At 52.6% G+C, this 71,763-nt stretch overlaps 4 protein-coding genes across 4 annotated transcripts in view; 2 read left to right on the top strand and 2 right to left on the bottom strand.

Moving 5' to 3' along the window:
• The window catches only part of MIND_00394600 (uncharacterized protein), a gene marked incomplete at its 3' end in the record, with an annotated part of 1,664 nt that extends 1,067 nt beyond the window's left edge, over positions 1–597 (top strand). The window contains exon 2 of the mRNA XM_037360774.1: positions 1–597. This exon is cut by the window's left edge and continues 690 nt beyond it. Within this exon, the coding sequence (XP_037223659.1) occupies positions 1–597 (597 nt within the window).
• Positions 598–36,161: 35,564 nt separating this feature from the next.
• Positions 36,162–37,399, bottom strand: MIND_00394500 (uncharacterized protein; the record flags this gene model as incomplete). Its single annotated transcript, XM_037360773.1, has 4 exons — positions 37,295–37,399; positions 37,078–37,234; positions 36,878–37,026; positions 36,162–36,830 (listed from the first exon to the last, which is right to left on the bottom strand). The coding sequence occupies exons 1-4, from the start codon at positions 37,364–37,366 to the stop codon at positions 36,162–36,164; spliced, it is 1,047 nt and encodes a 348-aa protein (XP_037223658.1). The 5' UTR covers positions 37,367–37,399.
• Positions 37,400–45,655: 8,256 nt separating this feature from the next.
• Positions 45,656–46,321, bottom strand: MIND_00394400 (uncharacterized protein; the record flags this gene model as incomplete). Its single annotated transcript, XM_037360772.1, has 1 exon — positions 45,656–46,321. The coding sequence occupies one exon, from the start codon at positions 46,319–46,321 to the stop codon at positions 45,656–45,658; it is 666 nt and encodes a 221-aa protein (XP_037223657.1).
• Positions 46,322–49,263: 2,942 nt separating this feature from the next.
• MIND_00394300 (uncharacterized protein) lies at positions 49,264–50,499 on the top strand (the record flags this gene model as incomplete). The annotated part of the gene is made up of 4 exons (XM_037360771.1): positions 49,264–49,581; positions 49,637–49,654; positions 49,704–50,428; positions 50,478–50,499. 4 exons carry the CDS (start codon positions 49,264–49,266, stop codon positions 50,497–50,499), a joined length of 1,083 nt encoding a protein of 360 aa, XP_037223656.1.
• Positions 50,500–71,763: the final 21,264 nt, after the last annotated feature.

The following is a 71,763-nucleotide window of genomic DNA, read 5'->3' as shown; positions in this document are numbered from 1 at the left end:
CACCCCGCCGCGTTTCGCACCCTCGGCAGCCGCCTCGTATCCCGCTGGGCGACCAGCCTTGAATATTTAAGCCTGAACGGGATGTCCCTCCACTCCATCGACGATTTCCCTTTTATATCCGGCCTCACTTCCCTCCGCACGCTCCACCTCCACCGTCTCCTGACCCAGGGCACATCGTTGAGCGACGGCAACGTGCTCACCGTCGTCCGCACCTGGCCCGTGCTCGAGACGCTTACGTTCGCGGAGGGCCACGGCGACGCCGACATCGCTTTCTTCCAGGCCCTGGCGGAGCACTGTCCGGCGCTGCGCGTGCTGCACGTGCCGTTCACTCCCACCCGGAACATGGTTCCCGAGATTCCCAGGGGTGGCGCGCCGCCCAAGGCGCACGGCCTGCGAGAGCTCCGGCTGAGCGCGGCGCACAGTGCGAGCGGGTACAGCTGGGACGGCGTAGATCTGCATCTGCTGGCGCGCCATCTGGACAGAATGTTCAAGGACCTGGTCGTCATCCAGGGCGAGGAGTACCGCGGGCGGTGGAGCGAGGTGGGGAAGCTGGTGATGATGTGCCAGGAGGTGCGGCAGACAACTTGGGCGGCCTGAGGCAATCATCGAAGAGCAGTGTTCGCCCAATGGGCAAAGAGGACCAAGACCAAGCCCTTTGGTTTCATCTTAATATAATGACTGTGCCTATGGATGACTCTTGCTCAAAATTCTTCACCGAAGTTGATATATTATAAATATTACAGTAGTAGTTGCTGTGGGTGTGGGCTAAAGCTTCCAAGCCGCTGAGTTGAACCCAAAAGCGACACCATGCCATTCCATGTATTAGGTGACATGTCTCAAGTTATCCGCAAAATACATCTCAACTCAGTATTTATGCATGCCTTTCAGTGAATAAATTGAGGTGTTGGTGATAGATGACATGGCTGAATCACCGAATCAGAGGATGCCAGTTTAGTGCTGTCCAATTATGATTATAAATACATGTTTTGCATAATATATTCATATTATTGGAAGCATAATGTAATTGTACTCAAAATCACGAATATATATTCAATTATATTCAGAATATATTCAATTATGCTCAACCCATCAGGGTGCTTCCCAGAGTGCTGTTGAGACCGGCTATTACATTCTTTTGGCTTGACAAATGTTTTTGGTAGCATTCAGTAGTGCCAGAATACTTATGTCAAAACAACTGTTCCAAGTCAACTCATTGTATCATCATGTGACTTGTAATTGGGACCTCAGTGAACTGTTTGAAATGAAGAGCCAGTGGTTGAGAGGCGCAAAATCATGCAACTAGTGTCGAAAGAAAGCCTTCAGAGTAGGTTTCTTGTAAGGGCAAACCCGGAGGCCTGCGATCAAGGGTCTAGCAGGGGAGGATCCAAAGAGAAGAAACTCTAAGGGTCTGCCTGTTAGGGAGCTGCCTATATACTGCTTGTCTGTAGCTGCCGCTGGGTGGCGCAGAAGGCCTAAGTGGTGTCGCAGGTCAGGTCCCAGAATGACTGTTGGGAGGGCATTGACGGATCGGTGATTGTGCGCGGGAGATGGAAGGCCGGACCGGAGTCGGAATCGGAATCGGAATCGGACCGGAATCAGAGGCATCTCCGAGGGGCCGAAAGGGCCGAAAGGGAGGTTCCACTGACAAAATCACATTTCATGTCTCCCAAGTTCAAATTATACCTTTTATTAACAGGTTTATCAAGGTTTTGAATAGGTGCGGCCAGTAATGAATATATAATGAATATAACCTTGGCATAATATAATTATATGCATATTTATTCATATTCAAAAAGATTTCCAGTGAATCTGCCAGAGGCATATTATAATCATATTTATTTAAATATATTCTGGCATAATATAATTGTGGACAGCCATTTGGCCAGTGAAGGTAAGCAACAAGCACTGTGAAAAGATATCATAAAGATCATTTATATCCACTACTACCATGTATTTATCATGCCACCTATGGTGCAGCCGGCATTGTCACCTCTCCAGTTCTCTTCTGAATCCTTGGGGTGAATGCTATGACCAAAGGTTTTTTTACTATTCCTGTGCTTTGGGGGCAAGCCGTGCAACTTGGTAGCGCTGGCCTATCATGATATTATGATGCTAAATGCATAATGTCCTATATATAATAATGTGGAATATGATATTATAATTTTATTATAATATTTGATCCTGCTCCAACAAACTTTGGCATCTTCAACCTTATGTTAAGGGGGAACCTCCCTTTTGGCCCCTCAGAGGCAATCATGATTCTGGTTTCAATTCTGGTCTGGCCCCCCATCTCATATGCACAATCACCGATCTGTCAAGACCCTCCCAACGATCACCTTGGGACAGAGCCTGCGATGCCGCTCAGGCCTTCTGCGCTCTATGTCGGTAGTTACGGACGACCAGTATATAGTTGGTGCCCTAGCAGGCGGACCCTTAGAGTTTCTTCTCTTTGGATCCTCCCCTGCTAGGCTTTTGTCGGAGTCTCCAGGGTTGCCCTTACAGCAGAAGAAACTCTCTACGGGATTAACCGGTCAAGATTGCCAGGTTTGGCACTGATTCAGGCTCGGAGTACAAGTCCGTACCACCGCCCCTGCCACTTGACCCCTCCTCCTCTGCTCTTGTCGTCTTTACACCCGCTATGTCTACCAGAGCTGCTCCGGACACTGACGCGCGCATGGACGCACTTGAGGCGAAACTAGACAACCTCACCAAGATCCTCACCCATCTCGCTTCTCAGGCTTCCGCTGCCGCACCACCTTTGGCGGCTCCCGAACCGACTTCGGCATCTCCGAATGCCCCCGATGCGGACGCGTTATTTGGCAACATTACTGTTGCCTCAAAACTGGTCTTATAACCAAACCCCCTGTTTGGGTTTAACGGAGATCGCAAACGTGGCCGTGCCGTCCTATACGCGGTCAAGACTTACGCCCGGCTTGCCCCCAAGGCCTTTGTGGTCAACGGAGAGCCGAGTGAAGAAAAGGCCGTCCGCTACGCCATGTCCTATATGGCGGAGGGACCTGCCCAGCAATGAGCAGAGCATCATGAAAGCAAAACCCCCTTTCCTTTCCCTTGGTGGAACCTATTCCTCTCTAAGTTTTGCCTTCGGTTCGTCGAGGAGAATGAGCAGGACCTTGCGCTCGCTAAGCTGGAGAGCGCGGGCTACCACATAGGAACGTGGGACGTCTATGGATACACCGATGACTTCGAGGACCTAATAGACCTCGCCGGATTCGAAGACGCGTTGGTTAAGGTGACCAAGTACCGCCATGGACTTGACCCCCTGATCAACAATGGCATCACGTCTTCGAACGACCCCCCAGACCTCCGTGACTATCTGGGCTGGCACACTCGGGCTTTCCGCCAATACGAAGCCTTGGTGCAGGCGAAGCTCATCAAAGGGACCACCCCACGGACGCCTTTGGGGGCCCCGCGTGGCACATTCCCTATCGCCTGTTTGGCGACTCCGTTCCCCATCCGCCCGGTGTCCGCACCCGTGCCACCCGCGGCCCGCGCCCCTGTCTCGGTACCTCCCGCTCCTGTCCCAATGGAGTTGGATCGTACTAGGGCTCGGGGCGCCCCTCGTCGAGCCTGCTTCAGATGTGGCGACCCCAACCACTTGGCTCAGGACTGTCCGCTCCCCGCTGACGTTTGCCACATGGACATCCTCGATGAGGTAATCCAACAACTCGGCAACGAGATGCTGGGAGAGCTACTCGCCCGGTTGTCTGACACCGCGGCCCTAGCGGAGGTGCATTCGGAGGTTCCGGCAGAGGATTTTCTCTCCCGTCGTTTCACTTGTTTGTATGATGCATCAACTCCTCTGCCCTACAACGAGCCTGAAACGAAAGACACACCCCCTACCCCCTCCGAAACCCCCCGTTCGGATTCGCCGACTTGCCTGGGAGAAAAAGCTACCCGGCAGCTATACCATCTCCGCCGCGCCTGGGGCTAACTCGCTCCACCTCCCCCTAGAACTTGAGTCCACTACAAACACGCTCAAGCTCTCCCTCTCAGGTCTGGTCGACCGCGGAGCCACTTTGGACTTCATCGACATGGGATATGTCAACCAAAACCGTATACCGGTCCGCAATCTCGCAGTGCCCATCCCAGTTTATAACGTCAATGGTACCCCCCAATGATGCTGGGTCTATTCGCCAAATTGTGGACCTCGTTCTGTGGTACAACGGACACTCCGAACGTGTTCAGCTGGCTGTGACCCACCTTGGGAAACAAGACCTGATACTCGGGTACTCCTCGCTCAAAAGGCATAACCCCAAGATCAACTGGGAAATGAAGGAAGTGAAAACGAGTCACTGCCCTCGTAGCTGCTCTACCTGCCGAGACGAGGAACGGACTGAACACGCCGAGGTTCGGCGTCTCCGACTCCTCAAATCACGACTACTTGCAGGTGCCTTCCCCACCATCTGCGCTGTTGACATTGCTGGCCCAGATGATGCTGAGGATGAATTCGGAGCCGCTTCGGGCCCTCCGAACCCCTCGCCAGATCTTGACGACGACGAGCACCTTGACGATGGCGACCGCATCTTCTACACCTCCTTCCGCCCAGTAGAGGAGACTTGCGCTGGGAGCATGGTATCACAACGCCTCGCCGAAGCCTTCGCATGTAACTCGGCTCCCCCACCTTCGGAGATTCCGGATTGGGCCAAGGAGTTCCAAGACGTCTTCGACAAGGAGCCCTTCGACACGTTACCTGAGCGAAGGGCCTGGGACCATGCTATCGAACTTGTCCCTGACGCGAAACCCGCTAACTGCAAGGTGTATCCGATCTCCCCCCTCGAACAGCGTGAACTCGATGCGTTCATTGAGGAAGGACTTGCCACAGGCCGTATTCGCCCTTGAAATCTCCGATAGCTTCCCCTGTCTTCTTCGTTAAGAAAAAGGATGGAGGACTTCGGTTTGTCCAGGACTATCGCGCCCTCAATGCGATGACGATTAAGAACCGGTACCCCCTCCCATTGATTAATGACCTTATCAACAGGCTCAAGGGCGCCCGCTACTTCACTAAGCTTGACGTTCGTTGGGGCTTTAATAATGTCCGTGTAAGGGCAACCCTGGAGACTCCGACGAAAGCCTAGCAGGGGAGGATCCAAAGAGTGAATAAGACTACAGGAAATACACGGAGGGACCGACCTAGCAGGGGAGGATCCAAAGAGAAGAAACTCTAAGGGTCCGCCTGCTAGGGCGCCAACTATATACTGGTAGTCCGTAACTGCCGACGTAGAGTGCAGAAGGCCTGAGCGGCGTCGCAGGCTCTGTCCCAAGGTGATCGTTGGGAGGGTCTTGACGGATCGGTGATTGTGCGGGCGAAGGAGGCCGTGGACGATGGTCGGGGTGGGTCGGAGCGTCCCAGGGGGCGCCGGTCGGATGCGCCTCAGATGCGTTCGGAGGGTCCGAAGGAGGCCGAAGCGGGGGTTCCCCTGACAGTCCGGATTAAAGAGGGAGACGAGTGGAAGGCGGCCTTTCGGACTAACCGAGGGTTGTTCAAACCTTTGGTGATGTATTTTGGTCTGACGAACTCTCATGAGGAGTGGGAGGTTGAAGAGATTATGAAGAAGCGGAAGCGTGATTCCCGCCATATCGGACGCTACGTCGCGACCTGCGACCTGTGCTGCCACACTAAGGCCCTCCGAAGGCTGCCGCATGGAGGACTACACCCGACCAAAGTCCCCCCGAGCATCACGCGGATGCACAGCATCCAAAAAGGAAATTCATCCACATGATGCCGCCTTATGTGTCGGGATTGATGCACTTCACAGTGGCATAAAGTTGACTGAGAATTTATTGTAAATTTCATTATCATCTTGGATTATACATGCTGACTACAGGTGATTGACAGGCGAGGTTGACTCAGTACAGCGCAACAGCCAACAACCAGTCGCTCAGCCACACCAGATGCACGGGGCATGCTCCGCTCGCCATCCCATGGCATCAGCCATTCACTCTTGGCCCGGATCTTCTCCCCAGCACCCTGGCCGGCCTCTGATTTGCGGACTCCTCCGTGGCCTGGGCCAGCCAAAACACCCCCACCAGTGGCAGCGACGCTAACAGTCCGGGCGTCGTGGGCTATGCCACCCCCGCCTAGGAGTGGCCGGCAGTCCGGAGAGCGCCGACTCCGCCGCCGAGCGTTGGGGAGGTCGGGTGGCGGCTCTTATTTGGGTCGAACCAGGGGGGAATTCGGGGAGAGGCCCATTGGAGAGGCCTAGCGATGTGGAAGGGTGGCAATTGGCAGTGTGGATGTGGGGAAGAGGAAGAAACTCCAGTGTGACTCAGCAGTCACTCATTGCGTGATGGGCGGGTGGCGGGACCATGTGATGCCATTACCCGTTTAGGAAGGCATGTGACGTTGCTAAAATGTTAATACCTAGGAGTCGCACGCTTGACATGCGATCGGATTGTGCGATATCATGGGGTTCCTCAAAAGATAATCTCAGACCGAGACCCCCGCTAGGAATCCGACTTCATATACGAGCTTAATCGGCTGCTGGGAACAGAGATGTGATACCATCCTCAAACCAACGGTCAGACAGAGCAGATGAACAAAGAGATCGAACATTATCTCCACATCTATGTCAACCACCACCAATCAGACTGGTCGGAATGGTTACCGTTGGCCGAGTTTGCCTACAATGATAAAGCTTATGCTTCGACCAAGGTCTCGCCATTCTTCTTAGATCATGGGTACCATCCCTGGAAAGGCGTCGAACGACCATATGACTCTAAGGTCGAAGCAGCGGAAGAATTCGCGCGAAAAAGATGCAGTGTGTGCGTGAGGATGCAACGGTGGCAATTAAGAAGGCCCAAGAGCTGTCGAGGAACAGATCATCTGAACATTGGAAATGCGCCAGGAGAGTTGGGACAACCACCGCTGAGGCCATATGCACAAGATACGAGTTATGGGTGTCAATCGAAAGCTGGGAAGCAGAGCTATCCACTTATCCTACTCAAGATCGAGGGATTCTTCACAGGACAAACTAGATGGTCACGAACACGGAAGATTTACACAGGTCATTGACTCCAATACACGCGATACCAGTCATCTGGACCTGGATTTTCGACTCTGGGCCGTACGGCGAAACGATACCTATACAATTATGCACATGGACGACTTTTCTTACTCGAGATTTTCCCTGATTCTATCAATTTCTGTTTAGTATTTATATCTCTGTTTTGTATTTGGCAGGTTCACGGATTGCCCCGCTCTACTAGGTGCATCTGGGGATCTAGCTCGTCAATCTATCTTGCTAGCTCTTTCGAAATAGTATTATCGCGTCGGAAGGATTATTGGTTGAGGGTTTCGGTTGCTGAATACAAGAGTTCCGGTTGCTGTTTATTGGGTTTCAGTTGCTGGTCGAGAGTTTAAGGCAGTTAGTTCCTGACTCGAGACAACTCAGAGGGTTTAAGGCAGTTAGTCCTGATCCAACGAGTATAAACTCTCCGGGCATCGTATTGGCGCTTCTCTATTGCTGAGTTTCGTCGATAGTACGCTTTGGGGCACGACAAATCAACGTTTTTCGCAAGAAACTCGTATCTACCCTACAACCTTACACATCTGTGCCAAGGCTCTGTTCACAGGGGCCTGTACTCGCACAAGGAGTTGACGATTTTTGGGTTTTGTGACTTTTCCTACTCGACATTATACATCTTTCTCTCTACGAAAAGTGGAGTTTTGGTTGTTTTTGTTGGTTTGGTTAGTTACAGAGCTCATTTGCTGTCCCCACTCCGCACTCATCACCAGCACCTGAGTTCAAAGTTGGAGACAAGGTGTACGTTGAAGGGTCAAAAGTGCAACAAAATCGACCATCCGAGAAGCTTAATGATCGATGAGTGGGACCATTTGAAGTGGAGGAAAACACATGGTAGTAGTGTATATAAGTAGAGTAGATTTCGTCTTGTACCCCAGTCTTTGAATTCCATCATCTTTACGATATCCTTTCACAGTGCTTCTTGCTTGCCTTGACTGGCCAACTGGCATCCTCTGAATTGGTGTTGTTTGTGACAAAGGAAACAAGGTGAACACCTAAAGGATATAGGTAAACAAACCAAATTTGAAAGTCCAAATGGGTAAAGATCCGAGTTGATGGTTGGAGGGTCCGTACAGGTCCGAGGGAGTCTGCATGCAGATTAACTATTTGAAGGGAAACACTCAGATACCTTCATCACGTAAAAACCCTGTTGCGCTCCAAGGATAACCTCGGAGCGTCCGAAGATGCACAGGATATAACACCATGTTTTAAAACGGCTGTTTTAACCCACCATTTTTCATTTTTCAGAGACAGTGCTGTGTTAAAACATATCACCAGGGTGTTAAGTGCCGTGCAAGAACCGAAAGGAAGTAACGGAAAGTCCGAAGGGGAACCGAGTGGCTATCACAACACTATATCGGAGTGAGCAACTACACGTCTTGCAGGCCGAAAGCAAGTCTGAACAAATACGTGAACTCCTGCAGATACGTTCGGAGAAGCCGAAGGCGATAAGGCTTAGAACGCGGGGAGGAGTCGGACGAGAGCGGAGAGCGAGGCAAGAAACATTAATAACGAAACTGAAGTACAGGAGCGTAGAGTATGAGTATTTATACTAAGTGGTAAGCATAAGGCATATGTCCTCGCAGGGAGATCCGATGTGGTCCGCAGGATCTCCCTGCGGGTTAAGTACAAAGGCATAGTAAGTAAGGGGAACGAGAAGACATACACGAGGCAAAGGAAACAAGGCGAATGCCTAACGGATATAAGTAAACAAACCAAAGTCCAAATGGGTAAAGATCCGAGTTGATGGGCGGAGAGTCCGAACGGGTCCGAGAGAGTCTGCGTGCAGATTAACTGCTTGAAGGGAAACAAACGCTCAGATACCTTCATCGCGTAAAAACCCTGTTGTGCTCCAAGGATAACCCTCGGAGCGTCCGAAGATGCACGGGATATAACAGTACTCCCCCGTTAAGACTCTCGCCCCGAGAGTCATAGAACCATCTAGAACAAAACGTGACCTGCCGGTGATTGCCGAAATTTTCACCATATAAGGCGGCGGAGAAACCGACCATTGCCATCAATTTCCCCCATGTCGTCCGCAGCACCAAACCGCCAGCCACCCAACAACAACAACCAAGGGCCGAGCAAAAAGGCCGCTCCAAAGAAGAAGTCCCGCAAGGGCAAGGAGCCGGCGAGGGAGGAGAACCCAAGTGATTCGGACGGGCCGAACGAGGCCGAGCTGCCACCAGTCGGTGCGTGGCGGATCGTCCGAAAAGTGAGCCGTACTAACCCAACTCAACAGAATGTAAACGCTGCAGTCGTCGACCAACAGCGGACAGAGAGCAGGAGCCCTGTGTCCCTGGACCGGGACCGGCGTGCACGCGGTGTCGCCGACAGAAGCAGAAATGCGACCTGCGCGACGCACAGGAGGCTCGTCGGAGGCTCCTTGAGCAGAGGTTCGCCTCGGGTGGAGGCTCTCGCTCGGAGCTTGCGCGGTTGCGCCGAAGGGTGCAGGACTTGGAGGATGGGTTGGGGGTGTATGGCGAGGGTGTCAAGAGTATGACGTTGGAGTTGAACGCGACGCAGAAGGGGTTGGCAGGAGTCAACCAGGCGTTGGTGCGTTATCGGTACTCTGCGGATAATCCGAACACTAACCAATTTCTAGCGCGACAACGAAGAAGACATCGACAACCTCTTGTCGTATACCCATGGCAATCAAAACGCCATCTTGATGCTGGCGCGCAACCACCACGACGACAACGTCGAGAACTCCGCCTACGAGTTCCTTGACTACGACGTGGCTTATAGGACCGAGGTCGCGGGGCAGCTTCGGCAACGCTCGGAGGAACCCGAGCATCAATCGCAGGAGGCGTACGAGGCGCGGAGGTCCCGAGCGCGGGCTCGGCTTTACCGCAACCAAGCCGACATGCGCGAACGGTTGAATATAACCGACCGCGAGTATGATGCGAATTGGCGCGATCGGTTGGATAAGGCCAGAAGGGAAATGGAGCACAAGCGTCACAGGCAGCGGAGGCTTGAGGACGAGAAGGAGGCAACGCGCAAGGAGAAGCCGGTGACCCCCAAACCCGAGGCTGGGCAGCCTCCAAAGAAGAAGAAGAAGAAGTCGAAGAAGAATTCGGAGAAGGGCGGAGAGGCCGATAAGGGTGAGGGGTCGTCCAAGGGACAAAGACAAGGGCAGTAGATAGAATAGCCCAATGTAAATAGAAGACCGCAAGAAATCAAGTGCCGAAAAGACCAGAGTGATCAAGAGTAAGAAGTCGGAGTAAGACGGAGAGTCCGAAGGGCATTAGTAGTCAGGCCCAGGTTTCTGAGGATACTTCTTGTGAAAACTCTCGATCAGGTCAGGAGCATCCGCAATGTCGTCAGCGCCAACCCAGGAGTATTGCTCGTCAGTGTTTTCGAAACCAAGCCATTCGACATAGTAGCGGAGTCTAACTCGGCATCTCCGATCGATCTTAGAATCGACAATCTCTTTAACTTCCCATTGTTCTTCACCATCTACCTCGACCGCGGCCGGGGGCTCCGGTTCGCAATCAGGGAAGGGGTTAGGAATGGAAGTTTCGAGCTGAGATACGTGAAAGACTGGGTGAATGGTTCGCATATTTTTTGGAAGACGTAGCGTATATGAAGCAGAACTGGGTTTCGCAATGATTTCGTAGGGGCCAAGGAATTGTTCAGAGAACTTCGGAGTTGGTCGGGTCGTCCGAATGTACTTTGCCAGGACATAGACTGAGTCGCCAACTGCCAGGTCAGGTTGGGGAATCCGCTTTCGATCAGCAGTCTCCTTATACCTTTCCTGAGCAGAAGTAATTTGTAGTTTCGACAGTGTAGTCTCTAGCGGGAATGTTCGGAATGTCCAAGTTAGCATTGACCGTAAGAGTTGGATTATAACCCTTGTTAGCGAAGAAAGGTGAGATGCCCGTAGACGCGTTAGGAGCGTTGTTATAAGCAAACTCAGCTAAGGGTAAGAGTTGGTCCCAATCATCTTGCTGGTACGAAGTGTACATGCGAATGTACTGCTCGAGAGTTTGGTTAGCACGTTCGGTTTGTCCGTCAGCCTCCGGGTGGTAGCCAGACGTGTAGTGCATCTCCATGTTCAAGAGCATAGCAAGAGATCGAAAGAATGCTGAGACGAATTCTCTACCTCGGTCCGAAGTGACGTGTTCGGGGATACCGTGTTTCAAAAGACATGGATAAGGAAAAGCCGTGCCAGCTCCGGGGAGTCGATGTGTTTATCGCAGGGAATGAAGATCGCTTGCTTAGATGCGCGGTCAACAATAACCAGGATAGTATCGTACTCGCCAGATTTGGGTAAGCCTTCAATGAAGTCCATGGAAATAGAATGCCAAGGGCGAAGAGGGACAGGTAACGGCTTGAGTAAACCGTATGGCTTGTGTCAAGGCTTCTTGTTGCGCTTGCAAAGAACGCAAGACTGAACATAGACTCGGACAAAGGTTCGGAGCTCCGGCCAAGTATAGTCGCGCCGAACTAGTTCCAAAGTACGATTCTGACCGAAATGACCAGCCAGAATATGATCATGACGATATTGAAGTACACGTACTCAGAGTTCTTCGGACGTCCCGTTGGTTAAGGGAACGTAAATGCGACCATCAAGGCGTAAAAGCCCAGATTCGTCAAGAGTCCAGCGGTTAGAAGAGCCAGATTCAGCAGCAGTAATGCCGATGACAGCAGCCGGATCGTCACGGAGGTGCTCTCGAATGTCTTTGTGAAGTTTTTCGAGGTCCATGACAACAGTTGCGCGAAGACAAACGTCCTCGAGCAGGGTAGCCCGTAATGATGCCGATAGTTGGTCAGAAGAAAAGATAGGACGCAAATTTTGGGGGTTAACTTGCCGGTACGTTTTTTCCCCCTCTTTAGGGTAGACGTCCCATCATCTAGTTAAAGCATCGGGCTTTCCGCCCAGGCGGCCCGGACGGAAGCGGATTGTCAAGTTGAAATGACAAAGGTATTCGGACCAGCGAACTTGATGACGCGTGAGTATCTTCGTAGAAGAGAAATACTCGAGATTCTTGTGGTCAGTGACCACGTCGATAGGAGTCTCCGAGCCTTCAAGGTAGTGGCGCCACACTGAAAAAGCATCGAAAATAGCGAGGAGCTCCTTATCGTGAACGTCGTAGTTCAATTCGGAGGGTCCGAGGGTGCGACTTCGGAAAGCCACAGGGTGGATGTCGCCATCGTCGCCGTCAATCGAAAGAATAGACGCGATAGCATAGTCGGAGGCATCGGTCTCAACCGTGATTTGCCGACCGGGAACCCAATGGTGAAGAATGGGTGCATGAGAAAAAGCAGCCTTTAAATGATCAAAGGCCTTTTGACAATCAGAAGACCAAACCCATTTGACATTAGTACGCGTTAGACGGGTAAGAGGGACAGTAATGTCCGAATAGCCGTCTATGAACCTCCGATAGAAGTTACAAAAGCCAAGGAAGGACTGAACGTCCTTGACTTTACGCGGGTAGGCCAATCAACGACGGCGGCGACCTTTTCGGGAGCCATACGGAAACCGTCGGGGGAGAGGATGTACCCCAAGTACTCTGTCGTAGTGACGCTAAATTCGCATTTGGGAAGCTTGCAGTAAAGGTTGGCAGCGCGGAGTCGCTTTAGGACTTCCCGAACGTGGTCCGTATGTTGTTTAGGATCGTCCAAATAAATCAGAATGTCATCCAAATAAACAATAACGCACACGTCCAGCAAATCTGCGAACAGACTGTTGACGAAGCGTTGCCAGGCTGCAGGGGCGTTGGTCAAGCCTTCAGGTACAACTCGCCATTCGTAAGAGCCGTAGCGAGAGCGAAAGGCTGTCTTCCATTCATCGCCCTCAGCGATGCGAAGTAGGTGGTAAGCGTGCCGCAAGTCGAGTTTGGTATAGATTCGGGCCCGTCCCGGAGCGTCCAAAAGGTCAGCGATAAGAGGAAGTGGATAACGATCCTTTTTCGTGATCTTGTTCAAACCACGATAGTCAACGCATAAGCGAAGCGAACCGTCCTTCTTTTTCGCGAAAAGTATGGGAGCTCCGTGAGTCGATTTAGAAGGGTAAATGAAGCCAGACTTAAGGTTTTTGTCCAGGAAATCCCGAAGGGCCGCGAGCTCCTTTTCAGAGAGCGAGTAGATATGGCCAATTGGGGGGACTTCACCCTGTTCGGTTTCGATGTGCAAATCGTACTCCCGATGAGGTGGTAAGTTGAAGGCTTCTGACTCAGAGAAAACGTCAGCAAACTCCCGGTATTCATTCGGAAGAGCCGAGAGGTCTTCCTCAACAGACCCGGCTCGCGCCCGTGCTTCCTCCGAGGGTTGCATTCGGAGGACGTACTGAACTGTACCTTTCTGAGCGAGAACAGCAGAGAAAGCACTAGCGGAGACCAGAGAGATGTCAGACTGCAGGTCGGGCCGTGCAAGGACTTCTCCTAAGAACGCGCGCCCGGAACAGAACAGACGAATAGTCGGGCCCGCAAGTACGGCGGGCGGTGTAGATCGAAACCGAAAGGGCCCGTGAACTCGGTCCCTTGTCGTAGTCGGTGGTCGATGGTTCGAATCGGGTCGTGTCAGGCCCGATGAGTCGATAGCGTCTCCTCGCACGGAGTAAGGTAGTTCTTCAGACGATCTAAGCGATAGAGTACAGGGTACACTATCGCGCCTTATATACGTGGGCCCGCAAAGGGGGTGATCGGACACCCTGGCCTCTCCTCCTCCTCCTCGCTCCCGTTCCTGGCCGCAGAGGGGACGATCGCACATCCCTTGTGCATAAACTAGCTGAGCATAACTTAAGTTTTCCATGGCCTAGTCAAACTATTTCTTAAGCCTAGCTCAATCTTAAGATATTGGAAATATTACTAGGACCTCTCACTGGTTAAGTAGATCTATATGTATGATTATATAACATGATCTTAAAATCTAATACTTAAGTATAGCCTTTACTACACAGCTTAAGCTTTTGGAACTTAAGTTTTCAATCAAATAGCCCACTATAAATCTCAAGGTTTGTAACTTAAAAGACTCTTAAGACCTGAGCCTTAAGTATATAAACTTGATGCCCCAAAAGATCACCAAATCTTCAACTTAAGTTTTCTTCTGTAGATATAAACCTTCAGCATGATTATCACTTATTGAGTTTAGCTTCAGTTGGCCTTAAATTGTATCATCAGATAATTTCCATGAATATCAGGGTTAGCTTCATTTGGCTCCATATCTTTACCTTAAAGGTACTATTGTAGGATTTCCATTTGACTCAACTCAAATAAGGACCATTTTACATGTGCCATTATATACAAAAATTTGTAAATCATAGTTGGCTCTATCAAATTGGCTTCAGCTATGCTCCTAGACTGCCAACTTAGCTTCAATTCACTATATAGGTTTACTATAATCCACTAGATGTTCAAGCTCATATATGGAGTGTCATGGGGCTTGTGTTTAGCTTCCATTACATCCTATATAACATATTTCAATATGTTGACTTCAAGTTTATTTAGCTTCATTTAGCTTCATTTAGCTTTAGTTAGCTTCATTTAGCTTCAGTTCCCTAGTTTAGCTTCAGTTCCCTAGTTAGATGATTGATTTCCAGCACTCTGTATTGCAATAAATCTTAAGGTTTGTTTGTACATAAGACTGGTAACTGAATTCTACAAGGCTAATATCTTAAGATCTTACCCTTCAGCTTCAATAAATTAAGACATGAACTTAAGTTATGTTTTATAAAGAAATTACATAATCTTTCATACTCGTGACCCATACCAGGTATTTTATTTCAACTTAAGGTATAAGTAAACTTAAGATAAAGGGTGACTAGGCCAAAAGTATCTTAAGATTACCTAAGCTAATACCTGCCTTGTGGGCCAGGCGCTACTCCTGACCTCCTAGCACTCCTCCCCAGTCCCCTGGTGTCGAGTTGGGCTCGGCGACGGCTCGACGCGTCGTTCTCGGTCACGTGCTTCCCACGTGTGCGTTCCTCCTACTGGGGCGCATGTTCCCCGTCGTCACGTGCTGTGTGTTACGGGCACGCGATGGCCCGACACCAGCGCCGGAGCGGACGGGCCGGGTCTTATCCGTGACAAGAGACAAGCGGTGCGGAGATGGGGGTTTCTGACGTCGAGGGAAGGGAATAAGGAATAGGATTCGAAGAAGGTGTTAAAGTTGGGTCGTGAGCCCGAGGAAGGTTGGCAGGGTGCGAGCTAGGGACAGTTCGGGGCAGATGCGGAACTTCCGAAGCAGAAGGAGCCAGAGGCTCGTGTGTCGACACAGAATCTTCAATAACTGTAGTCCGGAAAGAGATACTAGCCATCGACCAGTCAATCAACGGATTGAAGCGGTGAAGCCAGTTGTATCCGAGTACCAAATCACTGGGAGAATCAAGACGGGTGACAAAGAAGTCCAGGAGGTGCACTTCGCCAGAAGGAAACCGAATAGGCAATCGGACTTGCCGATCGATTAGAGAGAAAGAGCCGTCGAGGTATCGGAGACGAATCGGAGCGATCGAATAAGAGGAAATATGATGCGTTTCACAAGTAGACGAAGATATAAAACAATGAGAAGAGCCCGAGTCGACAAGAGTACGCAACAGGATGTTGAAACCCGGGTACCTTCGCTAAGTCCGATACTACCGTGGTTGAATACGGCTGGGAGAGTCCGAGAGAGAGAGGAGAAACTAGAGAGACGAGTAGATCAAGGAAAAGGGCATTAGGGGAAAGAGCGGACGCGTTGAGGACAACCTCGGAAATCGCACCTGAGTCAACGCAGCTCTGGGCGTGCGAGGAGGTATCGCCAGAGCTGCTAACTATTTTTTTGACTCGTTAGCGTTGGAGGTGTTTGCAGATTTACCGGAGGTCTCCACGGTCGACGCTTTCCCAGAAGCCGTCTTGTTGGCCGGAATATGGGGACATTTGTCCCGCATATGGCCGTCTTCGCCGCAGTACAGGCACAACTTGTTCTTTTGCGCCTATCCTTTTCGGCTTGACTTAGCTTCCCGTCTTTGTCGAGCACATTGGCGTAGGGTTTGGAGGTATTCGGAGAACCCGAACCCTTTCCGTTGTTGTTACCCCTGTTGCCGTTGTTGTTGTTGCCCGAGTTGTTAGACGACGAGGAAGAACCAGAATTTCCCGAAGAGGACCAATGATTGTCCTTCTTCTTCCCACCACCCTTCTGGTTAGAATTCGAACTCTGAGCAGAGCTCGAAGAGTCGGAGCGTCCGGCATTACCAGACGTCATGCCTTCGCGTTTCTTCTCGGCTACGCGTTGCCAGTAACGGTGATCAGCTTTCTTAGCTGCCGCGCTGACGCCGAGGAGAGTAGTGTCGTATTCCATATTAAGGAGTGCATCCTTAACCCGTGGAGCCAAACCTTCGTAAAACTGAGAACGAAGGGCGACTAGACCCCAGCCAGCAAGCGAAGCAAGACGATGAAACTCGACCAAGTATTTCGAGATGTGGTCGCCGGAGGACATACGGAGATGCCGAAGAGCAGTCTCGGCGTCACCGACGGGGTCCACAGGGCCGAAGTGGTCTTGCAGCTCTTGAACAAAAGCTGGAAAGTTGTTATGCCAGGCTGGCAAGAAGTTGGGGTCGGCGTCGTAGATGGCCGGCTCGAACCAAGCAAGTGCTGATCCCTTCAAGTACGAGAGGACGTAGATGATGCGAGATTCATCATCGGGGAAGGCGTCAGGGCGTTCAGCAAAATGCAGGTAAACAATAGCCAAGAAGGGTCTTAGCTTTGAGGATTCAGAGCCATCAAATGGGTCGGGGTTCCGAAGGTTGGATCGGGATTGCCGCTGAGTAGTTGGACGTTGCTGGCCATTGTGAATGCCAGTTAAAACGTCAATCAGGGCGGCCATACCGTTACGGAACCACTGGCGATCTTCGCTCAGATTTGAAGACGCAGAAGACTCAGGTCTTCGACCTCCACCACCTCCACCAGGACCGCCGGGGCCTCCGGGGCCACCCGGGCCACCCGGGCCACCAGGTCCACCAGGTCCACCAGGGCCACCTCCCGGAAGGGGAGAGCCTCGGTTCGGAGGGGTATCGGGTCCTCCGCCTCCTCCTGGCCCTTCATTTCCACCCTCGGGTTCCCCACCTTCATCCCCACCGTCGCCGCCATCACCTCCCGGATTTCCCCCACCAACACCTTCGTTAGTCTCCACAATTTCGTGAAGACGGGGCGAAGTTTGAGCGTCGGGCGTATTTACGGAGGGGCCGAGGGAGGAGCGATTCATCCAAGAAAATAGCATCAAATGAGTGGCGACGAGGTTGAGGCATGAAGTATGGTAGAGCAGTATTGACAGGAATGTCTTGATACTGGGGAACCGCGAATTGAGGGGGAACAATGAATTGTGTGTTTGGACCAGGAGAGGAAGAGACGTACTGAGTAGGAGAGCGCAAAATAGGTACTTGACTGAACAAGCGGGATTGACGACGGTCGGCCATAACACGGACTTGTAGGCCTTGCTCCGTATGCGAGTGTCGATCCCGAGAAGGCATTTGAACCAAAGGAGAAACCAAAGGGGAGTTGTGAGGCACAGCGTACAGAACCGCGCCGTTGGGGAGAGGGAGTCGTTGGGGAAAAGTGTCCAGACATGGCAAGGCGAGTAGTTGAGTTTCGTTATACTGTTAAGTGCCGTGCAAGAACCGAAAGGAAGTAACGGAAAGTCCGAAGGGGAACCGAGTGGCTATCACAACACTATATCGGAGTGAGCAACTACACGTCTTGCAGGCCGAAAGCAAGTCTGAACAAATACGTGAACTCCTGCGGATACGTTCGGAGAAGCCGAAGGTGATAAGGCTTAGAACGCGGGGAGGAGTCGGACGAGAGCGGAGAGCGAGGCAAGAAACATTAATAACGAAACTGAAGTACAGGAGCGTAAAGTATGAGTATTTATACTAAGTGGTAAGCATAAGGCATATGTCCTCGCAGGGAGATCCGATGTGGTCCGCAGGATCTCCCTGCGGGTTAAGTACAAAGGCATAGTAAGTAAGGGGAACGAGAAGACATACACGAGGCAAAGGAAACAAGGCGAATGCCTAACGGATATAAGTAAACAAACCAAAGTCCAAATGGGTAAAGATCCGAGTTGATGGGCGGAGAGTCCGAACGGGTCCGAGAGAGTCTGCGTGCAGATTAACTGTTTGAAGGGAAACAAACGCTCAGATACCTTCATCGCGTAAAAACCCTGTTGCGCTCCAAGGATAACCCTCGGAGCGTCCGAAGATGCACGGGATATATAACACAGGGGAAAGTTAGGCAATCCACTGATCTAACTCAAACTTTGGCTTGTGTAGCAGTGATATCTGAATCGTTCAGGTGGTTTGAATCAAACCACCTAAATCAAGAAAACTGCACTAATTTCTAGCTATATGACAGAGTAACTTCTTCTAAGTCAGCGGCTGCTACATATGCTGCAGTCAATTCCAGACATTTACCCAAGTAGGCAAGTCCAGTTCTATCTAATTATAGACTACCTGAAAAGGAAATTTACACAAAGTTCCAATCTTCAGTAAAATTCCAGCAGCCGGCCAATACCTACCAGCTCCATATAGTCTGCTATATAATGTGACATAAATATTACCAGTGTGACATGGTTGCAAAAAAGGAAATTTTCACAGTTCAACAGCAGGATTACCAGAGATCAGAGATTGTCACAGATTGTCACAAAATCAAAGTTATGCATTTTAACTATACAAAGAACTTTTGTTAAGTGACCTAGTCATAACTGAATAATTGTGTTAGTAATGGCTAATCATTTGCTTATCTACATCTGATATAGTGATATTTCACTAAATAGACAACTTACTGACATGATTCAAGCACTATACAGTGTACCTGCAAGATAAGATTAATATTCTTGACAATACAGTGTTATCAATACATATAGATTATCTCATCATTATTTATCACACACCTTGATGCAGCAATATCTTCACTGATTCTGCATAAAGTCAGATGATTGTTATACTGGTAGGTAGGTAATAACCTAGTGTAGACATGTTCTGATGTGGGTCTGGTCTCATACTTATAGACTATACTGTTATACCACTTTTCTGTAGTTTTCCTCCATTAAATGTGATCAAGCACAATGATCACTTGATATCTTGATGAGGAATGCATGGATAAGCTTGATCCAAGTTGTATTCTGGTCTACTACATATTTGTCATAATTATGAGAACCCCCTCTATTTTTAGGCATCATATTCACCTCTATATATGGCCTCTCATATTCACCTCTATATATGGTGTATATCTTATTTCTCCAATCTCCTAATAACTCACTCAAAAGTGAGGGGTACCTAATGGATTGAGGGCAGGAAGCATACAGAGGGTCTCCCTAAGAGATGGAATACCTCCCATCGTGTTTTATCTATGAAATCTCTGGTAAATGTCCATTATACACATGGCTGTTAGTATACATCATATTGGCAATATAGCCATGATCTGTTAGTTGATTATGGATCAAAATATGTCAAGTTCAGTCAATGAGGTATATACATATACCCGCATACTCTGATTCATGAGTGTATGCTCTTGGATGGTGAATTGGGGCGGACATTCAATTACTAGGAAAGTGCAAAGACTGGTTTACAGGAATTGTGAGGTCTATAAACTGAGTGTTGGACCTTGAGGTGGGTGTATGAAGATATTTGAATGTCTACTAGGACCCTATACCAGAATCAGTTGTGGTTCTAGATTGTGCTACTAAAGGTAGCTAAAGAGAGGGTAGGTACCCATAGAGTAAAAAAGACACCTGTGGATTCCACATATCCTCTCTAATTAGAATGACCATTACCCCCCACTGGTCATTCTAATTAGAGAGGATGGCTCTGAAACCCTTATGCTGTGATAAATACTCCAATAAAGCTGCTATAAAGTGTATAAATCCCAAGCTGTAAGGTAACTTAGGGCTAATCAGTTCCAAGATATAAGACTTGGACTTGAAATTTAACACTGGTATGTGACGTCACAAACAGTTTTAAAACTCCAATGTGAGTGTATTATGCTATGAATCATAATGAATAATTGAACCCCCCAGGTAACTTGCCCTTATTTTAGCACCAATGTTACCTAGCTTTGATATGTTCCGAAGTGATCATAGTCCTATAGCTTTAGACTATCCTGGTATACCACTTTTCTATAGTTTTTCTGTCTCAAATTTGATCAAGCACAGTGATGACCTGATATCTGGGTAAGGAATGCATGGATAATCATGATCTAAGTGGTGTCATGGTCAGATGGATGTTCATCATAGCCCTGTAAGACACATATATCTTTAGACACTGTAAATACCTTTAGATATGGCATATATCCTGTTATTCTAATCTCCCCATAACTCACTCAGAAGTAAGGGATCCCCCATAAGATGATAGCAGGAAGTATACAGAGGGGTTCCTCTGGATAATGTCATACCTCTCATGATGTTTCATCTCTGGAATCTCTTGTTATTTTATATTATACACATTACTCTTGTTACACACGATGTTGACAATACGCCATGATCTGCTTGTTGATTGTGGATCAAAATGTGTCAAGTTCAGTCAATGAGGTATATATAGATACCCACATACTCTGATTGGTCTCTATATATTCTTAGAGAATGAATTAAGGTGAACATTCCAAGACAGGTTGAGCGCAGAAGTGGTTTACATGAATAGTGAGATCTATAGACTGAGTACTGGACATTAAGATGCATGTATAGGGGTATTTGGATGTGTACTAAGACCCTATACTGTAATCAGTTGTGGCTCTGGTATGTGTCACCAGAGGTAGCTGAAGAGAGGGTAGGTGCCCATAGAGCAAAAGAGAGTGTCTTCGCTATTACAAGTGGTCAGAAATTAATTTTAAGTATGATCCAAGACTTGAATATAGGATAGTATAGACCTTTAAATGAACCTGTCTAGCACTTGAATCAACCTCATAGCTATTCTGGATCCCTCACAGTACCATTATCAGTGTTATCTATTCCAAAGATGATGGGTTGGCCATGGCATGACCTTTATGAGTCTGAGAACGTGGTCCCAAGCCCTTCGTTCTGGTAACGTGTCAAAGGACTCCTTGTCGAAGACGTCTTGGAACTCCTTGGCCCAGTCCGGGATCTCCGAAGGCGGAGGGGCCGAGTTACGGGCGAAGGCCTCTGCAAGGCGTTGGGACACTGTACTGCCAGCGGGATCTCCTCAACTGGGCGAAAGGAGGTGTAGAAGATGCGGTCACCGTCTTCAAGATGCTCGTCGCCGTCGAGATCTGGTGAGGGCTCCGGAGGGTCCGAAGCAGCTCCGAGCTCGTCGTCAGCATCATCTGGGCCAGCGATATCGATAGCGCAAACAGTGGGGAAGGCGCCCGCAAGTAGTCGTGATTTGAGGAGTCGGAGCCGCCGAACCTCGGCGCGTTCGGTCCGCTCTTCGTCACGGCAGGTAGAGCAGCTGCGGGGGCAACGACTCATTTTCACCTCTTTTGTTTCCCAGTTGATCTCGGGGTTATGCTTTTTGAGCCAGGAGTATCCGAGTATCAGGTCCTGTTTCCCAAGGTGGGTTACAGCCAGCTGAACGCGTTCGGAGTGTCCGTTGTACCGTAGAATGAGGTCCGCGATTTGGCGAATAGACCCAGCATCATTGGGGGTGCCGTCGACGTTGTAGACCGGGATGGGTACTGAGAGATTTCGGACTGGCACATTATTCCGGTTGACATATTCTGTGTCGATAAAGTCCGGTAGCTCCGCAGTCGACCAGACCTGAGAGGGAGAGCTTGAGCGCGTTCGCAGTGGACTCAAGCTCAAGAGGAAGGTGGAGCGAGTTAACCCCAGGAGCGGCAGAGATGGTATAGCTGCCAGGTAGCTTTTTCTCCCAGGCAAGTCGGCGAATCCGAACGGGGGCTTCGGAGGGGGCAGGGGGTGTCTTTCGTTTCAGGCTCGTTGTAGGGCAAGGGAGTTGATTCATCATACAAACAAGTGAAACGATTTATGGACGCGAACGAGGGCACACCAGTCACTCGTCGCGAGGGACAAAATCCTCTGCCGGAGCCTCCGAATGCGCCTCCGCTAAGGCCGCGGTGTCGGACAACCGCGCAAAGCAGCTCTCCCAGCATCTCATCGCCAAGTTGCTGGATCACCTCGTCGAGGATGTCCATATGGCGAACATCGGCGGGGAGCGGACAGTCCCGAGCCAAGTGATTGGGGTCGCCACATCTGAAGCAGGCTCGACGAGGGGCACCCCGAGCCCTAGTACGATCCAGCTCTATAGGGACGGGAGCCGGAGGTACCGGGACGGGGGCGCGGGCCGCGGGTGGCACAGGCGGGGCCACCGGGCGGATGGGGAACGGAGTTGCCGAACGAGTGATGGGGAAGGCGCCGCGCGGAGCTCCCGGCGGTCCGCGGGGTAGCCGTTCCCTTAATGAGCTTCGCTCGCACCAGGGCTTCATATTGTCGGAAAGCCCGAGTGCGCCAGCCCAGATAGTCACGGAGGTCTGGGGGGTCGTTCAAGAGGTGATGCCGTTGTTGATCAAGGGGTCAAGTCCGTGGCGGTACTTGGTTACCTTAACCAACGCGTCTTGAAGCCAGCGAGGTCCATCAAGTCCTCAGTCGCGTCGGTATATCCGTAGACATCCCGCGTTCCCATGTGATAACCCGCGCTTCCAACTTAGCGAGCGAGGTCCTGTTCGTTCTCCTCGACGAACCGAAGGCGAAACTCGGAGAGGAACTGGCTCCACCGAGGGAAGGGGAAGGGGTTTTTGCTCCCATGATGCTCTGCCCATTGCTGAGCAGGTCCCTCCGCCATATAGGACATGGCGTAGCGGACGGCCTTTTCTTCGCTCGGCTCTCCGTTAACTACGGGCCTCCGGGGCAAGCCGAGCGTAGGTTTTGACCGCGTATAGGAAGGCGGCCGCGTTTGCGATCTCCGTTAAACGCAAACGGGGGGTTTGGTCATAAGACCAGTTTTGAGGCGACAGTAATGTCACCAAATAACGCATCCGCGTCGGGGGCATTCGGAGATGCCGAAGGCGGTTCGGGAGCTGCCGGAGGTGGTGCGGCACACCTATAGTGCACCCTAATACCCTCTAGTTAGAGGGATAGAGTGGGGTACTCTCTCCCTCCTAACTAGAGGGGGGTTGAGCCAGCGGCGGGCACCCCCGCTAAATACGGCTACCAAGGGGGTCTTGGTAGCGGGGAAAGAGGCCCAGAGGCTGCCATCACCCTCCCGGCTGCCTCCCCGCCCCCGCCCACTGTGCGCGCTGCCCGCCGCCGCCCCCCAGGGCCTCGGCGTCGTCGTCACGATCGTGACTTATGTCACCGATCGCTGATTGACGTTGCCGATCGCCGCCCGCTGTCGTCGGCCGCGGAGCTTCTTGCCCGCCAGTGTCAGGCACCCCGCCGCCGCTGTCAAATAGTCCGCCGACGTCGTCCTCGACGTTGCCCTCGACGGTGAGCTCAATTCTTCATCATTTTCTATCAAATAAATTAATTTCCAATCAAACTTGATGATTGCAACACAATGGCGGTGTCATCACTACCATCCACTGATCCCGCCCTCCCCCGATGCCCGCCCGACATGCCCGACGCGCCCCCCGATGCCCCCTACCCCAAAAAATGAAAAAGTTGCGGAATGTCACGAAAACTGTCCCAGTACAAACCGCTAATCAATATCTTCATTCGTTTGAGAGATATTAATAAAACTCATTAACTCAATATTGTCATTAACTCAATCATTAATGTTGTTAACTCAATTGTCTGAATTTCACCATATCTCTCTCAATTATTCATTGATCTCTTTGATCTCAGCTTTCCTTAATTCTTCTAAGGCTCTCAAATGACTCCATCTAGTCTGAGAAGTAGTGATCTGAAGATAGGCTCATGATCAAGCATTAGGTATCATTGTGTGATACCTGACTATGTCAGTCAGTACTTCATATTTCCAAATGAGCTGAATATATATAGTGCTGAGCCATGCTTGTAGTACCCTAATGACCTCCATATCTTTACTACAGCTCTATATTCTATATGAAATTGTTCATAGCAAATTTTGCTATATAGGCCTTGAAGCATTCAAACTTTGCCAGATTCTATAGGGGAATGGGTTAGAAGTATCAGAGAACTTCAAGGAACAGTTTTCTATCTAAAAATAGCTTATCATGTTAGGTGAAATTCCAGAAACTCATATGTCACTCCTTCAGGTGTCACAGGTGGCATACCCATATTCCTCAGGGATCTGGTCACAGATAAGCTATTGGAAGGCATTAGGCTGTAGAGGGCCTTGCATTAATCATTCAGCATAGCTACATTAGTCTTTAACACCAGTCCTGGGGAAGGTTAGGCTGTACTCTTCAGAAGTGACTAATGTCACATAATGCTATATAGAAGATTCCACTCCTAGGGGGTTTATTCTATGGTTTAGATGTGGTAGAGAAGTATATTTAGGTATCTGGAATGAGTCTTACCTCTATATATGTGTTGTAATCAAGTGTGTCAGTGGTTACACCAAAAGGTAGGGTTGGGATACTAGCAGTGAAAGGGATTGTCCGCACCAAAACACTTGCTCAAAATAAATTTCAAGTATGATCTAAGAAATTGGTATAGGCTATCAGGGGACTTCAAAGTAACCTTAACAGAGCTTCAACTGCTGCCATAGCTATACCAGATGTTGTGCAATGTTGTGATCAGTGTTATCTATACTCAATCTAGTACATCTATAGTTCTGGTACTTAGAGGTGTAGAGACAGATCCTCAAGGGCAGTTGTTATGGATCTTCACACCTTCCAGAAAACCCTCTAACCTTCCCTATATCTGCCCTACAGCTTATGATAGGATGTACCCTAGAGCCCCTGTAATTCAGTGTTGTCTGCTGAGGCTGTGAGGCTAGAAATCCATAGAATCATTGATATCCACATGCCCTACAAGGATAAAGTTAGATCAGGATTATCCATCTAGTAATCATAAAGATATCAGTCATTTGTTCCATGTCTTGGGTAAAACATACAATTTATCCCACATACAATGGGTATACAATGACTCCTTAGCTTGATACTGTAGATTGTATTCCCCTAGGATGTTACCTTCAAGGTGAGCCCCATATTACCCATTTCCACTAAGTATATTTGAAGATACACTCTAAGTTGAGCTGGATCATTTTCCAATGATGGGGTCATATAGACCTAATTGGACCGTTTTACAGATGGAAATCTCATGAAGAAAGGCTGACTAGTGATAGTTTCAAGCCCACCAATGTTTAGATTCAAGCCCTAGCCATTGTGCAGTTGAATTGAGTTAACAACATTAATGATTGAGTTAATGACAATATTGAGTTAATGAGTTTTATTAATATCTCTTAAACGAAGGAAGATATTGATTAGCGGTTTGTACTGGGATCATTTTCCCAGCATTCCGCAACTTTTTCATTTTTGGGGGTGGAGGGGTCGGGGGACATGTCGGGCGCGTCGGGCAGGCGTCGGGGGAGGGCGGGATCAGTAGATGGCATTGATTACCCTGCCACTGTGTTGCAATCAGTAACTTTCATCAGAAATCAATTTATTTGATGTGAATTGATGAAGAATTGAGCTTACCAGCGAGTTCAACGTCGAGGACGACGTTGATGGACTGTTTGACAGCGGCGGTGGGATGTCTGGCAGTGGTCGGGAAGCAGATCCGAGGGCCGACGACAGCGGGCGGCGATCGGCGACGTCAATCAGCGATCGGTGACATAAGTCACGATCGTGACGACGACGCCGAGGCCATCGGGTGGCGGCGGGCACTGGGCGCAGTGGGCGGGGGGCGGGGAGGCAGCCGGGAGGGTGATGGCAGCCTCTGGGGCTGTCTCCCCGCTACCAAGACTGGCCTTGGTAGCCGTATTTAGCGGGGCTGCCCGCTACTGGCTCAACCCCCTCTAGTTAGAGGGAGAGAGGGGGGTACTCTCTCCCTCTAACTAGAGGGTCTTAGGGTGCACCATAGGTGGTGCGGCAGCGGAAGCCTGGGAAGCAAGGTGGGTGAGGATATTGGTGAGGTTGTCTAGTTTCGCCTCAAGTGCGTCCATGCGCGCGTCAGCGTCCGGAGCAGCTCCGGTAGACATAGCGGGCGTAAAGACGACAAGAGCAGAGGAGGAGGGGTCAAGTGGCAGGGGCGGTGACGAGGGGGGTACGGACTCATACTCCGAGCCTGAGTCAGCACCAAACCTGGCAATCTTGACCGGTTAATCCCGTAGAGAGTTTCTTCTGCTGTAAGGGCAACCCTGGAGACTCCGACGAAGGCCTAGCAGGGGAGGATCCAAAGCGTGAATAAGACTACAGGAAATACACGGAGGGACCGACCTAGCAGGGGAGGATCCAAAGAGAAGAAACTCTAAGGGTCTGCCTGCTAGGGCGCCAACTATATACTGGTCGTCCGTAACTGCCGACGTAGAGCGCAGAAGGCCTGAGCGGCGTCGCAGGCTCTGTCCCAAGGTGATCGTTGGGAGGGTCTTGACGGATCGGTGATTGTGCGGGTGAAGGAGGCCGTGGACGATGGTCGGGGTGGGTCGGAGCGTCCGAGGGGGCGCCGGTCGGATGCGCCTCGGATGCGTTCGGAGGGTCCAAAGGAGGCCGAAGCGGGGGTTCCCCTGACACTATCACACATTAGTTTAACTACCAGATATTCCATTACATATGATTGAAAAGTGAAAACAGTGATCACATTATAAGATAGTGATCAAATATTGTGGTTGATTAATAGTACTGCTGAAAACCTGCCTGGTAGTACTTGAACCATGTATTTACTTCAAGTAGTTATGAAGATAGAAGCTTAACAGTTGCACATCCCTCAGTGATTAGGCAATACTGGCACAACTAGTCAACTGGCACTATAGGTTAATTAATAAAAGTTGTTTGTATAGACAAAATATACAACTTTGGTTTCGTGACGATCTGTGACATTATCCGATGATTGTACTGTCAAATGGCAGAAATTTCCTTTTTTGGAAATTTCTCACACTTGTCACACTTTCTAAGTCTGGAAACCAGGGACCCAACTAGCCTAAGTTCCTTAAAGTTCCAATTATCTATTATTTTTCTATAAAAAATAATCTTGTATTCTAGTTTCTAATTAATCCCTTTGTGATGATATGATGTCACATACTAATGTTGGTGTCCAAGGCCGATGTTACTTTGCACTTCCAGTGCGGGATTTATATACTTTAGAGCAGCTTTATTGGAGTATTTATCACAGTGTAGGGGTTTCAGAGCCATCCTCTCTAATTAGAATGACCAGGGGGGGTAATGGTCATTCTAATTAGAGAGGATATGTGGAATCCACAGGTGAAAAAAGAGTGTCTTCACTATTATAACTGGTCAGAAATTAATTTCAAGTATGATAAAAGACTTGAACTTAGGACTGTATAGAACCTCAAATAAACCTGTCCAGCACTTAAATCCACCTCATAACTAATCTGGATCTCACACAGTACCATTATCAGCATTATCTATCCCAAAGATGATGGGTTCACCATTGCATGAGCCTTATGAGTCTGAGAAATCTGAGTATATTCACTAGTAGGGGTATGGTCCACCTCTCAGAAACTGGTGCCCCTGCCCCTCTAGCACATCTTCATCCTAGGTTATACAGCACCTGAGGTCTCTATGAATTGACTGACCCTAGTATTGGCTGCATGATCACTAATTGGTAGGATGATAGTAGACAATCTTGTGGAATTATATCAACTTAGATCATGACATCATATGCATGGTGTGCCAAGATATCAGCAAAATGCTCATCAACTCAGTATTCAGTCATACTTGGCAGTCAATAGATTGATGTGATGGTACTAGATAAGATAGGTGGATGAATAAAATAGTGATAGGATGGTGTACCCTCCAAATGAGGTCCCTCCAAGCCTTATCCACCCAGGCTAGCTAGAGATCCATGGTTATCTTTCAGGGTTAATAGAGATCAAATACCACTGATAAGTGAATATGTTGCATTCTCAGTATCATATGCAGTTGGGATTGGTAATAAACAGACTAGGGGCTTAGCTTGGAGTCTCTGGATATATAGGTCATCTACCTTACAATGTTGGAGTACCATATATTCCCTTTTACATGACTGAATAGCAATTACAGTGCTTATATCATTTAATAGTGATCAAATATCCTAGTCCATTAATAATACTTTTGGGAACCTTCCTGACTGTACTCAATTCATGTATTTCCCTCAAGTAGTTATGGAGATAGATGTTCATTAGTTATACATCAGTTATTGATTGGCTAGTGCTGGTGCAAGTAATCATCTGCCACCATAGGTGACTTAATGAAAGTTGTCCATATAATTAAAATGTACAACTTTGATTTTGTGATGATCTGTGACATTTTATGATGATTATACTGTCAAAGGGTGAAAACTTCCTTATTTGGAAATTTGTCAGGTCATCACAGGTCTTGTAACTAGGGCAAGTGATTATACGTGGACATTTCCTATTGAGGACCATGTGTCACACAGGTCACATAACCATATTTGATGGAGCACTATTACTGTACTGTTCCTAGAATTATTGACAATTATCCACAGCATATAGTGACTGACAACTTGCACTAGATATGACTTGTAGGCTGTCCGAGGTCTTAGTACTTGTATTTATTCATACCTCTCCTCAATGATTATTCATTTATATGGGAACCGAAAAAATTCACTGTGGCTTATCAGTGTTATTCTAGCAGGCTGTCACTGATAATTCTCAGTATCTAGCAGGCTAAACAGGTGGCTTATCTTTCAGGGTTGATGGAGGTTGAATACCACTGATGAGGGAATACATTGTATTCTCAGTCTCATATTCACTGTGGATTAGGAAGTCACACACTAGAGCCTCAGTCTATAGTATCTACACCTACAATCCAGCCAGCCACCTTACATGTTTTAATTTTGAGATATTCCATTTTTTATGAATGAATGGTGAATATGGTAATTATATCAAATCATGATAATAAAAATATCTCATTGATCAATGATGTCAGGGGAACCTCCCTTTCGGCCCCTCGGAGACGATCCCGATTCCGGTCCGACTCCGGTTCCGACTCCGGTGATCGCATCACCGCCTCCGTCAGGCGCATCGCCGCCCCCGCCTGGCGATCCCCCTGGGACCTGGCCTGCGACATGGCGCAGGCATACTGCACGGAGCAACGATCAACCTTGGCGCGTCAAGAGCGCAGTATATAGTTCCGCTACCTAGCAGGCGGACCCTTAGAGTTTCTTCTCTTTGGATCCTCCCCTGCTAGGTCAGCCTCACTTGTATTTGCTTACTTCTATTCACTCTTTGGATCCTCCCCTGCTAGGACCTTGATCTCAGGCCTCCGGGGTTGCCCTTACAGCAGAAGAAACTCTCTCACGGGATCAACCGGACAAGATTGCTAGGTTCGGCGCTGACTCAGGCTCGGAATACGAGTCCGTTCCGCCCTCGTCACCGCCCCTACCACTTGTCCCCTCCTCCTCTGTCACTCCTGTCGTCCCCGCACCTGTCATGCCTTCCGGAGCTACTCCTGACGCTGACACTCGGCTGGATGCACTCGAGGCGAAAATCGACCGCCTAACTGAGGCCCTTACTCTTCTCACCACCCAGGCTTCCGCTGCCGCTGCCGCCGCTAATACTGCTGGCGGATACCAAACAACACCACCCCCGGAGACGTCGATTCCGACTCCGACTCCGGTTCAGGGCGATTCGAAGCCCTCTTTGGCGACATCAACCTCGCCTCAAAATTGGTCTTGCGACCAAACCCTCCGTTCACCTTCAACGGCGATCGGAAACGCGGCCGCGTTCCTTTACGCGGTCCGCACCTACGCCCGCCTTGCCCCTGAGGCCTTTGTGGTCAACGGAGAGGCGAGTGAGGAAAAGGCCGTCCGCTATGCCATGTCGTTTATGGCAGAAGGACCCGCTCAGCAATGGGCGGAGCGCCACGGAAGCAAAGCCCCGTTTCCGTTTCCGTCCTGGGGCTCGTTCGTTTCCGAGTTTCGACTCCGGTTCGTCGAGGAGAACGAGCAAGATCATGCTCTCTCCAAACTGGAGACTTCCGCCTATCACATGGGCACAAAGGATGTCTACCAGTACACCGACGACTTCGAGGACCTGATGGACCTCGCCGGATTCGAAGACGCGTTGGTCAAGGTGACCAAGTTCCGCCACGGACTTGACCCCTTGATCAACAACGGAATCACGTCCTCGAACGACCCCCGGACCTCCGGGACTACCTTAGCTGGCGCACCCGGCCCTTCCGTCAATACGAGGCCCTGGTCCGGGCCAAGCTGATCAAGTCAGCCGCCCCCAAGACGCCTGGCGGTTTGATTCGGACTCCGTTTCCGGTCAACCGCATCCCGGCTCCGGCCCCTTTCCGCCCGGTGGCTCCGGTCGTGCCACCCGCGGCCCGCGCCCCCCTCCGGCGCCTCCAGCTCCCGTCCCCATGGAGTTGGATCGCACTAGGGCTCGGGGTGCCCCTCGTCGCGCCTGCTTCAGGTGCGGCGACCCAAACCATCTCGCCCGGGATTGCCCCCTCCCCGCGGACGTCCGCTCAATGGACATCCTCGACGAGGTGATCCAACAACTCGGTGACGAGATGTTAGCGGAGTTGATCGCCCGCTACTCGGACACAGCTGCGCTGCCGGAGACGGCTGCGGAGTCGATGGCCGGAGAGGATTTTGTCCCCCGCGACGAGTGACTGGTGTGCCCTCGTTCGCGTCCATAAATCGTTTCGCTTGTTTGTATGACGAATCAATTCCTTTGCCCTACAACGAGCCTGAAACGAAAGACATACCCTCCCCTGTCCCCATTTCCACTCCGTCTCCGACTCCGCCCGCGACTCCGGTTGTCGTCCTTCGCCGCCTCACTGCCTGGGAAAAGAAATTGCCCAAGCAGTACACTGTCGCTGCCTCCCTGGAGTAAACTCCCTCCACCTCCCGTTGGAGCTAGAGTCCACCACCAGTGCGTTGAAGCTCTCCCTTTCTGGGCTTGTTGACTGTGGTGCCACCTCCGACTTCATCGACACGAACTACGTCGCCGGAACGGCATTCCGGTCCGCACCCTGGCGCAGCCGATTCCGGTCTTCAACGTCGATGGCACTCCGAATGATGCTGGCTCCATCAACCAGATCGCGGACTTGGTCCTACGCTACAAAGGCCATTCCGAGCGTTCAACTCGCCGTCACCCATCTCGGTAAACAAGACCTCATCCTGGGGTACTCTTGGCTGCGGAAGCATAACCCAGAGATCGATTGGGAAACCAAGGAGGTCAAGATGACGCGGTGCCCCGCGGCTGCTCCACTTGCCGCGAGGAAGAACGCGTTGAACGGACTGAGCTACGGCGACTCCGGCTGCTCCAGAAGCGACTCCGCTCCGGCCCGTTCCCCTCGGTCTGCGCCATGGACCTTTCTGGGTCTGATGACGGAGACGATTCCGTCTCCGGCGACGACTCCGGCCTGCCTGATCTGACGCCGGACTCTGACGACGACGATGACGATGGTCAGCTTGAAGATGGTGACCGCATCTTCTACACCTCGTTCCGTCCCTCGGAGGAGATACGCGCTGGCAGTACTGTCTCGCAGCGCCTGGCTGAAGCCTTCGCCAGGAACTCCGCTCCCCCCCCCTCCGAGATCCCGGACTGGGCTAAAGAGTTCCAGGACGTCTTCAACAAGGAGTCTTTCGACACGCTCCCGGAACGGAGAACCTGGGACCACGCCATCGAACTCGTCCCCGACGCTAAGCCGGCCAACTGCAAGGTGTACCCCATCTCGCCCCTCGAGCAACGCGAGCTCGACGCGTTCATCGAGGAAGGGCTGTCGACGGGCCGGATTCGCCCCTCCAAGTCTCCGATGGCGTCTCCGGTCTTCTTCGTCAAGAAGAAGGACGGCGGACTCCGCTTTGTCCAGGACTATCGGGCCCTCAACGCGATGACCGTCAAAAACCGGTACCCCCTTCCGCTGATCAACGACCTCATCAACCGGCTCAAAGGCGCTCGTTACTTCACCAAACTCGACGTTCGTTGGGGCTTCAACAACGTCCGGATCAAAGAAGGTGATGAGTGGAAGGCAGCTTTCCGGACTAACCGAGGCCTGTTCGAGCCCTTGGTGATGTACTTCGGCCTGACAAACTCTCCCGCGACGTTCCAAACGATGATGAATGACATTTTCCAGGACCTCATCCTTTCCGGAGACGTCATGATCTACCTGGACGACATCCTGATCGCCCATTCCGACCTCCGGAAACACCGACAGATCGTCCAGGAGGTCTTGCGCCGACTCCGAGAGCATAAGTTGTACCTCCGAGCGGAGAAGTGCGACTTGAAAAATCGTCAATCGAATACCTCGGAGTCATCATCTCCCACAACCACGTCGAAATGGACCCCGTCAAGGTCGCAGGCGTCTCCGCCTGGCCGACTCCGGAAAACAAGAAGGATGTTCAGCAGTTCCTTGGGTTCGCTAATTTCTACCGCAGGTTCATTCGCGACTTCTCGGCCCTCGCGCGTCCTCTCTTTGCGCTCACCAAGAAGGACCAGCAATGGACTTGGGGCGACGCGGAGGCCTCCGCGTTCCAAGCGATCAAGGACGCGGTCACCTCGGAACCGGTCCTGGCGATTCCGGACGACGCACGGCCTTTCCGACTCGAGGCGGACAGCTCTGATTATGCGACGGGGGCGGTTCTTTCACAATCCGCCCCGGACGGGAAGTGGCACCCTGTAGCATTCTATTCCAAAAGCTTAAATGATGTCCAGCGCAACTACGAAATCCACGACAAGGAGATGCTCACGATCATCCGCGCACTCGAGGAGTATAGACACTTCCTCGAGGGTGCCGCGCATCCCGTCGAGATTTGGACTGACCATAAGAATTTGGAGTACTTCAGGAAGACGCAGCACCTCAACCGGAGACAGGCCCGCTGGTCCCTCTACCTCTCCCGGTTCGACTTCACGCTGCACCACAAGCCCGGCCGCGACATGGGCCGACCTGACGCCCTCTCTCGGAGACCCGACCACGGAATCGATTCCGACAACTCCGACGTCGTCCTTCTGCGGCCCGAACTCTTCCACGTCCGCGCACTCGAGGGTGTTTCCGTTTCCGGTCCCGGTTCCGAACTTCTTCGCGACATTCGCGATGCCCTCTCCGGTGAGCCTGACCTGGAGGAGCCCGTCGCACTAGCGGCCCGGCAACTCCTAAAGGTCCAAGGTCAAGCTCGAGGCCCCCGCTCCTCACGCTCCGACGAGTGGGCCGTCTCCGGTGGTCTTCTCCACTTTCGTGGGAAGATTGTCGTGCCCAAGGACAAGGACCTCCGGAGGCGCATCATCGAGCTCTGCCATGACACTCGAGTCGCCGGACATGCCGGTCGCTTCAAGACCTTGGAGTTGGTCTCCCGGAACTACTGGTGGCCTCAGATGTCTCGCCATATCGGCCGGTACGTCGCGACCTGCGACTTGTGCTGTCGCACCAAGGCGCTCCGGAGACTGCCCCACGGAGAGCTACACCCGACGGAAACACCCCGGGCGCTGGCATACCGTCTCCGTCGACTTCATTGTCGAGCTCCCCGAGGCCCATGGGTACGACGCGATCATGGTCGTCGTGGACACCCTTGGGAAGCGAGCCCACTTCTCCGAGTGCCATACCACGGTCGACGCAGTAGGAGCAGCCCGCCTCTACTACCGGAATGTCTGGCGCCATCACGGGACTCCGGAGAAGTACGTCTCCGACCGTGGCTCACAGTTCATCGCGGACTTCACCCGAGAACTCTGGCGTCTAATCGGCATCAAGCCAGCCACGTCCACCGCGTATCATCCGCAAACGGACGGTCAGACAGAGCGCGTCAACCAGGAGTTGGAGCAGTACCTGCGGATCTTCACCAACTATCAGCAGGACGACTGGGATGAGCTGATTCCGGCCGCGGAGTTCGCTTACAACAACCACGTCCACTCATCCACGCAGCAAGTCCCCTTCATGACGGACACGGGACGGCTTCCGCGATGGGCTTTGAACCCGGAGCCCGTTCCGCTATGGAGTCTGTGAACGAGTTCCGCGACCGAATTGCCACTGGGGTTGCCGGAGCCAAGGCCGCTCACTAAGGCCAAGGAAGAGTATAAGCGCTACTACGACCGGAGACGCACTCCGTCTCCGGAGTTCAAGGTTGGCGACCGTGTTTGGCTGGATGCCTCTGACATCAGGACGACTCGCCCCTCGGAGAAGTTCTCCCACCGCCGCCTCGGTCCGTTCAAGATAGTCGCGGAGATCAGCAAAGGTGCCTACAAGCTCGACCTCCCTCCGCGCTACTCGAAGCTCCACCCGGTCTTCCCCGTCGTCAAGCTTGAGCTCGCCCAAGACGACCCCTTCGACGGACGCCCCGGCTACGACCAGCCCCCTCCGGACCTCGAGGACGGAGTCCCGGAGTGGGAAGTAGAGGAGATCTTGGACGCAAGGGTGAGGTATAAACGGCTGAATTACCCCGTCAGATGGAAAGGCTACGACGCGTCGCACGACCAGTGGGTCCGCTTCGACCGCGTCTTCGCCCCGGACAAAATCGCGGAGTTCTACCGTAAGTACCCTGGCAAACCACGGCACATCGCCTCCGCAACCTTCGACTCGATTCCGTTCCGGTCTATGCGTCGGGACGCCGCATTCAAAGGGGGGTGATGTCAGGGGAACCTCCCCTTTCGCCCCCGGAGACGATCCCGATTCCGGTCCGACTCCGGTTCCGACTCCGGTGATCGCATCACCGCCTCCGTCAGGCGCATCGCCGCCCCCGCCTGGCGATCCCCCTGGGACCTGGCCTGCGACATGGCGCAGGCATACTGCACGGAGCAACGATCAACCTTGGCGCGTCAAGAGCGCAGTATATAGTTCCGCTACCTAGCAGGCGGACCCTTAGAGTTTCTTCTCTTTGGATCCTCCCCTGCTAGGTCAGCCTCACTTGTATTTGCTTACTTCTATTCACTCTTTGGATCCTCCCCTGCTAGGACCTTGATCTCAGGCCTCCGGGGTTGCCCTTACAAATGATACCTTTGAGAACCTTCTACCTAGTACTTGATTCATGTGTTTAGCTTAAGTATCTATGGAGATAGAGGCCCATCAGTTATCTATTGGCCAGTGATTGGACAATTTTAACCTAGCTATTGAGCTGCAACTATAGGTCACTTGATAAAAGTTGTTTGTATAGTAAAAATGCACAACTTTGATTTAGTGACGATCTGTGACATTCTCTAGTTATCCTGCTGTTAAACTGTGAAATTTCCTTTTTGGGAACTATGTCAATTGTGACCTTGTGTCACATTCTGTAACAGCATGTACAGAGCTGGTAGGTATTGGCCTGCACAGGTGCTGAAATATTAGATAGAGCTGGACTTACATACTTGAGTAAATGTCTAGGACTTACTGTAGCATATGTAGCAGCCACTGACTTAGAAGTTACTCTGTCATATAGCTAGAAATTATTGCAGTTTTCTTGCAGCGTAAGTACTCTAGTTGCAGCTTAAGGCTTCTTGTCTTATAGTAAATATTTATATTTGCAGCATAGGCATGACATTTGCAGCATAGACACTTAGGGTCAGTATCATCTTATGCTATAAAGTTATTGCAGTTATAGAAGATCTATTGTGAGCTTTACTGCAGCATAGGCATTTTCATATGTTCCCTTCTAATTAGAATGAAGAGCCCACTGGGCTCTTCATTCTAATTAGAGTAGATAATTGGGCTTAGCAGGTGCTGGAATCAATTTTTGAAGTCATAATTACTAGTTGTAAGACTAGATTGGCAAACATCTCATTCGTGATATATTCGGTATAGATACACAGCTGTTTATGGGTTTCTTGGTCTTTGTGTTTGTGTTTGTTGGTAAGGAAGAGAGAAGGAAATAGAGGCGATAAGTAACTGTACAGCGATAAATGGGAAATGAGGGGAGAGAGAGAGATTACATTAATTCCCGAGAAACGGGACGGTGACCGGTCAAGAAAAGCGGGAGACGAGAGAGATAGCGGGGTCCGGAGCGGGAAACTCGATGTGCGGGAGAATGGAACCGCTCTGTATACGCCGATTGAGTGTAGTCGTTAGGCCAGATAGTGGAATCGAAATTGAGAGAGATGAAGACCGTGGCGAGTGGAGTATCGGCGAGGTTGAATCTATCGATGATGCATCCGCAAAAAAAAGACATTCTAATCGCTCTTGAACCCGAAATTCGAAGCGCACTCGTGTATTGCGCTCAGCGGCTGCGCACGCCGGCGCTCGTCCAGCTCGACTCGCTCCCAGTAATGTCGCTGCCCGCGTTGCTCCAGCGCTCCAGCTCGTCGTCGCCGATGTCCGAGCCACTGGACATACCCAACGAATTCACCGCAGGGGACGCGGGGACTCGGAAAGACGGCCCGCCCGGCATGACGTTTGTGGAGCCAAGCGTCATAGAGGGCGACATGGTGAACGAGTGGAAGACCTGCTCGTCGGTGGTAGAGAATGCGGATTCGGAAAACGCGGAGGGGGAAACCGGGCGGGACGAATCGGAGGGCGCGGAGGAAGATGGGGCGGAGAGCAGCTCGAGATCGTGCTCGGCGTCCGCGGCGAGGTCGACTGGGTGCGAGAGGGAGAGACTGGGCACGTGCGCGGGGGAGGAGAACGGTTCGGAGGTAGCAGACCCGTCTTCAAATGGGTTATGGGAGGGCGCGGGCGACGATGGATGGACGGATGGATCAGGTGTGGGTGGAGCTTGGAAGGCGACAGGCGGGGGCGGGGTGCGGAAGGACTGGTTGGACAGGGTGCTGTTCGACAAGGGAGTGGGCACCCGACTGCTAATGCTCGAGCCCGGCGAGCCCACGCTGAGTGAGTCGTCAAAGAGCACATGTGTCGGCGCCATCGGGTCGTACGGGATGATGACATTCGACTTCCAAGGTCAGCTGCCCGGTTAGACCCGACATGAATACCACGCACCTCATCCAACGCAGAGGCTGGCCGGCGCTGGCGGAGCGTGGACACGCCCTGCACCTGCTCTCTCCACTGTGACACCTCATGGGCGACCATCGTCTCCAGCTCGTAAGTGTTCTTGGTGTCCAGATCTGTCACCGTCATACTTCGTCGGCCTCCACAACGTAATCAGCATCGACATCACCAGTGGACTGCGGACCACGCACCTTCCCCGACCTTGCCGGTCTCCGTGCCAGCGCTAGAGCCAGGCACAGGTACCGCCTCCCTGGTCCTCTGCTTCGCAGCCTTCTTGGCCTTCCGCTTGCTGACAAACTCCTCCGCCCAGCGCTCCACGCGCGGGGCAATGTGGGGCTCATAGACGAACTGCGATAAGGCAAGCGCCGGTCAGCGTCAGCGTCATCGTTGGCCTGGGCGCAAACACACCTCCTTGAAGGCAAGCGCAGCACCGACGACGCTCACCGCGACAACGACGTACACGACCACGGGCGGGGCCATCCGAGGCAGAGTGGGAGTGGGAAGGAAAGGAGATCCGATTACAGCAACGGGGGCTGTGCGATCGGCCCGTACCGCGTGGCTGATCGGCCGAGGCCGTCAGGTCATGTGATGCAAATCAACCACGTAATCCATCTCTCTCTCTCTTCGCCACCATGCATCCGTCGCTACACCCGGCGAATGTGCTGTGCGCAAGTTGAGCGGTCCCTTGCGTGTGCGTCACAAGTCTTCGCTGCTGCCGTTTTCGAACGCATTTTGCCACGGCCAGCGACTCGCGGACAAGGCGCCACACTTAGACTAGCTCTCTACGGTACATCTCCCATCACGCTTGGTATCGGGCTTCGCCTCCGCCCCCGTATAAATCATCTTCCAACCATCGTTGCATATATCTTCGACTTCGCGACGCTGACTACTGCCGCCCCGCTCGCGCCTACCAATCGCTAGCCACTAAGTAATCCCTGTCGACGGTGTCAACAATCTAGGGCACAAGGCTGCCTCCCGCAACACCGCCTCGCTGGTTTTCCGATTCCGGTGCTTCTCTCTCGTAACGCGTTGGCTGCTGTGCTTACCTCTCCTCCCGGCACGGTCATACTGTAGCATTTTATTCAGTTCGTATGTCACGTGTCACACGAGCTATAAAATTCGAATTTAGTTCGTATGTCACGTGTCACACGAGCTATAAAATTCGAATTTTTTCCGCATGTCACACCATTTTGCGCAAAATCCCGTCCAAAAATAGCACCCTATGCCTCAAGGTTGACCTTCCGGGAGACTTCGCATATGGGCGTGGCCAAACGGGCGTGGGCCTGCGCCAACGGGCGTGCACGCCCGTGATGGCGTGGGCGTGGCGTGGGCGGGCGTGGGACCCTCGGCGGAGCCTATCGCCCGTCCTATGGCAGCGACCGCAACGTCTCAATGACGGTTACGTGGCGGTCACTTGTCCGCGACACCATGTCGACTCCGATTGGCACACATCAAAACGTGCTTGAAACGTGCTGATCGTCGTCAACCGCGGTGCCAAGCTATCTTGGCGAAACTCACCTTCTCCTAGCAGGGCCGCCCAGGCGCGGGTGTCCACTGACACTGTGCTCCTGGGACATTGAAAAGCTCATTTTGCGCACCGGGCGGCGTTAATAATGGGCACGCGTGTGCTCAGTATTGCCCGCTCTAACTCGGAGTCGCCGGGCCCTGGCTCCGGCACGGTCCGGCCGGCCGGCCTATGTTGGTGCCAGCCGGGCCCAGCGGCCCCAGTCCGAACGGTTCGCGGCCATCTCGTCGCTGACTGAGGATATGCCGGGGCGCACAGGCTCGGCCAATGCTGTGTCCGCCCCGAACAACAAAGACCGCAGCCCGCTGTGCAGCGTAGGGCCGTTCGCTCTCCAGGGGCGCCGGCGACAGCTCGCGGTACCTCAGTCCGATGGCCACTGCTTCTGTGCGCCGCCATGGGAGGAGCAGCCTGTTGGGGGCGAGTGCTTGCTTCTCCGGCCAGGATGGACGGTGTCTGAGGCATTCGAGTTGGGAGATAGGCAAGCCCACGCCCGTTTGTCGGGCGTGCCAAGCGGGACAAACGGGCGTGCCAAGGCGACCGATGGGCGTGGCACGCCTGATGGACGGGCGTGGGCTTTGATCGCCCGCCAAAACCCACGCCCACGCCCATCCACGCCCGTTGGCGCAGGCCCACGCCCATCGGGCACGCCCAAAAGTGAACTCTCACCTTCCGGGGCTGCCGGCGTCTCAATGCCCATAATTTCCCTCATTCTGTCTCCTGGCCTTGAGTTCCAGCTCTGCACCCGCCCGCGTGCATGCATATGTCTGCAATCACATTAATCTCCGCGCCTCGCCGGCCGCGCAATCGCCCCAATCGCCCCAATCGCCGCCGCCTCTCCCCTGCCGTCCCACGCACCGCCCCCGCAAACTCTGTTGCGACTGAATAGCACGCCCAGCGCGGCAATAGCGGTTCATCTCGCCAGTTGCGAAAATTTTAGCAACCCCACGTGCACATTCCCACGGCTCTAAATGGTAATTGTCAATGTTCCCGCGCCTCACGTCGGTTTTGATGCGCTCTCAGATTGATTAAATAGAAATAAATGTGATTTTGGAAATAATACATCAATATGAAGGTGGCATAAAGACAGATGGAGGATATGGATAGAATTGTGCGGGAGGAGGAGGATAATAGACGGGGGAAGGATAGACATATGGACTGTAACCGGGGTATGGAGCATAATAGGGACCATATGGGGCGGGTGGTGGGCCCACATTCATGGTGGGAATGTCCGTTTCTTCAGCAGAGTCATTCTCGTTCTCATCTGGAATGGCCTGACTTTTCGCGGACTGCTTGCGACGCCTCGGCGGCTGCTTCTCCTTTTTTTTCTTGGCTGCCCTTCTGCGCTTAGGCGGCTCAGGCAGTGGGGCCTCCATCTCCGGAACATCCAGAATGGACTCTGCTCCTTCTGTTGCCACTTCAGTCAACGCTGACGTTGTATCCGGTAAGCTTGCTGCTGTCAGGGCATCAAGTCGGGCCCTTTTACCGGACTTCTCCCCTCCACCATACGGATCCGTGTGTGTCCGCTTGCGCGTTTTTTTCTCGCCAATATCCGATGGTCCCACGCGTGCTTTAGGCTTGGGTTTTGTTGCGCTCCCCATCTTCTGGGCATCAGCAGCCCAATCATTATGCTGATTTGGACCGATCTTCTGTCTCGGCGGCAACAGGTCCGACATCGGCTGCAACAGCTTGGAAGTCTGATCTCGGAGATTGCGCAGATCTTCAATCGCGCGTGGGTTTTGTGAGAGTTGTGTTGCAAGTTCAATAAGCTCTCGAGCAGTTGCTCGTGAGTATGCGTTCTCAAGCTCCGAGGGCTCCATAACGTGGTTTGGTGTAAGTATAACAGCGATCTCGGGTGTCGGTTCCGCCTCGCCTGCGGGAAAAGACGCGTGGATGCAGCATTGTAGGCATGCGAGGATCGGCAATCTTGGTGTCGATGCCAAGCTCGCGGAAATATGTGCCCACGGCAGCAACATGAGTGCAGAATTGGATGCGAGGAAAGGTGGTGCAGGTGCAGGTTGGTGGGGTGGAGACACTGGCGCTGACCTCGTAGCTTCGCGTAGGGTCGGCTTGTGATTTGACATGAAAAACGGAGGAATTGCCTTGTGGAGCGATGATGTCGGTGATCAAGATTGAGGTCGCGCGCTTCAGAACGTCGAGGCGGGCTGTTTGCTCCAGGTTATGCCCGTGGCGACCGCCGAGCTGGGCCTGGTGCTTGACCTTGAAGTACAGCTCGACATCAACTGTCAGGATGACAATCAAGTGGTCGAGACGACGATTGCGCTTTCCATCGCCGAAGAATGATTTCAGAAGATGATGCCATCTAGTAAGAAAGATGTGAGAATTCAATAGAAATATAAAAAAACATCGAGACTGACGCCTCAATCAGCATATTAGTGTCTGATTCCAGAAAAATCGTCCGACCAGTGCGAAAATAGGCAGCCCACATTGGGAGCCATTGCGGGTCCATCCAGTATTGGTCCAGATACTCCAGAACGGAGACAGGGCATTGACTTGATGGCAACCCCTTGATAGTTGCCCACAGTGATTTGAATTCGTCTTCCGTCTCAGCATAAGCCAGTCGTTGTAACAGTTTCCACAGCTCTGGAAAGCTCGTTGTCGACAGATGTTGATACCAAGCGTGCAGGACGTGCCAACGGCACAATAGTACTAGTGCTCGCAGGTACGCATGGCGGACAGCATTGATCTGCCCAGGGTCGCGGTCGCTCATCCACTCTCGCGGCTTGACCTCGGGTGACCACGCGTGGATCCGTTGCAGAAAGAATTCGATGGTGATCTCCGTAGCATTCGACGAGACCATGAAGGCGATGGGAACGCCGTGCCCCCAGTCATCACGGATGACAATGGAAAACAACGAGACACCTTGATAGCCCGTTGTGTTGTGTGTTGCGTCAATACAGGCCAGCCGGTCGTGTCCGAAGTGGTACCAAGCATCACGCTGATAGCTTGTCTGGATGATCAGAATAAAGACGTCAATGTCGAGATTGGAGCCTTCGGGCGGCGCATCCCGGCGAGTCTTCAAGAAAACACGACATCCTTGGCCTTGGAGGCGTCGGACATGCTCGACAACCGACAAATCGTCATCGCGGTGTAAGCGTATCCCTTTCGTGGTCTCGTCGGCCGCAATTCTGCCAATATCCCGCATGGTAACCAGTGAATCACGAGAAGTCGCACTGAGTTTCCCGACTTGGGCTTCTTTCCAAGATTTCCCATGCAAATCGCGAAACTGCCCGGCATATATCAGTCAGAAACAGGTGTAAACACGGATGGGACGCACCACTGCCTTTGGCTCGACACCATTTTGAATCTTCCCTCGAATGTCAGCCTTCAAACCCTTTGAGAGCGACATAAACTTGATATTGTCGGCTCCGGTTGCGTGAGAGTGCTCGATCGACAGCCGCCCGAGGATCCGCTCAGTGTTTGGGTATGTCTTGATGACAATCTGTGCAGAACAGCCGCCTTCGACTGGTTTTGCAAAGGCCTTGGATTTCCATTCCGGATGTTTCTTCTCGTAAGGGTTCTTAAGCTTCCCTTGGCCATTGCGAACACAGAGGTAGAACCGTCGCAGCAACCAGGGCTTCTCTATTCCCGGTCGGGACTCGCGGCTAGTGCGCTTCGAGCGGAGGGTGTATTCAACGGACATGGCTTGCTGATGTTCGGCTAACCAGGCCTGGAAATGGTCCTCGTCTTCCCAGACATGTGGGTAGTCATGGGCCAAATCGTAGTCAAAGGTATGACGCGCGTTGATGGAAGCCACGTCATCCACCGACGGATCGCCCGCAGCTTGTTCCGGGATCGGGGTGGGTGCCGTGGATTCAATTTGCAGGAGTGGCACGTCGATTGACGTGCGAAGGGTCGTGGTGGCAAGCGGAATGGAGGTGGGGTTGGGGCCTTCCGCGGCTGGTGGGGCACTGGTAGGTGGCGCAGAAAGCCTGAACTTGCTGGTGAATGATGCCATCGTTGATGGGGCGATGGTAGAGAGAGGGTTATGGTGTGGAAATGTTTATTTGTGTCACATGATAGCTAATAATTACATGAAATATGGGAAACAGGGCGGGAGGCGGGGGGCGGGGGGATGATTACCCTTTTGGGAAGTCACGTGGGGTTGCTAGAAACCTAATAGCTTCTCGCCGCATCCATCCACGGCACGCGGCCAGGAACGCGTCACCGGCGATTCCCGCGCCGGGCCCGCGTATACCGCGATATAGTGGATATAACGTCGACGATACCAACGATATGGCTTTCCACAGCACGCGCGCTCCCTTATCGCGGACAAATTGGATCGCGGAGGGGTCGTTCTGCTCCCGCGATCCCCGCGCTGCCATGTGACAGCTGGCGTGAACCGTCGTCCATCGGCGCGAGCCATCCGTCCGTGCTGCAGGCGGGCAGACAAGCCTCGATCTGCCATGCCACTGCTGGGCTCCCGATCTGCCGCCTGCCTGCTGCTTGTTGGTGACAGTGATGGGGATAAAAATAGCGCGCCGGGGGACTGCCGCTGTGGATACGTCGACAACGCCTTCGACGCTGCGATTGGCGCCATTCTCGCGCAATCCTTGGAGAGCCCCACCCCGGCCCGCGGTTCCCCACGCCGCCCGAACGCAGGAACAGGCCGCCGGCAACCTGACTGCAGCAAAACACATGTTATGACAAATCATGTGCGCGTCAGCGGCGCCGAGCCCCGAGTATAGAGTCGCGTGTAGTGCTGGCCAAATATAATTATATTATTTTATGGGCATAATATATTATAATCATATCATATTCAGAGCTCCAACCCAATAATATATTTGTAGTATAATATAATCATATTCAGCTGTGAAATATGAATATGTTATGAATATATTCAACTATAATCTAGTATGCATATCTCTTGATATGTTTGACATATTTGCTGTTAGAAAAAGGAATCAAAAACATAAAATACATGCTGGATTGTCAGTGCAACTTCCTTTTGGGCCTCCCTGGGTTACATAGGACTCTCAAAATACAATCAGGGGCATTGTCACTAGTCTTAGGTTAGCCAGTAGATACTTGATCAGAGGTCCTACACTATGTTTAATAGGTCAACCCAAAGTGATCACTCCTGACATTTGTTCCTACTAAGGGTAATGTATGAATCACCATATATAATAGATAATATGTGACATTTATCAGAAGTAGGGCTTACTCAGACTAAGATTAGTACTATGACTGAGTACATAGACTGAGAAAATAGCTGTAATCATCTACCTTACTATAGTTGAATATTCTGCAACTATAACATAGTATAGTCATAATATAATATAATATATTCAAACATAATCATATTCAAGTGATCCACAAAGTGCATAATATATTCATAATATTCTGAATATATTCAATATTTAATCAAGCATAATATAATTCTGGCCAGCACTAGTCGCGTGCGCGGCGGCCGAGTGATTCTGCACTCGTTCGCAGGCATCCGGCGGGGACTTCCACGGAGATGCAGGAAGATAAACAGCGTGGGCGTCGATGGCCGCCTCGCATCGCGCCATCTGAGCGTGCGCCAGGTCCAGAGCGGTCCCTGGGGCGCGATCGGCGGCGCGGGTGCTGTGCCTGCGAAAGCCAGCGTTGGCGATAGCGCGCGTGCAGTGAGTGTCAATCACGAGCTATCTGCCGGGGACAACTCGACAACGCGGTAGATCGCGGGCGGGTTGACAGAATCCATCGTCCGGGGACGGGGACGCGCGGAGTTACCCGGGGGCCGGCAGTGGGTGATAACAGTGTGATAACGGGCTCCTCATCTCTGATGCATATGCAAACGTCACTCCCGCCTCTTCTAGCGTCTCCTGACGGGGGCCCGGCCCCGGCCGGTCTGGACGCCGGGGGTAGGGCGCCTCGAGGCGCCACTGGGCAGAAACTGGAGGGGCTTCTCGATCTCCCGCCATGCAGCTGCTTCCGCCTCGCTCCTCGGGGTCTGTGCAGGTCCAGACGCGCGGGTTCGCGGGTTCAGAGGGGGCAGTGGTGCTTCGCGGTTCGAGAAGGTGCGGCCCCTCGTCGTCATGGCGCAGCTCCATAATCTATCTGCTCGAGGCAATCCTATACAGACCCTCGCCCGCCTAACCGGGAGCCAGGCACCGCTCCCTGCTCTCGAACCGGCGTGCAGATTCCTTCTTGTGCACGCTTCTGGTATCTGCGCTGCCCAATCCAAATCGCGTTAGGCACACTTTGCCTGCCATTTAGCTGGGGTGGAGCGGCGCCGCTGGCAGGTGCTGTCAGATAGCGTTGCGTTTAGCGCGTCCGCCCTGCCACCAGCTGCTTCCACTTGCACCTCGCCCGATCGGACTTCGCACCTGCCCTTTCCACCTTAGAGGTTGGAAGCGGCTTCCCTTCCTCCCCCCGGCCTTCCCTGGAGATGAGATGCACGAGGCGCACGGCTGCGCGGTGCCTGATAACGTCGACGTCGCCACTGGATGCCCTGGCGCTTACCGCGCGCTGGTGGGCTGGGCAGCGGAGATGGCGGCGGGTCCGGGCCGGCGGTCCGGAGCGCTAACTGCTGACGGCATGAGAGGGCATGGGAGGCCCGTCGTGAGGGAGGATATGGAGATCGGCCGTAGCCTGCGCATGCGGCGGCCGGCGCGGGTACTTAACTGCGTGCGGTACGAGTATTTGCTCCCGCGGCTGGGGTTCTGCGATGCCCTGACGACGCGGATGATGTGAGGAATTCAGAAGCGCTTCAGCTCACACGCACACGCACGGCGTGTGCCGCAGTCATACAGAATTGTGTTGGGAGTATAATTAATCTGCGCGAGGTTAAAGGGCCCGCGATCGATCGTGTTGCGTGCGTGTGTGTACATGTGCATGTAAGTTAGCCTCGCGGCCCTGGGTTCTCGTTGACTCATAGCTTGTCCGGGTTCTTATTGAGTCACTATAGTTAGATATTACCTTAAAGTTGTGGATTAGCGCAGACAAGCTAACTCTGTTCGAGCCCCAGGAGGCCGGCGGCGCGAAGCTCAGGGTGCGAGAGGGAGGGGCAAAACATGAGATGGGGCGATAAGGATACACGGGCGGTAGGGTACAGCGGCTGGGGAGGCATGGTATCGATGGATGGAGGGATATGAGATCGATGGTGAAGGGCGAATGTACACACGTCGTCGACAAAGCAGAGCTGAGTACCCATCAGCGACGCTCCCCTCGCGCGAAAAGACGACGCACCAAGAATGCAAGAACCAAAAAAACAAAGCCAAAGCAAAGGGGGCACGGCACCGCTACCGCACGACGACGCGGCGCGTATGCTTCCCCGCGCGCCGCCGCTCGTTGTACGGCATCGGCCTACGCCACGTGTCGTCGCGGTCGTCGTCGTCCTTGTTCTCGTGGTCGGGCTCGTCGGTGGGCGTGGGCGGCGTCGTCGTCGCGCTCGAGGCCGAGCGCGCCCTCTGCTGCTGCTGTTGCATCGGCGGTGTCGTTGGCGCCTTGCTGGGTATGTACAGCGGGGCGGGAACAGGCGTCGGCTGCCCGTTCGCCATCCACGGCTTCGGCGTGGGTAAACTGGGCACCCCAGGGCTGGGCCGGCGGCTCTTGTGGTGGGGCATGTCGATGTCGAGCCTGACGCGGACGAGCTCGCGGCCGCTGCCGGCTTGTGCAAAGAAGGCGCGCTCCTGGCGGGCGAAGTAGCCGCTGGTCGGGCCGGCGCGGAGCTCGGGGGCGCCGGCGGGCGGGGGCGCGGGGAAGAGCGCCATCAGCTCGTGACCGGTGGGCGGGGCGGGGTAGCCGCGGGGCGCAGACGGGGGCGGGCGGGACGGCGAGGGCGGGTCGACGTCGCGGAGGGAGGAGGGCGACAGCGGGCGGCGGGAGACGGTGGAGCTGGAGGTGGATGCGGAGGGGTGCACCGGGAAGGGCGGGGTCGCGGGCACGGGCAGGGACATGGGCATCATCGACGGAGGAGGACAGGACAGGGCAGGGAAGCACGCGCGGTATATATACGTGCCCACCAGCCTTCGCTTCGCGGAGCCAATCGCGCTGCCGGCAGGGCAGGGCACACGTCACACGCCCGATCGAGATCCCCGCGATCGCGCTCGCACGCGCTGACAGAAAGCGTCCCCGTCGGAGCAGCGGGATCTATCCCCATCGCGCGCTCCCACGCTGTTCCATAAATTGCAAGTCCATCGCCGGCGCTGTCGCCGGGCTATGTCCGCTGCCTACCCCGACACGACGCGACGCCGACAGGCTACAGCGTTGTTCGCCCTCGATCGCAGGCATACAGTGCGCAGCGTGCACCCATCCTTATCGCGCCCCACCTCGGATCTCCAGCCGCCAGTTGCTTCGCTGTCGACCCTGCACCCTGTCCACTCTCTTTTCGCCTCCCCCATGGCGTCATGCATATGTACGACCCGCGGTCCGCCAACGGGAGCTTCCTTTCCACCCACCCCGTCCGAGCGAGGCGCTATATTTGGCCTCCTCCCCTTCCTCGGTCGGAGAGGTATTCTTGGAGCGGGGCGACGAGCCCGTGCCGTGGGGCCAACCCCGCTACGGGCCATGATCCGCCCACTCCCCAGTCCGACAATCGCCTCCACCGGCCAGCTGCCGAGCCCGAACCTGGCCGCCCGCGCTTCCCTCGCTTACTCGATCTTCCTTCGCCGGCAACCCACCGCGCCGCCGCCCGCGCCGGGGCCGGCTCCACCTCGACGCGCTTCGCGGCTTCTTCTTGACAGACAGACAGCGCACCTGGCACGATCGACTTGATTTCATTATAGCTGCCCGCTGCCGTTCGCGCGGGTTGCGCCCGGGCGCCCTGGCGGACTGAGCTCTCGAGGTGCCGACGAGAATGCGGGGGCTGTCCCGGACGACGAGCGGCCCCGCGACGGGAGTGCCGGAGCCGCGCGAGCGGTCGTCGGTGGCGTCGCTGATCGGCGATAAGATAGCCGCGTCGACGCGGTCGCCTAAAGCCAACGACGCGCGCCGCGGTTGTGCATACCACCAGTGGCGCGTACAAGCTCCGGCCTATCATGCTGCTGCCTGCAGACTGCCCGCGGGAAGAAGATATCGATGTGGCGGAGGGGGGCCAGAAGACGCTAGAAGATCGAGAGACGAAGGGGAGCGATAGCGATCAGGTCTTCGCGAGCGCCGCCTCGAGGAGCGCAAGGTCGCCGTCGCCGTGCCCGTGCCGGCATCCGAGGGCCGGTGTCCCAACTCCCAAGGGCGGAGCCACAGCCGTAGGGTATGTGTACTGGGGTACCCGCCCCCAAGCACGGGTACGCGTGCCTAGCGTGCCTGGCCGGGTAAGAGGGCGAGCGCGGGGTAGCTTGCACAAGAGATGAGGCTTTTGGCGCCAGCAGCGGATGGAGTTGCGATTAACGATAGACGCCGGGACGAGTCAGCGCCCGCACAGGGCGTTGACTCTGCGTGAGTCAGACGCCGATCCATTGGCCATGGCATTAGCAAGCACGCGTCCGGGAAAAGCAGCCAATCAGGAGAGGCGCTAGCGCTGTGGCCTGTGGGGAGCGGAGGGAAAACCTGACGCGGGGGAACAAGCCGATCGAAGGTGCAGGGGCGGGAGAAGCTGGGACTTGTAGAGGGAATTGCGTCCGGCGGCATCCGAGGTAAGCCCGGGATGTCCAGCCTGGGAGGCCGTGCGAGATTCAGAGAGGCCTTGCGATACCCTCTGGATCGTACGCGTACGCAACCCTTCTCGGGTCCCTCTCATACGATGCAGCAACCCGCAACCACAGCAATGACCACTTCCTTCGTGGTCAGCTTCTTGCATGTGTCGAGTCAGCGACCCGTGCGTGAGTGCTTCTCGGAGGGCAGTAGACGCGGCGCCATGATAGACGCCTGGGCGAGTCAGCGAAAGAAAGGAGAGGCCGGACCATAGCGAGACTCGCCTGGAATCAAACCGTTGGCTGCATAGCAGTCGCGCTCAAAACGATAGACGCCCGTCGGGTAGGGCCAAGGAGAATGATTAAGTACGGCCAGCGCGCCGGTCGACTGGCCTGGCAGTGGAATTTCTGACTGAGAAAGGCAGGCCACAGGCGGAAGAAGAGGGCGATGCATTCGAATGCGTCGGATGTGGGAGGCCGGGGCCGACAAGGGGCAACGAGATCGCGCTGCTTGTCAACTGCGCAGCGGCTCTAGATGAGGCCGTCGCGTCGCAGCGCCGTCGCTGTCCGGGACGCTATGCTGCCCAGGACTGACATGTCCACCCTCATGTCGAGGAATGGCGGGGGCTATCACCGTGAGGGTCCGGCGGACGTGTCCTGTCATTCGAGACGCCAGCGCCAACTGCAGCCGCGGCGTGGGTGGGCGAGTCAGGGGCAGACTTCGATGTAGACACGGTAGACGTGCGGCCAGTTGTGGGCAGTCGGGGTGGGAACTTGAAGACAAAGTGCGAGAACGAGAAGCGGGGAGGCTGGGAGAGCCGTGTGGGGTGGGAGATCGAGCAAGAACAGAGCACAGAGCCTGTCGTGCTGGACAGAGAAAGCTGAACGTGGCAGCCAGCTGGAGAACGCGTCACTCGTCAGTCAGGCCCTCCCCGTCCAGGCATATCAGCCATATCACGCACCAGTCGCAGCCTGACGCGGCCGCGGGGCCTTTTCGCGGGACGACATGACGAACAGAAGCAAGGGACGCGCGTGGGAGCCGTCACATCAGCGCGTCACGTTCCCAGGCCCTGACACGGGCCTCGCCAGTGTCTCGCCGCGGAATTAACTTGGAATTAACCGTCCCCGGCTGGCCGCCATGTGCTATGGCGCAGAAATGCGCGCGGCGCCTCGGGCAGAAGGACGGGCTATCGCAGGTCTTCATTGCGACATGCGTGAATCACACTCTCGATCTTGCAGATCGATCGCCGTCGCCATCGCCGGTCCGCCATCACCGCGTCATGCACCGCCACCCGCCACGTGGCGTCACATCGTCCCACACCACTCCTCTTTTCCTCCTGCTTCCACCGGCAATGACAACGACGCCAACCGCGACTCCGCTGGCGGCGGCGGGCAGCAAAGCGCTCAGCACCAGCACGCTCGCTCTCAAGTTCATGCAGAATGCGGCGGCCCGCAAGGGGGCGACAGCGCCAGGCGCGCTGGCGAAGGCCGAGGTGCAGGACGAGGTCGACGGCGCGTGGGCGGTCCCGGGGGCAGATGCGTGGCGGGCGATGAGAGAGAGCGAGGGGGAGGGAAGGAGTGGTGAGCTACGAGGCATCGTATATGCCGTTCCTGTTTGGCGCGCAGACGAAGGGAAGGCGGGCGTTCCGGAAGGGGCGTGAGGTCGACGAGGTGCGTGGCTGTGGCTCTTTCTGGGGCTCTTACTGACGCTCTAGGGTAGCTTGGAGCGATAGCGATTGAGAAAGCGGCTCCAGCGCAAGAGCTACCGCCAGTTAAGGCGGCCGGCAAGGTGCGCGCGATATCGTCGCAGGGTGGGCCGCCCGAGAAGAATAAGAAGGCGAAAAAGGAGGGCGGCTCTGCGCGTGACGCCATCTTTGCTGCCCCCGTCACCGGGCTCCCGAGTGCGACGCCCGACCCACCTACCCAGCGGCAGAAGACGAAAAAAGACAAAGACAAGCCGCCCACGTTCCTCCGTCCCGCGGGCGTCGACGCTCCGCCCAGCCAGCCATCCACTTCGAAAGCCACGACGACCCAGCCCGTGGTCGCCGAAGAACGGGACAGTTCGGTGGAGGAGATCGCGCCGGAGAAAATGGCAACGAAGTCGAAAAAGAGCAAACGGGGGCGGGAGGAACCGGCAGAGGGGCCGTCACCAGCTCAAAAGCCCACAAAGAAGGCGAAAAAGAGCAAGCCCGCTTATGAGGAGGACGATAGGTCTGTCGAGGAGGTCGCGCCGCCACCTAAATCGACGCAGAAGGCGAAAGCGAAGTTGACCAAGCCGGACGATGAGGAGAGTTCTGTCGAGGAAGTCGCGCCGCCGAAGACAAAGTCGAGGAAAACCAAACGCGCGCTCGAGGAGACGGAGGGCGAGGCTGATGGGGAGGGGGACGCGGCTCCGAAGCCGAAGAAGCCGAGAAAGAAGAAGAAAAAGGCGAAGGAGGATGCTTGGTGCGTGATTTTTGCTCTTTCTCGTTGGGTGGTATGCTGACGCTTTTAGTCAGAAGGACTGTAGTCAGTAGCTGCTTGGCATGTCCAAGATCATCTGGCGCATTCTTGCTTGCCGTCCGTCGCCTGCTCATCAAATAAACCGTTCTCTTTCCGTTTCCCTGCTTCGCTCGTTCAGGTTCTAGTTGCGCCATCGTAATTTCATGTCGCAAGGCCGGTCACAGCTCATCTCGTCCTTTTCAGACCCGCCATCGACGCTTTCTCTCAGTACATACCCTCTCAGATGATGGTTCGTGCGTGCCTTTGGAGGAAGAAATACTCGCCCGCGCAAGCATTCCTCGCTCGACCTCCCCAGAGGAAGGGCACGGATGAGTGCATGCCTGGTCGCTGTTGAGACGACTGACCGCGCTTCCGCGTCTTCGGCTTCGCTTCAGGTATCAACTACCTCTCAACCTCGGTGTCCTTGCCTGTTGGTTGTTGAATTGATTGCAGTCTTCGGAGTCATCGTCCATCACCGACGATTGTATTCCTGCAACGCTCGATTAATGTGGGTTTCCGTATGACTTGCTGTCTTAATCTAAGCTGAAGGTTTGCAAGAAACAAACGACACAGAAGCACGACACACGAAATATTGACCAGGCGGCCGACTCGGAGGAAGGGGGTGTGCGTGTATTCATTCCTAGTCGACAGCCCCCGCATTCTCGTTCGCTCTGGTGCCCTGCCATCAGTATAGCCCTCGTCGCTCGGACCGATCCGTTCGCTCTCGTGCCTGCCGCTGACGATTCTTTAGATAGGCACTCATACTTGTCGTAAAAGGAATTACAGCTCTCGAGGGATTGCGTTCCTCGCTTGGCATTGTCAGTAGGTGAGCGATTGACTTGTTCGCTGAACTCGGCCTGAACCGCCGCTCTCCGTAATCATAGGCCATCGGTAAGCGTGCGGATTCTTGCATCACTGGCGTTAATCTGTTTACAGTGCGCTTATTGTTGCGCCTTGACGCTCGTCTGACGATACTTATTGGGCATTCTTGAGTCAAGAAGCAATGTCCTATTGTCCTATACGGACATTGCCTCGAGTGTTGAACAGGAAGCCGCCGCGTACTTGGTTGTTCTGAAAGGTCTTATCTTCGAGGTACCGCATATTAATTCTGGATTGACCTGGACTAATGAATATTGATCGTGTGTCCCAGAACTTGTCCAACAACGGTGCTCAAGATGACACTTTTTCTTCAATCGTATCTACGTCTACTGTCTGGATCTGGGCCGCCTCGGACGTGTCGTCAACTACTGATGACTCGAAGGCCGTGGCTGATTGGGATTTTCCTTTTCCAGGCGAAAGATCAATCCTGTCCGGTCCATGGCTTATTCTAATGTCCTAACGGCCACTCTGCGCCTGCAAAATCGTTCAAGCCAGTGGCTCTCTGCGAGGTAGCGCCCTTAGTTCTAAATTTACTGGGGATATTCATCTGGCGTTGACAGAACTTGTCTAACGATGGCGGTGGCAGTTTGCTCGGTCGTTTGTTGGACGGGCATGCCGGTATACTTGTGCTTGATCTTGCTTTCGATGTTCAATGTAGCATGTATGCTGACTGACAGAACTTGTCGAACAAGTACTGATGATTGGCTTGGAGCTGTTTGGCACCTGTCGAGGCGAGTACTGCTGACTCCTGAGGGCCGAGGGGGAGCATGACGGTGTGCTCCTGCCTTCTTTCGTGCTCAACGTTAACATGATCACAGGGGGTAACTTCATTGTCAACTTTGTATGCCTGTGCGGCTTGTCGCGTTTGGAGCTAACACGATCCTGACCAATATGATCCAGACGTCCCCTGTGAGACGACTGGCTGAATTGTATCTGACGAAGGAACTTGAACGCAGCCTTGTGGAGACTGTCAATCCTGCCTGCTGCTGCCGGACTCTAAATATGCGTCAAGCCCAGGCTCCTCTGACAACGTCTTTGTACCTGCTCGGCCGTATCACTCTGTCTCAAATGCGGAGTCTGTGTAATTTCGAGATGTCTTCTCTGGTGTCGCCTGATTGCAGTCCGCGCCGGGCATACTCGGCCTTGCGTCAGATCGCGATGTGTTGTACGCGGAAAGTGGGGCCGCGCCGATAGTGCCTATCTCCAGAGTCGCCGTTGCGTCAGCGCTAACCTGTCGTCGTCGTCGATCAGTCATCTGCGGTGTATGGTACTACTTCTGGGTGCTGTCGAACTGCTCACGCAAGATACTGACAAACGGGACGGATGTTGGATGGCCGTCGGACTCCTTGATCGTGTGCGTGTCGGCTGACGTTTCTTGGACTGGATCTGACTTTTTCTAGTCGACCGGTCCGCCTTCCGAATCCTTGATTCTATGGCGCTCCACATGGGTGACGGATGTTTGTTGCGGGCACGTATAGCCAGCGTTGTTATTGCATGGGATAATCGCCCAATCAAGGTTCCTGCTCCGCTCCGTTCTCCACATCTAACTTCCAGTGTGGCTGTCAGATCCTGACAAATACTGGCAGATACGTAGGACGCGGGCTTCTCCCGTGCACACTCGCTGATAGCGCCTATTATTGTCCGCTAGGTTCGTGTGCTGTTCTTCGAGGTTAACGATGGCTGATACCAATAGAGCAGTGGATTGATCGACAGACGCACAAGGCTTCAGGGCCGGCACGCCAACGCGTGTTGACGTCAACAAGAACACGACATAAGTATCCCTTCATCGCGCAATATGGCTGTTTGTGTTCACCGTCCTCCGGCGCACTACTCCAGAGTCCAACGATCTGTCTATCACGCGCTTCTCAGCAAGTCACAGGACATCGGACATGGATATCAGCGACGCCACCGTCTTCGAGATGCCCCGGCGTGTTGACGTCAACAGGGACAAGACGTATCCCTTGATCGCGCAATGCGGCTGGATGTGCGTGTTCCTGCGATCTATAATTACCGTCGCACGGTCCTCCGGCACGCTACTCCAACGATCTGTCTATCACGCGCTTCTCCGCAAGTCACAGAATGGACAACAATATCAGGGACGCCGCCGTCGCGTCGTCTTCGACCCCGGCGCCGGCCCGGGCTCCGCCAACTCGTCGCTGCAAGTTCAGGATCCCTGCTTCGCTGCTGCGATCCCACTATCGCTCATGCCCATGCCCACGTCAAGTCCAACGCGGGGCCGGCGGCGAAGCGCAGAATGGAAGCCGCGACGTCGTCACAAAAGCATGCGAGGGGAAACGCCGAGAATGCGGCGAGCGGCGGGGGTAGGAGCGCGCAGATCTTTCCCCTCCACTGGAAGCGTGCGGGAATAAATTTGAAATCCCAGGCGGTCCGACGACGTCGCGCGGGGCTTCCCAAATTCTTGGAGGATTGGCCCGTCAATAACAAGCGAATTGCGGTGCGGGGGCCGGCCGCCCACGGGGGCGACAGGTGTACTGCTGCAGGCGCCTGAGCCGTGGGCTGCCAGTGGGCAGATGGGGCCAGGGAGGGTAGAGCGGCACTGCGGCAGAGGATGTCAGCGCTGTGGGAGTTGAGCACGGGCACGAAAGAAGGTTTGCGCGTGCGGAGAAGCGCGCGCTGGGGATTGCCGGTGGGGGCTTCTAGGATTTCACGAAGTACTTGAATTCATACCGTTGATTGATTAGAATGCATAGCTGTGGTGTCGTCTTTCCCGCACGACCAGGAGTGTACACACACAGGCGGGACCATTTCCTCAGAAGCGCGAACCCAGCCGCAGATCGTGGCGTCGCCCTAGGTCCAATAGACCGCCGTCCGTAAAAGGCAACTTTTGGGGCCCAGCCGGGGTGCGTCTGTGGCAGCGTGCGAGCGGGGCGGGGACCGCCGCGCGGCTATTCTGGGGAGCACTCTATTGCTGTTGTGCTGCGGGGAACCCAGTGCGGGGAACCCAGTGCGGATACTCCCACGAGCGAGAATAGACTGCTCCCGATAGCGGAGATACCGGCGGGCACACTCCTATGTGCCAGGATGCATATGCTATAAAGCTGCGATTTAATGTGTTCGTTAAATTGAAGGAGGGTAGGCCGCCAGGAGAAGAGCGGAGACTTCAAGCGGCCGAGTGTGCTAGACAAATGACAACATGATCTGGGCGTCCCGGGGGGATGTAGATATGTCGGTAAGCCCCATGGACGTGAGGCAGGGCGGGCCCTGGTAATGTTCATGAGCGGGCGCGCGGCACGCTTTCGTGAGCTGTCAGACGGCGCATTAGCCGATCAATCAGTTCCCCATCGAAGCATCCGGGCCAACTTACCCACTCCGGCTCTAGTCTTGCCGTCCGGCCCATTTGGACCTCAGATTCGTCGCCGGCGGTGTGACGCCCCATCCATCCATCGTGTAACAATGCTCCCCACGTTAGCGCCGGTTTCTCTGTCACTGCACCCGCACCTTCTCTGGCGCTCGTGTCACTGTTCTGCGCCGCTCCGAATCTCCGTTTGCCCGTTGTCGGTGTGCGGACCATCGACTCCGAGTCCGCCCACTGCACCACCAGCAGTTTGTAATGGCCGGCGCCGGCGGCGCACCGACCTGGACGCGGAGCAGATTGGCTGCGCTTTCATGCCAGTGTTTCAAAGTTCCGAGTACTAGTACTTAATGTGTGTCTTGTTCTTTCTTCACTATCACTGCCGGTGTGTTGATGATCTTCTAGTCCAAGTCTAACGGTGCGCTCTGTCGACCATCTCGCACAGCAAGTGTGCTTGGTTAGTTGGTGAGGAACCTGAGGGTGCCGCGGCGCCAGTGCTAATCATTCTCAGGTCGTTGTCTTCCGTTGTCGGGTATAGTTGTAGTTGCCATTCAGCCATTGACAGTGCGAGTGGGAGCAGCACTGCGCGTGATCTTGTGCATCCTTGGTCGGCGCCATTGAATACTGCACTGGCAGGGAGAATAACTTTACAGTAATAGTCTGCAAGATGGTGGTGGAAGAGGCGAACGCCGAAGTGGAAGCACCGGACTGCAATTTGCAAGCCAGGTTGTGCCCCAGATACCTGGAAGATTGTCTGCGACAAGTAATCCATAGTGTTGAGTAAATGACACCAGGTGGGCCGACTCATTGCTGCAGCGTGTTTCCGAGAGTTCATCCGCGACTTTAGTCAGGCCTAGGATAAGTGCCAGCAAGTGAACCAAGTATTGATTCCATTATGGTCAACTTCTAACCTAAATGACTACATTTCTCCCGCTCCCAAACAGCTACATACTCTGGATATGCCACCGAAAATGCGTCGAAATTCTGTCGTGCATAGTCTCGAATTGGCGTCGCCTTGCCCTCGACATAAATTTCCCAATCGAGGTTGAGCTCCTTCGTGCGTGTTTTGCGTTTGTGTGACTTTTCTCTGACCTTATCAGCATCCCGAGGACGCTTGAGTGTCGTAGAGTCGGGCATATCTCGTCGATCGACCGCTGGTTGTACCGCCCGTGTTGAACGCCGCACGTGCGGCACAGCAGGAACATCTACACCAGTAGTATCGCCAACCATCTCCGCCGGACGATTAGATCGCGTCTCGATTACCTCTTCAAGGGTAGGGGCCAGCGAACCAACAAGGTCGTCTTCACTCTCCCGGACATAATCCAGGTAACTAGTTGCTTGGGCACTGATTCGGGGCCGACCAATAGACACACGTCCAGACGAGTTAGACTAAGGAAGTTCATTAACTTCGTTGTATAATCACACGAGAAACACACCTTGGCCTCAGCCTTGGCCTTAGACAGCTTCGTCCTCGCGATGTGCAGCTGTTTCTCGCCATCTTTCACATGCTCTCTGGCTTCGGCTGATGGATGCGACTGGACTTTGCGTCAGTGCGGCCCAACGGACGAAATGGCAGTGTACCTTCGCAAATTTCTTCGCCTTCTTGAGCTCGGCCTTGGCCTCCGCAACACCAACTCCGCGCAATCGAACCTTAACATCGATGAAGCGAACGCGACGGGTTTTCTCGGCTGCGGAGAGCCGACGGTTATAACGACTGAGATAACGATTGACGACACCATTATGTGCATTTCGCAAGTCGCCAACGCACACCGGATTTGGTAAAATATCCCTTGAAGTAGAAACTGTGCTAGATTCTGGTAGAATCTAGAACCAAATCAACCTATGGAGATTTGCCCAAAATATACATTTTTGAAACTGAGAATGATTTTAGTCAAATATATACTAGTTTTAGGCAGTCTGAGATGAAAACTATCTATGGGACTGAAACTATGCCTGAAATGGTTGATATCTGTGCACATATATTTGGTCATGATATCACGCACATCAAATGTGGCGAAACTGACAGTGAAACAAAGGATTTCACTGACAGTTTCAGCACAGATGATACAAAGGAAATCAGCAGTGGAGAAATGCACATAGATTCTCTTTGTTTCTATTTACATTTCTCCACTGCTGAAACTGTAGATTTACAGTACAATGAAATCATTGTTGAAATCTCAAATTTATTCATGCCAGAAATTGTGATTAAAACTGTCAGTATATACATTGGAGAAATTGTAAGAGATATTGTATGTATATCAGTGACTTGAGGGTCAACCCTCAAGTTAACCCTCAAGTCAACCCCAAGGGTCTGATCTCCGGGTAGACCCTACAAGTTCAGTCTCCAGCTACATATTTAAATACATAATTAGCATGAATGGGATAACAACTTTGTAATGACTTTACACAAACTTTCTAATAAATGTTACCAGATTGTAGGGACCCTTAATACATGTTACTATTCAGTTTAGACCTATGCTTCAAGGTCAATGGTTGAGTCAGAAAATGCAAATTACTGACCCAACCCTGAGTTTTCAAAACAGTGGTAGGGTCATATCTTAATGAGTTCTTATCCGTTCCTAACATGTTATATATGAGCAGGAAGGTGTTCAATTGGCCTATAAACTGGTATTCAACATAAAGTTCATTGTATACAAAACCACAGACTTTATTACAAAATACATTTTGACTATTAGATTGTTAACCCAATTACTTGATGGTTTCTAGGCTGTTCATCAAAAGTTGGATATGGTCAGAAAGGTATTTCCAAATTCTACAAACTTGATTTCAACCCTGATATGGTTGATTACAAAACCACAGACTTTCACTACAAGTCAAGGTTTATTGAATTGACTTCAAAATCCAAAGTCAACCAAATGACTCCATATTGCACATAGTAGTAGAGCTTCATTGATTGAGTAAGTGTTCAGTTCAAACCTATTCAAAATTTATGATAGTTGACTCACAAAAGGTGAAATACTCCCAAAATATTGGCTTTGTTAGTTTAGGGCTAGCCTGGCTCAAATAGTATTAACACTATATTGTTGTGAATTTCCCCTTCCTGTTCACTGCTTACCACTTGTATGATAGAGCACAGGTACAGGTCTGGGTCTGTTTAACTTGACTCAGACCCTGACCCTGACCCTGACCCTGACCCTGACCCTGACCCTGACCCTGACCCTGACCCTGACCCTGACCCTGACCCTGACCCTGACCCTGACCCTGACCCTGACCCTGACCTTGACCCTGACTGTCAGGGTTCAGGTTGGGCTGTGCCAGGCTTCTCTTGAGAAACATATACCCAGAACAGAACAGATGAATTGTTGGGCCATAAGTATGGCGGGCGGGTTCAAGTCGAACCAAAAGCGCCCATTAAAGTCAGTGTTGGGTCTGACACATCTTTCTTGGTCACGTGCTTTCTATGTGTGCATTCCCCCCTATTAGGGTGTCTGTTCCTGTCATTACATACTGTGTGTTGCGGGCCTTTGGTGGCCTGATACCAGTGCTGGAGAGGACAGGCCTTACACTTTGAACTTAAATGCGCATTCGTAGGGTTGAGCACAGGTCCGGGTCTCAGAAGGCTGACCCTGACCCTGACCCTGACTAACCCTGACTCTTCTGGATACGAGTCCAACCGGGTCTGGGTTGACCCACGGGTTGCAGACAGGGAAGCAGAAGATGTATTTGGAACAATAATTTCAACATAATATACATTTTACTATATGATATTGGCTCAGATATAGTATATGTAGCCTATTCCTCAAGAATTTAAGGATATTGAATACAATCTACTCATATGTCACATGTCACTTGAGTGACTTGAGTGACATCTGATTTTTTTTGTCTCTTAAAAAAGTTGTAAAACATATTTAGATAGGAAATTATTAAATCACAAAAACTTATTGGACCCTCCAGGTTGATTCAGAAAGGGTCCGGGTTTGGCCGGATTCAAGAATTGGTGTATCTTGATCCTGACAGACCCTATCTTGAAACCCTGCGAGTTGACCCTGACCTCTGCTCTACCCTACACGGTATTTGGTTCGGTCCAGTTCAGCTTCAAACTGGAAGGCCAAACCGGATACCGCCATCGCTACATCCTGATCCTCTTCATTGTCCACATTTTACTCTCCTGGAAAGCACGAGTGGAGGGTTGAAGTGATAGAGGGTTTCATGTTAGAATGTACAAACGAACTGAGAGAGAGGTATATACCTCATTCATTATATGTATATCTATATGTGCAAGATGAGGGTAGAGTACAAGTCAGGTAGGGTTTGTCAGGTTCAGGGTCAGGGTACACCAACCCTGACCCTGACCCTGACCCAGAGACCCAGACCTGGTTGGACCTATACACAGAAGGGGCAGGGTTTGTTAAGGTCAGGGTCTGCCTTTCTCTCAAGACCCAGACTCGGCAGCCCTAGTGCCAACAGTAATGTTATTAAAGCTATCATAATCAATATGAAACAGAGGGTAGATGGTGGGAAAGCAAAGGATACATCAGGCTTTAGATCAATCAGGCCATGCAAGTTTTTTCTATGAAACATGGACCTGGAACAGAACAGATGCTGAGTCAAGTTGAGTTGTTAGAGCCTAGTGAGTCATTGATGCCTTCTTGTATAGAGAGAAATCAAGTCAACCTTCCCTAATGGAGTCAGGTTTAAGTAGGATCAGGGTCAGGGTCAGGGCAGTCTTGACTTTCCTTATTTCTGCTGTTACCCAAAAAAGGTAATGTGGAGCTGAGTGGAGCACCACTGGCAAATGACTCAATGAGCATATGCCTGTAACCCTTGTGTAACACCTCTCTACCAAACATCAATGATAGCCACTCTTGCCACCAGCTCAGCCCTAGGGTCCGTCTGGACCTGCGGGTCAAATCTGGGGTTGAACAGCCAGGTTCAGAAGTTGGTGGGGTAGAGCATGGGTCAGGGTCTCAGGGTCAGAGTCAGGGTTAGTATACCCTGACCCTGACTCTGATTATAACAAACCCTACCTGACTTGTACTCTACCCTCATCTTGTACATATAGATATGCATATGATGAATGAGGTTAGTATATACCTCTCTCAGTTCCTTTGTGCATTCTAACATGAAACCCTGCCACTTCAACCCCCCACTCATGCTTTCTAGAAAAAAGTAAAATGTGGACAATGAAGAGGACCAGGATGGAACACAAGAAGGCTCATAAATACTAATTGTAGTATATAATAATGATTGTTTGAGCTTTTTGAATTGTATCAAATATGACATGAGGGTTAACCTAGATCAAGTCAACCTTACCCAGTAGGGTCAGGGTTAGGTAGGATCAGTGTCACAGATAAGACCTGGCCTATCCTCTCTGGCACTGGTATCAGGCCACCAAGGGCCCATAACACACAGGATGTGATGACAGGAACAGACACCACAGTAGAGGGAAATGTATATATGGGAAGCACATGACCAGGAAAGATGTGTTGGGCCTGCGCTGAGCCCAACTTGCAGCATGAAGGAACAGGAAGAAGTGCTAGGATGTTAGGAGTAGTGCCTGGCCTGCAAGGGATGTGCAATCATCTTCTCTGCAGCCAGAGACAGGGATATAGGAAGGAGCAGGAGAGGCCAAGGGTGTCTGATCACCCCTCAGCAGGGCATATATAAGGTATAATAGTATACACTGTACTTTATCGCTTAGATCACCTATTATACTACCTTACCCTATGCAAGGAGACATCACTGAGTCAACACCGACTCATTGGGCCTTGTCAACCTGACCTGACCCTTGACACTAACACCCACTTTAACGGGCGCTTTTGGTTCGACTTGAACCCGCCCGCCATACTTATGGCCCGACAATTCATCTGTTCTGTTCTGGGTACATGTTTCTCAAGAGAAGCCTGGCACAGCCCAACCTGAACCCTGACACCGGAGGCATGCCCCGAGGCATCAGGCTGCCTGATGCTTTACGGGCATCAGGCAAGCCTCAGGCAAATTGGCCTCATGGCAACCCCATGAGGTGGCCTGATTAGATTTCAGCAAGATAACATGCATATATATACAGTGCGTTGCCCTGGAATTTTGACCGGCCGACTACAGAACTGCGGCGCCGCCCGCCGAGCAATTTGTCCATTACTTACTGTATCGGCAGTGTTCGGTGTGAGTTCTGCCATGCAATTTATGCCTCCGTCCTCGCGTGGCTTACGCAATCTGTTACAAAAAAAACACATATATATTCAATCCCTAGTGTCAGTGCTACGCAAACTCTGTGCGGCTGCCCGGCCTTTGTCTCCACCTGGCACCAGCACTTAACACTGCGTGTTGCCCAGATTTTGACCAGCCGACATGCCGCCAAACTGAGCAAAATCGGCGGCGGACGGCGACAGGTCATCCACAGAAGCGCAGGAGGTAGTCGTACAAGGTTAAGAGATGATTAGAGTAGTCACTGGAGGGCGTGGTTAGTGAAAGAATTGAGTGTCAAACGGGGTATGCATGCACGCCCCCAGTAATCGACTTTATGCCCTCCCGCATCCCCCAACAAGCTCACGCGACCCTCGGACTCCTCCGCATGGTTAGGTGGGGATTTTCGCGTGTGGGAGGAGGGGGTAGGGCGGTTTTCGGGACTGGGGACGAAACACGAAATGGAGGAGCTAGTCCAGGCGTCAGCCAAGAGCGAATACAGGCCAAAATCACTCACCAAACATTGCCCGAGCCTCAGCGCACTAAGCGGAGCCAAGTGTCATCACCTGTGGACACACATCCCTCTCGGAAAACCAGTGCGAGCCCCACGCAAATTGCCACATTGCTTGCCATTGACCCTGGCAATGGCGAAGGATCAGCGGCGGAGACATGGTGTGGTGAGTGAAGAATCAGCCTTGAATTGACAGCGTCGTGGCTGTGGCTGCCTCTCAGCGCAACATTCGCTGATTTGAGCTTGTTTGGCAAGGTCGTGCAGCTGTAGTAGATCAGATATTGTGGCGGTTAGGGAAGAGAAATGACAGCACCCCAGGTAGGCAGATTGGTGGCCTCATGGTAACCATGAGGCCAATCTGCCTAAGGCTCGCCTGATGCCCGTTAAGCATCAGGCAGCCTGATGCCCTGGGACATGCCTCCGGTGTGACAGTCAGGGTCAGGGTCAGGGTCAGGGTCAGGGTCAGGGTCAGGGTCAGGGTCAGGGTCTGAGTCAAGTTAAACAGACCCAGACCTGTACCTGTGCTCTATCATACAAGTGGTAAGCAGTGAACAGGAAGGGGAAATTCACAACAATATAGTGTTAATACTATTTGAGCCAGGCTAGCCCTAAACTAACAAAGCCAATATTTTGGGAGTATTTCACCTTTTGTGAGTCAACTATCATAAATTTTGAATAGGTTTGAACTGAACACTTACTCAATCAATGAAGCTCTACTACTATGTGCAATATGGAGTCATTTGGTTGACTTTGGATTTTGAAGTCAATTCAATAAACCTTGACTTGTAGTGAAAGTCTGTGGTTTTGTAATCAACCATATCAGGGTTGAAATCAAGTTTGTAGAATTTGGAAATACCTTTCTGACCATATCCAACTTTTGATGAACAGCCTAGAAACCATCAAGTAATTGGGTTAACAATCTAATAGTCAAAATGTATTTTGTAATAAAGTCTGTGGTTTTGTATACAATGAACTTTATGTTGAATACCAGTTTATAGGCCAATTGAACACCTTCCTGCTCATATATAACATGTTAGGAACGGATAAGAACTCATTAAGATATGACCCTACCACTGTTTTGAAAACTCAGGGTTGGGTCAGTAATTTGCATTTTCTGACTCAACCATTGACCTTGAAGCATAGGTCTAAACTGAATAGTAACATGTATTAAGGGTCCCTACAATCTGGTAACATTTATTAGAAAGTTTGTGTAAAGTCATTACAAAGTTGTTATCCCATTCATGCTAATTATGTATTTAAATATGTAGCTGGAGACTGAACTTGTAGGGTCTACCCGGAGATCAGACCCTTGGGGTTGACTTGAGGGTTAACTTGAGGGTTGACCCTCAAGTCACTGATATACATACAATATCTCTTACAATTTCTCCAATGTATATACTGACAGTTTTAATCACAATTTCTGGCATGAATAAATTTGAGATTTCAACAATGATTTCATTGTACTGTAAATCTACAGTTTCAGCAGTGGAGAAATGTAAATAGAAACAAAGAGAATCTATGTGCATTTCTCCACTGCTGATTTCCTTTGTATCATCTGTGCTGAAACTGTCAGTGAAATCCTTTGTTTCACTGTCAGTTTCGCCACATTTGATGTGCGTGATATCATGACCAAATATATGCGCGCAGATATGAACCATTTCAGGCATAGTTTCAGTGCCATAGATAGTTTTCACTTCAGACTTGCTAAAACTAGTATATATTTGACCAAAATCAATCTCAGTTTCCAAAAAGTATATTCTGGGCAAATCTACACAGGTTGATTTGGTTCTAGATTCTGGTAGAATCTAGCACAGTTTCTACTTCAAGGGATATTTTACCAAATCCGGTGTGACGCATTTGTGCGCTGGGCTCGAAGGCAGCACGTGATCGTGCCACCCGGGTCACAGCGGTCAGCGCGTTGTCGGCCGAAGCTACGCGGTGAGCTGGTTTGCCAAGTACATGACCGGGTATCAACCCATCATGTCAAGATCCACCTGGCGGGTCGTGAACACCCTAGTCGCTCGCGATGGCTCAAAGTGTGGCAGTTCCGAGGGCATACCATGGACGCGTTCAAGGCGGAAGAACTTCTTCTGTGTCGTGAGATTGACACCTTGAGGGAACTCGACAACCTCGGACCAAACACCTTCGTCCAGCCACACAGTGTCAGACGGTTGCCAGTCGAGTGCGTCGAACGGCCCTAGATCCTCGGGTTCAAGTGTGTGGCTAGTGCCCGAGCGTTTCTTTTTGGAACGAAATGCCCCTGGAGCTGTAGGCGGAGGAAGGCCCTGTGTCGCGCTTTCCAGCGGTACCCTACAGAAAGTGAACGGACAATGCTTCAAGAGACCGAACAACTCACGCGGGCACACCCATTGGCTCATCATCTGCAAAAACAAGAGGTGTCGTGCTCCATCTGCACAGACAATCAGTGGAGAGCGACTCAAATGGAGATTCATTACCTTGCCGCATCTGCGGGATCGAGAGCAGACAGTCCGGGACGTCCCAAATCGCTGGTATCAGCAGTCGATGAATCCGACGACATATATCTAGATGGCTGACTTAGCACGGCATTGTCAGAATCGCAAGGGCGGACTTACACCGAGTTTTCATAGCCAGAAAATTCCGTTGACGGTGTCGACATGCGAGAAATGGGTGTCGCAGGCATAGATGCGGAGGAAAGGGGTGTCGATGAACTCCCCAGCCTGGAGCTTTTCAATACCACGAAGAATAAGGAAGGTATGTACGACTCACCGCCAATTCTCAATCTCCAGTGCGGACATGGCCCCAGTCGAAGACATCTGCGAATGTGCCGGAAGCTGTCCGTGGAACCTACTACCATTCAGTCGGATGGACGGGAGTTCGGTTAGGCTTACCAGGCGTTGCTCGAGACAATTGCTGAATGCTCGACATCATGATAGCTGCTGAGAGAGTGTAACCGGGGCTCAAATGACAGGGAAGAGACTCACATTTGCCGCGAATGGGCCGGGAAACTCGATATAGCTTCGGGGGTTGCCCCGACAGCTGCGGTATTCATGGACCAGTCGTGAATGCCAGAATTTTGACGCGTCCAGACTGGCGTTGACGACGGATAGGACGGAAATGCTGATGTTATCGCGGGTGGTGCGTGATTCCATTCAATAGGATTCGCCGACATTGAGGGTCTATGGTAACCTGCTGGAAAAGGGAGTGACAGGGAAGATGATGCCATGGCGGTACTATCGACAGATTCTGTTGGACAGAACCTGTTCTGCGGGTCAATATGGGTCAGAGCAACATAAACAGCCACGCACGATGAGTAACCGCTGTCCTCGGCGTTTCCGCCCCCAATTTCTCCGCTGCCCACCCACCGCTGCCCTCCGTAGTCCATCGAGGAGCCATACGCGTCCCAGAAGGAGTCGTACATGCCCTATGGTGTGTCAAGTCGATGAGCAAGGGTGTTTGGAGCATGTACTGACCGTATTTAACACGCTAGACCGGCGTCGTCGACGTTGCAAGTGGTGGGGACGGAAAGAGGTGGCGGGAAAGAAGCAAGCGGCGTCGGGCGATCGGCCGCGTCATGATCTGACGCGTGACCGGCCATTTTGGGAAATTTTTCCACGATGCGCGGAGCTCACGAAAGCTGACCGCGAGCCGATGACAGCTCCGCCGACAGCCATCAACCTCACGACAGTTGACGCTCGGCAACGCAGCTCACGAAAGTGCGCATCAATCTCACGAAGGTTTCCATCAATCTCATGAAAGCGTATCGCGCGCCCGCGCACGAACATTACTATTACCCGGCAGGGCCGAGAGCGCGTCGCCACGCCGACGACCCTTTTCTTCGCGTGGTGAAACGCATCACCGGTCGATCACGGCGGTGGCGCGGATGGCTAACGCGTAGCTCGGCGCGCCATCCGGGCGTCGTAGCGGGGCCTGCGCCCGCTGTGCGCCATGGGGCAAATGGAGAATACTTAGTACATTCATGTGTATATAATGTTTTTCATGGTACTGGGTGCAAGATATCACAGGCTTCACAGCTTTGTATCCCGATTAGGATTGGTCACATTTTTTGCACATTTATTTAACAGCAGTGACCCTAAAAATGGAACTGTGGAGCAAATGAATTGCTAAGGCCAGTGCCAAACATGTGCATACATTCACACGACATCTGCTTAATATAAGAGTAATAAATAGTTCAATTCTCACGCACCCTTCTCTCTCCTGCACCACCACCACCAACGACCGCGCAGGTGTACACGGCCGGGAAGCGAAGGTCCAAGGGAGGGGAGGGTGTGGGGGAAGCCCAGAGAGCTGGACTGGGCGCTGGAAATGGCAGGTGAGTGGCATAATCCGGTAGGTGGGTGCCAGCTCACCAAAACTTGTCCCGGACCTCCAGCTCGCAATTCTGGGCCATTCCACCTCAGGCTACCCCCCCCTAATGTCTGGTAGGGCTAAAGTACCCCCCCTGTCCCGGACCCTAAGAGGTACCTTCTCCATGGGGTTACTCTAGGGATGAGCACGGGTCAACCCACGGGTGTCCGGAGGATGACTCGGACCCAGCCCTGCACAGCCACTGATCTGTGACCCGCGGCTCCGGGTACGGGTCACCCGCCGGGTTGCAAGGTGGAGGGAGAATTTGGTGACAAATAATACCGATAAAAAAGAGGAGCAAGAGGCATAATTGAACACAGGACCCGTTGGTGAAGTTCCAGCCGGCAAGGCAACAATAAATCACCATAAGCCAGCTAGACTGAGTAGGCACGGGTTAAGCTGCAGCTGACCCGGATCCATACCCGCACGGCTCAAACCCGCCAACCCGCGTGGGTCAGCCGGACCCGTGCTCATCCCTAGGTTACTCCATGCAGGCAGGGCTTACCCAGATCCTGGGCAAACCCAGGCTATGTCACGTCACATCAGCCTTTTTTGATGTGGGCTCACCCATGATTGTGGGTCCATTATTAAATTCATTACAGCCTGTATAGCAGCTTTAAAAATATATATAAAATACTGGGACCCTTAGACAGGCTATGCTTACCGAATTGGGTTAAGTAGGGGACGGGAAAATGCCCTTGGTGGGTCTGGTATGATGATATCAGGCAGATATATTATTCTAGGAATTTATTTAGGCTGGCACTGCTGCTCTATAGGATGGTAGGATGCTCAACTAGGTTACATCAGTTAGATTGGGGTATATAGAAAGGCCCTTGGTGGGGTCTAGTGGGCTACAAACAGATAATATCATGCTGGTAGATTATTTTTAAATTTCCTTCAATATTTCTAAACTAGTTATCAATGTTGGAAATCCTGAGATACATCAGAAATATTTTTAAAGAGTAGCTCTACACTAAAATAGAGAGTTAATGGCTTGGTTTGATCGGTGTTAGCAGATAGACAAAAGCTATAAAAAGGTGGACAAGGCAGGACTTGAACCGATGAGTATGAACATAGGGGGACCTTAGTAAGTGAGCCGGAAACAAAGGTAAAAAGATGTCAGAGGTAAGAGTTGAACCGGCAACCATCAAGGACGGAAGCCATCACAGCGCCAGAAAAGACAAGTTGGACCACAACGAGCTTGAAAGTTGCGCCGTTGATGGGCCTACATGCGTCGATCCAAGGGTTTAGCATAAAAAGAAAACACTGGGGTACACCCATCTGAGCGCGTAGAACGCGATTTGGGTGTGCCCAATTAGCGTCTCTAAGACGGGTTTGGATGTCCCCATCACTCTCCTCGGAGATACCCACGGCTGTCTCGGAAAAGACCACGGGTACACCCGGTTTAGGCCTGGGCGCACCCTGACGCGTCTTGAACCGACGCGTCAGGGTACCCCCACAGCCACATGGGTCCACCCATCACACAGGCACGTCGACAGCACGTGGTCGTACCCAAAAGCCTGGTTAAACCCACTCCCCAGGCTATAAAAGGCGCAGGGTGTGCCCACAACGCGTGGTTTTAACCACGCGCTACCTTCCATGGCATCTGGCTGTACCCACGACGCGTGGTTGTACCCTACCCGCTTTTGTCCCCCGCATGTGGGCGCACCCACGCCCTTCCTTCGTCAGGCCACGGGCACGCCCACGTGGTCTGAGCAGGCACGTGGGCGCGGCGCGCAAGCACGTGGGCGGCGCACCCGCGTCGGTGTCACGGTGGGCTGGTCCGACGCGCGAGTGACGACTCGGCACGCCCACGTGCTCTAACCAGACGCGCACACGCTGGTATCACCGCGAGTAAGTGATTCGGCCTTCCTCGTGATCGGCCGAGGAAGGCCGAATCACTCTCCCTCGGACGCGATCGACCTCTGTGACCAGTAGCGTGGGAAATCGTCACCCCTCTTCTTCTCGCATTCACTCCTTCCTAATCCGGACGTCCTCCCGCCCGCCCCCGCCCGCATTGCCTTCCTCGCGCCCTCGTCGCGCCCTCGCCATCGTTGCGCCTCTCACCGCCACCCATTTCAGACTTATAAGGTTTACATCTTCTCGATTCCTCTCATCCTAACTAACAACCAGCCGTCGATTCCACAGAGATACATAGACTTTTATTCACATGAATACATTTTCTTCCTCATCTGCCTCTTCGCGTCCTTTCGCAGGGACCTTTTTCTTGGCAATGAGTTTCTCGATTTGCACAACCTCCTCGTTGTACTGTTTTACTAGCCGTTTGATTGTAGGCTCGCGCTTTTTGATAGCGGCAGACGCATGCTCGTTTTTCTTCTGACCTAGGGGGTTGAATGAGTCTCTGGTGTAGTAGTGGCGAAATTAACCCACTACTAGTGGAACGTCGCACCGAACGCTCAAGCTGATCGTGCTCCATTTTCTTGGAGGTGATGCGATGAAGCAGTCGTTCCCGCAAGGTGGTTAAGGCGAACTTGTGCGTATAATACTCGTGATGTGCCATTGTCGTCAATGCCACCATCTCGGTAGCGCCCAGCTGGCGTAGCAATTTGTCGCGCTTGACGGTCTCTTTCTTCAAGCTGTCTTGAAGCTCTTCGATTTCTTCTTGCAGAGTCTGACGTTGAGCGAGTGGCATGTCGAGTTGACGGAGTTTCGCAAGTTTCGTGGTGCTTTGCTTATCGAGTAGAGCCATACTTCGTTCTGCAATGATAACATTCTTGATTGCAGTGTCCGCGGCGGTTTTAGAACGTTCTACAATATCAAGTAAATCTCACGAATGGGAGAAGCTTTAGAAGGACCACATACTGGCTAACGGTCGCGTTTGGTAAGCGATTTGGGCTTCCCATTGGGCTTTGATTTCTTGCTCGGTCATATCGGTCGCGGATAGGATTTGTTCAGCCTCCTGGAGTTTGTCTTCGAAAATGCCTGTCCGCCGCCTCAACCACTGAGCGATAGTGTAGAGAACATCCCTCGAGTCGCGTTGCAGTTGACGATCTAGAGTTAGAATCCTTTGATGATGCTAAAGACGCGTTAAATTTATCAATGAAAGTTTGCAGGCCATCGACGCACCCCACAAACGCGAAGATTTGAAATAAGATGGCTAAGTTTGAACCAGACGCGTTCGCTGCCCTCTCCGTTGGTTCCCCAAAGCCAATGCATTTGTGGGGGTGGTAAATCAACTGACACGCCCAGATATGGGCGAAGGCGTGGAATACCGAGACGGCGAAAACGAGCCGGTCCCGGTAACGGAGCAGAAATCCAAACTTCTTACACGATCGCTCCAGCTGACATGCAATGTCGTATAAGACCCCCACGATCAGATTGCGAGGTAAATGCTGCATGAGGAGCTCGAGCAGCAAGATCGCATAGTATTGTTTTTCTCCAGCACTGTCCATATTGACCATAAAGATAGGGATATCATGGCGACACACAAGCGCCATGAGCCCAGTCTCCGCGAAGAAACGGTGCTCGCTTTCTCGCGCCTCCGTCCGCAGCTTTGAAGGACGCTTCACAAGCGTTTAACCCAGAGATGGGGACCTTAAGCCCGTTTTCACACCATCGTCGTCTGGTTCCGCATCAACTCTCCGTCTTTTGCTCGTCTGGTGGGCCTGAGCGCGGACCCCATCAACATACTCCTCCATAGCCTTCGCGCGATCGCGAGGGACAAAGATGCTGTCTGGATGTTGGCGCGGGCGGGTCCATAGCGCCGGAGCTACGGTATCGCTTTTGTGTGAAATTGCCATCCAGGCAGACGGAGATGTCGAATGTTTGGGTCGGGTCATGCTTGAGGCCCGTGAAACACGCAGGGCAAAGCCGCATGAGATAATCGCTAGGACGAGTACGATGCGGCGGGTCGGAGTAGGGATTGGGAGGGGGCGATGTCTCGTCGTCGTGCTCCCGCTGTCGTTTCTTGCCAGCAGCCTTCGCGCTGATCCCGGTCCGGGGCTGACCTTGATCGACGTCTGGGGTAATGACAGCTTCCAATTGTGGGGTAATGACAGCTTCTTGATCCGGGGAGTTGACAGCTTCTTCGGGAGGGGGATCGACGGTGTCATCGGCATACCGGCTCCGGGCGACGGACCGAGCCGGTTCCAAAGCATCGTTAACCCGTTTATCGACCAGAAGAGTCAGTTGGGTAAACCATTGGAGAGTATTTCCGAATCGGATGCGGAGGCGCTCCTAGCAAATGCTTCAATCAATTCTGAGTCGCATTGAAGCAAGAAAACTAACCCCAGAAGCCATTTTATATCCCCGAGCGGCAAGTACATTCTCCAGCGTCTTAGAAAAAGCCGTGTTATTTGGGGCAATGTTGAGCCTGAGCTCTATAAAGAGCTGGAGCAAGGGTATTTCGACAGCGAGTGTCGGGCTACAGGGACTGCAGGGAAAGACTCCGCCCTGGAGTAAGAGAATCGGGGCTCGGAAGGGTTGACAATGAGGACATGTCTCCAGTTGGATGTCTTCGATGGATAACCAGCGAATTATGGTTATCTGAAGTCTGCGCTTGACACAGGCACAAGTCGCTCGTCCAATGTTGATCTCCTGGAGCGATTTCATCGAGTCGGTGGCCGCCATGAGCTGCAGGTAGGGAGGAACGAGATCGGGAATAATCTTCATCCAGTTCTCGTGCTGCGCGGCCCGTTTTCGCGAGCCAGCTCCCGCACCAGACCGGGGAATGTGAGAATCAAACAAATGAGAATCAGCCATCAACGATTGCCCAGTGCCAAAGTCATCGTGGCGTTGGCGTTGGGCTTTCTTTTTGACGGGAGATTTACGAGGAGACCGGCCAGGGAAGAAGGCAGACGTTTGTGTGTCAGTGAGGAAGATAGTGCCACTGGTTTTGATGGGTGAGGCGTTCAGACGCCGTATATTTGGCAGTGGTTGTAAAGCAGAGACCCCCAGCTGGTTGCTGCGATGGAGTTCGAGTTGTTTCTTAGAGATTCGCGGGTTTGGCATGGGGGGTAGGAGTGAAGAAACGGAGAGTGAGTCACGTGCGAGCCGCTTTGACCCTACGGTTGATGCCACCGATCCGCCGGGCATGCCGACAAAGCCCCGGGCATTGGCCGCATTGTTGTGTTTCGAGGGCTTGTGCTATAAAATGGTCTACAGAGCTCCGCAAGGCCACTGTCACTTGCTCCATCCACAGCTTACTCGCTCTACCCATCGCTCCGCCATCATGCCCGCCACCCGCACTTTCGACTTGCACAAGCCCGCGGAAATCACTCGGCACCCGTACCTGTGACCCGAAGCTCAACGAGAGCTATTTGCCTTCCACCCTTCTCGGCTACCGGGAGGACAAGGACGAGGCCATCACCAATGCTTATTTCCTGCTGCACCCGATCCCGGCTCGATTTCGTACGTACCACCCCGCCAACGCTGTTTTTGCTAAGCAATATTCTAGTGGTTGACTATCGCGACCATCTGAAGATCGTGTACAGCAACGAAGTGCTTGAAGGTGCCCCGTCACTCTTATCAGTCACCTCTTGCTAATTTTCTGCAGTCAAGGGTCGTCGTGACGAGCCTTATATGAAGGCATTTTTGGCGGCTTTGGCCTATGGCACTCGGCTTGATGACAGCGAGGCCGCCCACGAAGCCTTGGAGGCCGCCGTCGGCACGCCGGAACACGGTGACGCCTTGATGGCCTTCTTCGCCTTGCCCGTCACCGCCCTTTTCTGTGCCTACAATGCCGCTATCCGGGACCTCCCGCAAAACTAGTTATCCTTGTCTTATCTCATCTTGTCGTTATCTTTGTCTTATCTCATCGCATCGTTATCTTTGTCTTATCTCCCCTTTTCCTTATCGTGCTACTATCTTCATTTTGGGTTCTGGATATGCTACAAATAAACTCGGTGTATGTTACGCTACTTACAGTCTCTAAAAAAATATAGTCGCTCTAACAGTGTCGTCTATATCAACGTTAGTCGCCGGCATAAGGCCACCAGATGATATGTCCCCTCGCGCTGCACCTCGTCTCCGTATGGTCCGGTCCGCTTGCGGCAAGAATCGGACCATGACCACGCGATCAGGATACTCTGTCTTATTCGGCAAGACCTCGCCATAGTGTCCGATGCGATAAGAGGAACCCATGGT

This window comes from Mycena indigotica (genome assembly GCF_014461135.1).
Source record: "Mycena indigotica strain 171206Taipei chromosome Unknown Mind.scaff0003, whole genome shotgun sequence".
Taxonomy (NCBI): Eukaryota; Fungi; Basidiomycota; class Agaricomycetes; order Agaricales; family Mycenaceae; genus Mycena; species Mycena indigotica.
This window is presented reverse-complemented; position numbering and strand designations above follow the sequence as displayed.